We start from the raw sequence: 72,089 nt of genomic DNA, 5'->3' as shown, positions 1-72,089 counted from the left end.
GTCTATTTCCTTTGCCAGATTGGGGAAGTTCTCCTTTATTAGTTGTTCAAATAAGTTTTCCATTTGTGGCTGTTCCTCTTCCCCTTCTGGTTCCCCTATAATTCTGATGTTGGAATGTTTAGAGATGTCCTGGAGGTTCCTCAGCCTGTCCTCATTTTTTTGAATTCTTGTTTCTTCATTCTTTTCTGGTTGGTCATTTTTTTCTTCCTTCTGGTCCACTCCCTTGATTTGATTCCCAGTTTCCTTTCCATCACTATTGGTTTCCTGTGCATTTCCCTTCATTTCCATTAGTTTAGCCTTCATTTGTTCTTCTAATTTGTGACTGAAATTAACCAGTTCTGTGAGCATCCTGATCACAAGTGCATCTGAACTGTGCATCTGATAGATTGGCTATTTTTTGGTCACTTAGAGTTATTGGCTCTGGGACTTTGAGCTGTTCTTCTTGAGCCATAATGTTTTTGTCTGCTCATGCCTGTTATGTATGAGGGGCAGAGCCCTAGGTGTTAACTGTGGGGGGAGCAACTCATTTGCAGGGTTACAACGCTGTATGTGGGGGCAGAGTCAAAGAGGGGCAATAATGGTCTCCTCTGCTGCTTCCCGCAAGCCGCTGGAGCCTGTGTGGTCCATCTCATTGCTCGCTCCTTCACCTGGTTTATCTGCACGCGAATGTGTGACTGTAGTCAGCCCGCCACCTTGTGCCCTCACTGGGTCCACCTGTTGCAACCCTATGCCTGGGATCTGCCAAATGCTGCCCGTGCAGCTGGGTCCGTCTGGCCGAGTTTTTCTGTGCAACCCCGCTCCACCAGGCACTGACTCCGCCCCTCTTATTACTCTGGCTGAATGGTTCATTGCTGTTGGACTTCTGTATAGTTCAATTTTCTGTGTTTTGGTTGTGTTTCTGTTGCTAAAACTTTGTTGTCTTTAGACCTGGTTGTGCGAGGAGGCACAGTGTTTCCACCTATGGCTCCATCTTGGCCAGAAGTTCTTCTTTTTTTTTTAATTGGAAAATTCTTTTTTCTGAAATCATTTTTTCTTTCTTTTTTAATTTTTAAACTTCTTGTTGTTATTTTATTACAGTTGTCTGAATTTTTTCCCCTTTGTCTTCCTCCACCTAGCCCACCACCTGCTCCGTCAATCCATGTCCATGGGTCATTCATACATGTTCCTTGACTAGTCCCTTCCCCTGCTTTCCACCATGATCCCCCTCTCTCCTCCCCTCTGGTCACTGTAAGTCTGTTCCATGTTTCCATGCCTCTAGTTCTATTTTGCTCACTAGTTTATTTTGTTCACTAGATTCCTCTTAAAGGTGAGATCATACGGTATTTGTCTTTCACTGTCTGGCTTATTTCACTTAGCATAATATTCTCTAGTTCCATCCATGCTATTGCAAAAGGTAGGAGTTCCTCTTTCTTTTCTCTGTGTAGTATTCCATTGTGTGAGTGTACCACAGATTTTGATATACTCATTTACTGATGGGCAATTAAGCTGTTTCCAGCACTTGGCTGTTGTAAGTAACACTGAACATAGGAGTGCATAAGTTCTTTTTAATTAGTGTTTCAGGAATCTTAGAGTATATTCCCAGCAGTGGAATCATTGGGTCAAAAGGCATGTTTCTTCAGCAAGATCTACTGATGCCTGACCAAAATGATTTAATACTTTGCCTCAATTTCTCCTGTCACCTACTATATTCTTGTTCATTAAATTATTTATCTTGTGTTTACACTTATTTCTTTAAAATATGTGTTTTAATAAACAAGTTATATATTTGTTTTATATATAGTTATATGTTACTTTATATGGTGTATATAGTTTATATTATATGTTATATATAACACACAGGATATTATACAAGAGTATAATATAGTATATAGTGTTAGATATTATATGTAATGTGCTCTATTATGCATGGTATGTAAATTACTATATGTAATATAGTATGTGTTTCATATATAACTTATTAAAACACAAATTTTAATATGTTTATATATTTAGCATATTTATATATAAATAATATATATATGTATAGTACCAGGCTAAAAATGATAAGGAAATCTCTCTACCTGACCTCCTCATCCAACTTTTGTTATTTATAGCATGCCAGTGATATCACAGTTTATGATGCTTACACTCTGTTTTCTAGCAAAAATCACCATAGTTACTACTATAGCTAAGTAGCCAAGTGGATTAGGTGAGTGTCATAGTTCTAAGAGTTTTTACCACTTATCTCTTGTTTAGCTAAAGTTGGTTTTCTACTTATTTATTATTTGTTTATTTATATTTTTCTTATCCTCACCCAAGGACATGCTCACTGATCTCAGAGTGAGGGGAAAGGATAGAGAGAGAGGGAGAGAAACATCAATGTGAGAAAGAAACATTGATTGGTTGCCTCTCTTATACACCCTTGGCCTGGGGACCAAACTTGCAACCTAGGCATATGCCTTGACCAGGAAATTGAACCCATGACATTTAGGTTTATGGGATAACATTCAACCAACTGAGCCACACTGGCCAGAGTGGTCTTCTATATTTTTTAAAGAAAGGCTCATTGGGACTATATACCCTGTGTTTCCTGTAATGGTGGGATTTAAAAAAAATGGTTGAGTCTATAAGTAATCAGATTTATTTGTTATTTAGGATGAGGTGAGAGTACAAATTTACTTCTAACTTCTAGTAATATATGATTTCTAGTAAAGCAATTTTTCCTATTACTTCTTTAATCTTCAGAAAGATGAAACTGTCCAAGAACAAACTGAGAATTAATAGTTGTTTTTCTTTGAGGCAACTGAGACAGTAAACCAAAAAAAAAAACGTGTTCAATGAATTTAAGGGTTTAGTGGAGAAAAAGTGTGAATAATTAACTACAGGAAGAGAAGGAAGTTGGGGCTAGAGGGTGTCGTATAGATTGAATGAAAATGGAAGAATCAAGGAAATAGTACATGGGAGAAAAAAGGCATTCAGTACATTTTTGTTTGCTGAATTAGTGAGTGAAATCAAGGTTTCTGGGATGCATAATGAGAGTTAGAGTATAAGCAACAGAGAAGATAAAAAGGCTGTGGTTAGAAACTGTGAGATGCCAGTGGGTGATAACAAAGTAGGTTGTCAAAATACCTTAGATGTGTAGGTCACTGGTACTTAGAAAAACCACCAGAAGGCTGAGTTTTTAATTGGTTTGAATATGGAAGCTAAATTCTTTCAGGGAAATGGAGGAATTTTGGGAGATGAAGATTAAGTCAGCTACCTAATTTAATTATTCAGTGAATGTGGGGAAACAATCAGTGCTATGAGGTAGGTCCAATCTTCTATTTATTGTATAGGTTAGGAAATGAAGCAGGAAGATGTTAAAAAATGTGCCATGACCATAATATTAATGATTGCCAGAGTCAAATTTCAGGTCCAGCCAATCTGACTCTGAAGCCTATGAGCTAATCGTTTTGCAGCTCCACCCCTGTGTATGTGGTGGTGCTGGTATTGTTACTTAGTGTGAATACAACCCTAGGGTTGGAGAACAGGCTGAGTGTGAACTGCTAGGTTTTGTCATAGCTACAGTTGTGCTACGGGGCCGCTCAGGGAGCTCTTGAGCTGTCTTGTATACATAATTTGAAAGGAAACTTTTCCATTCCATAGTTGCTCTCGTTCTCCAAGACTGAGCTAGGTCACTAGAAGAAGAGATTGACATAAAAAATTAAATCAAATAAAAAAACTCTTAGGCATTTCAGAAACCACGATATTTCTTTACAATGTACTAAAGAATTTATCCATTTGTTTAATAAACATTTTTTAATCTGTCTTGTACTATATATAGTAGTAGTAAGGGGCATTCAAAGTGAGATCTCTAATCAAGAGAAATTTAAAATTTAGTTGGGGAAAAAGTTAGTGTAATGGGAGGATTTTCCCTCTCATTTATTTCAGTCTCTCAATTATGAAACTGTGGGGAGACTGAAGGAATATGAAATATTTCTCAGTTTAAAAAACTTCCCCATATATTTTGAGGCATTTTAAGGCTATGTTCTTGGTCTACCCAGGATATATTAAATTCTGAGAAAGCTTTTATTGAATAAGTGGAGAAAGTGAATGGTTTCCCCACCAAAATCTTTGTGGAATCCTTTCAATTATAACAATGACCTAGACATTTAACCCCGACATAAATTCCAGCAGTGTCTTATGAATCATTTTATTTGAAAACGAGAGCAAACAAGGGAGAGACTACATACTAAGTCATGAAAGATGAGCACTTTTGTACTTCTTTCTGGAATGCTTTCCCTCTAGGTTGCTGTCCTTGTGCCTTCTCTTTTACATCACTGAATATTACTCACTTTTTCTGGTCTCTTTCTAAGTATTGCTTCCTTCCGGAAGCTTTCTGAACTCTCAGCTCTTGGGAATGTGACTCTGCTTCCTCCCAGCACTGTTTTGTAGCAGGCGTCACACAGTATTGTGGTAGCTTGGTATTGGTATTTTCTCTAGACAGCCCTTATATGATGACAGTGGCTGTAGCTGTGTTGCTTGACATTGTATTCCCATGTCATGGTCTGCCATATTATAGTTGTTTCTTTTAAAGATTTTATTTATTTATTTTTAGAGAGGCAGGAAGAGAGGAAGAGAGAGAGGGAAAGAAATATTGACGTGTGAGATAAGCATCAACCAGTTGCCTCTCACATGCCCACAACCAGGGACTTGGCTGCAACCCTGGCATGTGCCCCGATTGCGAATCAAACCCGTGACTCTGGTTCACAGGCCAGCACCCATCTACTGAGCCACACCAGCCAGGACTATTTCTCTATTCTTTACCTTATAATGTCAGGTCCATGTTTCTCTTCCCTCATCCTCCCTCCCCCACAAAAAGTTATAAAGAAGTGCCAACAGTTATTCTCATTGTAAACACAAAATTTTATCCTATAATCCCCTTTTTGGTAGATGATCATGGTGCTTGCTCTGTTTTATCTTGTTTCTTTCTCCTCTTAGGTTATTAACTGGATTAATTTTTAAAATGTACTGTGTCCCTATTCTATATACACTACCACTTAGGTTCTATTTTATGACATATTCTGGATGTAGCGTCATTCATTTCACAAATATTACTTGGATGCTCCTATTCCCCTGACCTTGCTTAAGGAACTGGGGATGAATAAAATGGTTTCAAGGACAGTGCTGGGGGTCATGGCTGTGCATCTCTGTGGAGCATACCTTCTTCACTAGGAAGGGTAGGAGGAAAACAGAGAAACCAGGGGTAGGAGAAGAAGTCTTCAACAGGAATGGAGTTGGCGCCAAAGCAGCATTCAGGGCACTTAGAAACTTTTGAACACCGTGTCCTGACAGAGGTCTCAGCTGCATCCCTGGTGGCTCTACTCCTGCAGCTTTGTCTCTGCTAGTCCTCTTCTTTGTTTCAGCTACACAGCTTCCAGAAGGAGTCCCAGGCTGTGTATTAGGGAGTGACCCTTAGGAATATTAGGGATGGGGTTCATGAGGTGTATAGGCACCTGAATGCCTTGGACCTCCTGTGAGGCCAGATAGGTTGTTAGTATGCCATGATAGAAACCAAGTGTTCTTATACTCTGGTTTCAAACCTGAGGATTGAGTGTGGCTTTCAGCTATTTGGTGTTCATCTGTATGCTGGACCTCTTTCTTTCTTTCTTTTTTAAATATATTTCACTGATTATGCTATTACAGTTGTCCCATTTCACCCCATTTACTCTCCTCCAACCTGCACATCCTCTCCCACCCACATTCCCCCCCCCATTTAGTTCATGTCCGTGTGTCATACACATAAGTTCTTTGGCTTCTACATTTCCCATACTATTATTACCCTCCCCCTGTTTATTTTCTACCTACCATCTATGCTACTTATTCTCTGTACCTTGCCCCCCTCTCTCCTACTCTCACTTCCCTGTTGCTAACCCTCCATGTGATCTCCATTTCTGTGGTTCTGTTCCTGTTCTAGTTGTTTGCTTAGTTTGTTTTTGTTTTTGTTTTAGGTGTGGTTTTTAATAATTGTCAGTTTGCTGTCATTTTACTGTATATATTTTTTATCTTCTTTTTCTTATATAAATTCCTTTAACATTTCATATAATAAGAGCTTGGTGATGATGAACTCCTTGAACCTGACCTTATCTGAGAAGCACTTTATCTGTCCTTCCATTCTAAATGAAAGCTTTGCTAGATAGAGCTATTTTGGATGTAGGTACTTGCCTTTCATGACTTAGAATACTTCTTTCCAGCCCCTTCTTGCCTGGAAGGTGTCTTGTGAGAAATCAGCTGACAGTCTGATGGGAACTCCTTTGTCGGTGACTGTCCCCTTATCTCTTGCTGCTTCTAGGATTCTCTCCTTCATTTTAATCTTGGCTAATGTAATTATGATGTGCCTTGGTGTGTTCCTCCTTGGGTTACCTTCTTTGGGAGTCTCTGAGCTTCCTGGAGTTCCTGGAAGTCTATTTCCCTTGCCAGATTGGGGAAGTTCTCCTTTATTATTTGTTCAAATAAGTTTTCCACTTGTCGCTCTTCCTCTTATCCTTCTGGTACCCACCCCTATAATTTGAATGTTGGAACATTTAGAGATGTCCTGGAGATTCCTAAGCCTTTTCTCACTTTTTTGAATTCTTGTTTCTTCATTCTTTTCTGGTTGGATGTTTCTCTCTTCCTTCTGGTCCACTCCATTGATTCGAGTCCCAGTTTTATTTCCATCCCTATTGGTTCTCTGTGCATTTTCCTTCATTTTACTTAGTATAGCCTTCATTTGTTCATCTAATTTGTGACTAAAATCAACCAGTTCTGTGAGCATCCTGATCACCAGTGTTTTGAATTGTGCATCTGATAGATTGGCTATTTCTTCGTCACTTAGTTGTATTTTTTCCTGGAGCTTTGATCTGTTCTTTTGTTTGCGCATTTTTTTTTTATCTTGACTCACCTGTTAAGTAGCAAGGGGCAGGGCCTTAGGTGTTCACCTGGGCGGGGAGCCCAGTTGCTAGGTTGTGAGGCTGTGTGTGGGGCAGGAGTCCAAGGGGGAACAATGGTGCTTGCTCCACTCTCTGCTGGATTTTGGTAACTTCTCCTGCTTTCCCCAAGCAAACTGGGTTTTTCTGTTGCTGATTCCCAGGTGGGTGGATTTGTATATGTTCTAGGACCCTGTGGGTCTCTCCAACGAACTCTCCTGTGAGGCTGGGAGTCTCTCTTGCCACCTAAACCCCCACAGGTGTTTCCAATCAGTGTTTGGAGGCTTTATTTCCTCGTGCGGGGGCCTTGGGTTATGCAGTCTGTCTCACTCCCCAGTTTTGCCTGGTTTATCTGTGGATGAATGTGGGACCGCTCAGTCTGACAGCCACCTTGTGCACCAGCACCCCTCCACAATCTACTGCTTTGCTGGGCCTGCCAGCTACTGCCTGTGTGCCCGGGGTCTGCCAGTTGCTGCCTTGTGCCCAGGGTCCACCAGCTACCGCTTTTTGCCTTTTTTTTTGCTGGGACCCCTCTTCACCTGGCCATCCACTCCACCCCTCCTACTGATCTGAATGAATGTGTCTACTTTAACTCCTTGGTTATCAGACTTCCATACAGTTCAATTTTCTGTTAGTACTTGTTGTTTTTTTTTTGCTTCTAAATTTTTGTTGTCCTTATTTTGGTTGTGTGAGGAGGCACAGTGTGTCTACCTATGCCTCCATCTTGGCTGGAAGTCTGGACCTCTTTCTTTACCATGTGCTGCAATCAGCGCACTGAGGCTTTGAGACCAGAAGCAATGACGAGACTGACTATGCTCTGTAGCATCAGCCATACCTCTCCAGCACCTGCTTATGTACAGAAAACTTTAGGACTAGGTCAGCATATTTATCTATACTACAGTGGAGCTCTTAAAACATACTAGATAGCCTACGAGCCATTTGGAATATTTCAATGAAAAAACTCCCTAACTTTAAAGATGGTGCTGCAGCTGCCATACTCAGGGGAAGACTGAAAGAAGCAGCCTTGACAAAGAAGGAATGTTTTTACTGTATATGAAAGTGATTTGTTTTATGAGTGGGGCTTTTACCCTATTTAAAAAAAATAAAGATCTTATGGGTGTGTTTTGAAATTAAACTTTTAATAGTTGGAAATGAATGAGTGAGCAAGAGAGAGAAATTAAAGTCCTCCCCTTATTCTGAGATTACCTTTTGTTCTTTTGCTCTGTATCAATGATTCATCCAGGGGAAGGCTTGGAATTAGGGGAACTTTTTTATGGGTGGGGGAAGATAAAGTAAACATATAACTCAGTGTTTGCATATTTTACTCACCTCAGCCCCTATAGGTGAAATATAGGTTAATTTTCACTAATACTGGAAATAATGTGAAAGAACTAGAATTCATCGAAGTTACTATGACATTTTTAACATTTATACATGTATGTTTTAAAGAATTATTTTTTCTAGTTAATTTCATATGTTGTGATGGTCTCTTTAAAATCTGTTTAGCATGTGAATAAACCACTCTTCTATTAGTAATGGAATGCATACTAATTACAGACATGAAGTTTCTAGATCTCCTCATGTAAGACCAAAACAATCAGCAAGAACCCAAAGAATAAAACCAGTACATCTCAGCATAATGTCACCAAAGTTGTGGACAAGGTAACAGTAACAATAACAATCATGAGTCTTTTATATGACGCATGTTAAATTTGATGCTTACTTTTCATATTATACATGGTTTTTGGAAAATATTTAACACAGAACCTTTTTTTAAAACTTAGTAAAAGAGTTAATTCAATGAACCCAATGAATTGGTGCTTAGTGTAAAGTACATTTCAGCATCACATGTTGTCCTGTCTTCGGTTCTTTCACATTTAGCATGTATTACAATAAATTCTAGAATTTTCTTAAGAGACTGTGATGCTTTGACCCATAGGTATTTTAATATAAACCATCCTTGGAAACAAAAACTAGTCTCTTCCCTCAAGATGCTCACAGTCTATCAAAGGCGATAGATATTTTAAAAGTACATGTTTTTGTTTTTATTAGAATAAATAAAAAATACTGTGCAAACATTATTCTTCCTAGGATAGGCAGGGAAAGCATCACAGAAGAAATGATATGTAAACAGTTTTGAATGGTGACTAGGAGTCTGGCATGGGGCATTGCCTTCAACTAGGAGTCTGAGGGGAGGAATTGCCTTCTAATTAAAAGGAACAGCATATGGAGAGACACAAAGGCATCAAAGATTGTGATGTATTTAAATCATGGGCAAGAAAATTGTGTCCTCATCTTTTGCCACTGTCTACAATATATACTAATGACCTCCATGTTGAACACGTTCTTTCCAGATCTCACTTCTGAATTCCAAACTCTTATTCCATCTATATGATACCTCTATTATGATATTTTTAAAGAAACCTCAACCTCACTATGACTATGACCTGAATTCATTTTTTACTAGCCCCCCTATCTCTTTCTTCTCCTCTAGACCCTTAAAATTCTTCTTTTAGTTATTTGTGTTAAATTCATGGGTATCATTGCAAGCTTCTAACTGAGCTGCCTTGGGGAAAAATTATTGAATGTAATCATGCACCAGGACTATGTGTCATCCCATTTCATGCTTTTTAACATTGAGGAAATTGAAGTTCAGAAATTAAATCCCCAAATTCGCTGAGCTAGGAAATGAAGAAGCTAGAATTTGCATTGAGGTCTGACTTCAATTTCCATATGATTTCCATTATAGCACATTGGCCACAGTTCTAAATACCTTGCTACACTTCTCTTTTTTAAAAGGAAAATCTAATCATACCCTCTATTACAGATATTTAATCACTGCCCATCACTTTTAAGATAAAGTTCAAATTTCTTAGCATGGCATATAAATCCTTTTGCCATTTAGGCTCTACCTTCCTTTCTACTTTTCTCTCATTAACTTTATGTATTTCCTGTCTCTAAAGGTTTTCAGTTCTTGCCATTTCCTGAGCAAGACTTCTTTCCAAGTTTGTTTGTCTTGTTTCTCCTCTCTCTTTCCTTCTTTACAAGTGAACCCAGGGAATACTTCCTCCATGAAACTTTTCACAGTATCTCTCTATTATAGCCAGGTTAACTTTTCTTTGTTTTCTTAACTTCTTGCACATATTTCCAGTATACCTCTTACCACATTTCACTGGACCTCCTTGCTTGTCTCTTCTTCATTATATTGAGGATGGTAGTCATTGCCTTTTTCATTTATATCAAAATTGGATAATGTAGTTTCTGGCACAGAATGGATGCTCAGTAATTTTATTTAAACAAAATACTTTTTTCTTTAGCTTTGATAATTGGGCAGATGCTAATGTCAGTGATCAAGAAGTGTAATACTGGAAAAGGAAAAATTGATAGAAGATGTTATTTTGACTTTCTAACATACCGTATTTGAGGTCCGTCAAGTATAAGTGGAGATGTCTGGTTTAAGCTGGTATTAGACTGGAGATGTAAAGTATAGATTTAAGAGTCATTGGTTGAGATTAACTAGGAGGTAAAGTATTGCAAGAATATATCATACGTGGTGATGCCAAATCATGTGGCACCTAATGACAGGTTGGGCTGCTATTAGTGAAGCTAAGTTCGATCAATGAATTCAGATGTGACAGTGTACTACATCCATAGAAAAGTTCCAAGTCAACATTTTTTCCTGTTTTTGTTCACAGACAATATCTGCCTTAATTATTTATTTAATTAAATATTTTAGGACTTCCAACCAAGAATGAAGACATAGGTAGATACACTTTACCTCCTTGCACAACCAAAAGAAAGAAATCAAAAACAACCAGAACTGTCAGAAAATTGAACTGTATGGAAGTCCAACAACCAAGGAGTTAAAGAAGAAACATTTGATAGGAGGGACAGAGACAGGCAGCTGGAGTGGAGAGGACTCTGGGCAAGGCAGTGGCTGGAGGACTGGGATGGAGGCAGGGGGGAGGGGGCAGAGGCTGGCAGACTGGGCAGTCCCCCATTTGTGTGTGAATACACTAGCAAGAAAAACTGTGGTGTGAGTCAGACCCCACAACCCAGGTTTCCAACACAGGGAAATAAAGCCTCAAACCGCTGACTAAAAAAACCTGTGAGGGTTGTAGCAGTGGGAGAAATTCCCAGCCTTACAGAAAAGTTCATTGGAGAGACCCATAGAATCCTAAAATGTACACAAACCCACACACCTTGGAATCAGCACCAGAAGGGCCCAATTTGCTTGTGAGTAGCAGGGGAAGTCACTGAAACCTGGTCCAGAGCCGAGAAAGTAGCATTGTTCCCCTTTGGACCTCTCCCCCACATACAGTGCCACAATGCAACAATGTGAGTAGCCCCACCCTGGTGAATACCTAAGGCTCCACCACTTACTACATAACTGGTGCACCAAGACAAAAATATATGGCTCAAATGAAAGAACAGATCAAAACTCCAGAAAAAATATAACTAAGCAATGAAGAGATAGCCAACCTATCAGATGCACAGTTCAAAACACTGGTTGCAAAATAGAAGAAGTGAAGGCTATGTATGCATAGTGAAATAATTGAAAATGTACAGGGAACCAACAGTGAAGGGAAGAAACGAGGACTTAAATCAACAATGTGGACCAGAGGGAAGAAATAAATATTAAACCAGAACAGAATGAAGAAACAAGAATTCAAAGAAATGACGAGAGGCTTAGGAACCTCCAGGACAACTTTAAACATTTCAACATCTGAATCATAGGGGCGCCAGAAGGAGAAGAGGAAGAGTAACAAATTAAAAACTATTTGAACAAATAATGAAGGAGAACTTCCTCAATCTGGCAAAGGAAATAGACTCCAGGAATCCAGGAAGCTCAGAGAGTCCCAAAGAAGTTGGGCCCAAGGCACATCATAATTATATTAGCCAAGATTAAAGATAAGGAGAGAAGCTTAAAAGCAGCAAGAGAAAATGAGAGAGTTACTTACGGAGTTATTATAAAACTGTCAGCTGATTTTTCAAAAGAAACCTTACAGGCAACAAGGGGCTGGGGAGAAGTATTCAAAGTCATGAAAAACAAGGACCTACATCCAAGATTATTCCAATCAGCAAAGCTATCATTTAGAAAGGAATGGCAGATACAGTGCTTCCCAGATAAGGTCAAGTTAAAGGAGTTCATCATCACCAAGCCCTTATTATATGAAATGTTAAAGGGACTTAGCTAAGAAAAAGAAGATGATCAAAACTATGAACAGCAAAATGACAACACACTCACAGCTATCAACGACCAAACCTAAAAACAAAAACAAAAACAAGTACACAACAAGAACAGGAACAGAATCACAGAAATGGAGGTCACATGGTGGGTTACCAGAGGGGAGGGAGAGTAGGAGAATGGAGGAAGAGGTACAGGGAATAAGAAGCATAAATGGTCAGTACAAAATAGAGAGGGGGTGGTTAAGAATAGTATGGGAAATAGAGAGGTCAAAGATCCTATATGTATGACCCATGGACATGAACTAAGGTGGGGGAATGCTGGTGGGAGGAGGGCTCCAGGGCAGAGGGGAATCAAGGGGAGAAAAAAAATGGGACAACTATAATAGCAAATCAACAAAATATATTTTAAAAAAGAAATAAAACATTTAAATCTCAAAAATTGTTTTAAATGATAATTTTCTAATTCTGTTAATCCTTCACATTTATTATCTCTGATTATTATTCCAAGCTGAACTCTCCTACATGTATCAAAGGTTGTTTCCATGGAATATAGTTTAAGAGGAATTAGGATAAACATGCATATATTTGTCTTTATTAGCAAATTTCCACAGTATTCTAGTTACCTGCATTTAGTGACTCATGAGGGTTTCTGTTTCACATGTCTTTTTAAATTATTTTTTAAATTTATTTTTTAGAGAGGGGGAAAGGAAGGAGAAAGAGAGGGGGGAAAACATCAGTATGTGGTTGCCAACTGGGGATCCAGCCCCGCAATCCAGGCATGTGTCCTCACTGGCAATCAAACTGATGACCCCTTGGTTCATAAGTCTGTGCTCAATCCACTGAGCTACACCAGCCAGGGCCTTTTTAAGGTATTATTAACGCATGGATTTTTTTATTTTCTGTGTATTTCAGTCAACAGCAGTCACTGTTTTTGATGCTGAAATTGTTCCATCTATGGACAATGAGGACTTTTATTTGTGTTAGCTCTTGTGTTCTGTGACATGACTCTATTTGTCATTGATAACTTGCTTTTTGGCATACCAAGATATCCAGACTCAGTATAGATCTTTCCTGCCTTAGTCCTACAATCAGCCTTTTCTCCAAGGATCCTTTGTTCCTTTTACTGAGGAAGGGTTCTTAGAGACCACAGTCTGGGTGGTAGGAGTGATTATTGCAAATGGATTATTATTGTTTCTATGCATTTTCAATGCATAGAGTGAGGAAATATGTTATTTTATTTTATTTTTTTAAATATATATTTTTTATTTATTTTTCAAGTACAGTTTTTTTTTGTCTATTTCTCCCCTCTCAGCCCCCCCTGCCCCGTCTCCCCACCTCCCTTCCATTCCGCCCCCCAGTCCTCATCCTTGTGTCTTTCATACTTGTTCCTCAAAATCCCTCCCCATTTTTCCCCTTAAATTCCCTTTCCTCTCCCCTCTGGTCGCTGCCCACTTGTTCTCTATTTCAGTGTCTTTGTTTTTATTCTGTTTGCTTGTTTGTTTTGTTGTTTAGCTTCCTGTTAAAGGTGAGATCATATGGTATTTGTCCTTCAATGCCTGGCCTATTTCACTCAGCATAATGCTTTCCAGTTCCATCCATGTTGTTGCAAAGGGTAGTAGCTCCTTCTTCTTCTCTGCTGCATAGTATTCCATTGTGTATATGTACCACAATTTTTGGATCCATTCATTTACTGATGGGCACCTAGGTTGCTTCCAACTCTTGGCTATTGTAAATTGTGCTGCTATGAACATTGTGGTGCATAGGTTCTTTGAAATTGATGTTTTAGGATTCTTGGGATATAATCCTAGCAGTGGAATTGCTGGGTCAAAAGGCAGGTCAATTTTTATTTTTCTGAGAAAATTCCATACTGTTTTCCATAATGGTTGTACCAGTCTGCAATCCCACCAAGAGTGAACTAAGGACCCCTTTTCCCCACAACCTCTCCAACATTTGTTGTTTGTTGCTTTGTTTATGATAGCCATCCTGACTGGTGTAAAGTGGTATCTCATTGTGGTTTTAATTTGCATCTCTCTGATAGCTAGCGATATTGAGCATCTCTTCATGTGTCTCTGGATATTCTGTATGTCCTCTTTGGAGAAGTGTCTGTTCAAGTCCTTTTCCCATTTTTTACAAAGTAGGAGGGATGACAATACCTGATATCAAACTGTATTACAAGGCCACTGTAATCACAACAGCCTGGTACTGGCATAAAAACAGGCACATAGACCAATGGAACAGAACAGAGAGCCCAGAAATCAACCCAACTCTCTACAGTCAATTAATATTTGACCAAGGGGGCAGTAACATAAAATGGAGTAAAGATAGCCTCTTCAACAAATGGTGTTGGGAGAACTGGACAGCTACATGCAAAAAAATGAAACTTGAGCACCAACTTACACCATACACCAAAATAAATTCAAGGTGGATAAAAGGCTTAAATATAAGCCGTGACACCATTAAAGTCCAAGGAAATATGTTATTTTAAAATAAAAAGAATAATAAATATGTACCAATATTTCCAATTCAATTTAAAGTGTGTTTTTCACTTCTCTAATTTATTTATTTTCTAATGAAAAAATTTTAACATAGAAGCATTCAGAATGTCAACAGAAGACCTTAAACTTTTGCAATTACAAAGTGGTATACAATTAACAGAACAAAAGTTTTTTTCTATAAGCTACATCAATACAACTAAAGATAAAAAATTACCATCCCCATACATAGTTAATTTCTGCTGTGTATCAAAAAAAAACAATTTTAAATTTCCATGCCAATTTACAACTCCAAGACTGTACCAGGCAATGTTATTGGCTATTGAAAATAAAACTAGGACAGGGCTATCGAAAGACATTCAGTAATGTAGTAACTATACAAACAGATACTGTGCAGTTTAAAAACAAATCTAACACAACTTTTTTTTTCTTTAAAAGGAGTGAGCAGCTGGATTAAATGCTTTATAGATTTAAAAAATTGCATTGTAACCAACTTATTCATCATCATCTCCTTCATCTTCCTCCTCCTCATTCTTTTTATCTTCCTGGTCCTCCTTCTTTTTTCTGCTTTTTTCAGTCTTGATGACTCCCTTTTTGGCTGCATGAGATTTTCCCTCAGTTCAGTATACAATGATTTCCTTTCCATATTTCTCCTTTTCATGAGGCTGCCTGTCACCTGCAGTTTTGTGACTCTACATCTCTCCCAGCTGTTTTGCAACATCACCAATAGCTAGGCTGAAATGCTCTCCTTTGATTTTTGGGTGATACTCAAAATAAAACAAGGACAAAGCTGAAAAAGAACCTCTTCGGTGCATTGGGATACTTAAACTTCTTTTTTGTGTCCTTAGAAAGGATGTGTTTTGAACAACAAAGAAAGCCCAGGGTGAGTAGAAGGAAGAAAATTACCAATATCAGAGCAGAATTAAATGACATAGGCACTAAAACAACAATCCAAAGGATTGGTAAGTCAAGGATCTGGTTCTTTGAAAAGATAAAATTGACAAGCCTTTAAGTAGACTCATCAAGAAAAAAAGAGAAGACCCAAATAAACAAAATCAGAAATAAAAAAGGAGGAATTACAAGTGATACCACAGAGATACAAAGGATTGTGAGAAATTACTATGAGCAACTCTGTGCCAAGAAATTTGAAAACCAGGGTGAAATGGACAAATTTCTAGAAAAATATAATCATCCCAAATCTGAATGAAGAAGAAGCAGAAATCTTGAACAGAAGAATAAGGGCAAATGAAATCAAAGCAGTAATCTAAAACTCCCAGAACACGAAAGCCCTGGAATGGGTTGTTTTGCAGGAGGATTTTACAAAATATTTAAGGGAGAGCTAACCCCTATTCTTCTCACTATTCAAAAAAAATCAAGAATAGGGAATACTATGAAACTCTTTTTATAACACAGCATCATCCTAATTCCACAACCAAATGAAGACAGAAGAAATAAAGAAAACTTCAGGCCAATACTGCTGATGAACAGAGACATGAAAATCCACCACAAAATGTTGGCAAACCACATCCAGCAATAAATCAAAAAAGATCATATACCATCATCAAGTGGGATTCATGCCAGGGCTTCAGGGATGGTACAATATTCACAAATCAATAAACATAATACATCACATAAATAAAAGGAAAGACAAAATCTCATAATCATATCAATAGATGTGGAAAAAGTATTTGATAAGGTATAGCACCCATTATGATAAAAACACTCAGCAAACTGGGAATAGATGGAGCATTCCTCAACATGATGGAGGTCATATACAAGAAACCTACAGCAAGCATCATGCTCAATGGGCAAAAACTAAAAGTTTTCCCACTGAGATCAGAAATAAGGCACGACTGTTTGCTTTCATCACTTCTATTCAACATAGTATTGGAAATACTAGCCACAGCAATTAGGCAAGAAAAGGAAATAAAAGGAATCCAACTTTGAAAGTAGGAAGTAAAACTGTCATTGTTTGCAGATATTATGATAGTGTACATAGAAAATCCTATAAACTTCACCAAAAGACTATTTCACCGAAGAAGCAAATTTGGAAAAACAACAAGGACAAAGCCAATATTCACAAATCAAACACATTTTTATATACCAAAATTAAAAGATCAGAAATAGGAATCAGGGAAAAAAATACCATTTGGTATAGCAACAAGAAAAATAAAGTACCTAGGAATAATCAAGAGGGTGAAAAACCTATACTCAGAAAACTACACAACACCAAAGAAAGAAATTAAGGAAGACACAAATAAATAGAAGCATATACCATGTCCATGAATTGGAAGAGTTAACATCATCAAAATTTTCATATTACCCAAAGCAATTAATAGATTCAATGCAATCCCTGTTAAAATACCAATGACATATTTCAAAGATACAGAAGAAACATTTTGAATATTTATATGGAACAATAAACAACCCCAAATAGCCACAGCAATTTTTGGAAAGAAGAGCAAAGTAGGAAAGAGCACAATACCTGACATCGAACTATACGAAAAGGCCACTGTAATCACAACAGTCTGGTACAGGCAAGAGAATGGACACATAGACCAACGGAACAGCATAGAGAGTCCAGGAAAAAAAAAACACAAGTCTCTATGGTTAATTAATATTTCACAAAGGGGGCAGAAGCATACAATGGAGCAAAAATAGCCTCTTTAAGAAATTGTGTTGGGAGATCTGGACAGCTACATGCAAAAAAAAAAAAAAAACCTCGCCAACCAACTTGCACCATACACAAAAGTAAATTCAAGGTGGATAAAAGACTTAAATATAAGTTGTGATACCATAAAAGTCCTAGAGGAGAGCATAGGGAAGAAAATCTCAGACATTCCACACAGCAATATTTTCACCGATATGCCCTCTAAAGCAGGGGACATAAAGGAAAGAATAAACAAATAGAACTTCATCAAAATAAAAAGCTTCTGCACAGCTAAAGAAAACAGCATTAAAATGGAAAGGAACAAAATGTATGGGAAAACACAGTTGCAAATGATACCTCGGACAAGGGTTTGATCTTTAAAATATATAAAGAACTCACATGACTCAACTCCAGGAAGACATACAACCCAGTTAAAAAATGGGCAAGGGATTTGAACAGATACTTCTCCAAGAAGGACATACAGAGGACCCAGAGACATATGAAAGGATTCTCAGCATCATTAGCCATCAGTGAGATGCAAATTAAAACCATAATTATACGACTTCACACCAGTCAGAATGGCCATCATAAACAAAGCAACAAAAAACTAGTGTTGAAGAGGTTGTGAAGAAAAGGAAACCCTAGTGCACTGTTGATGGGAATACAGACTGTTGCAGCCATTGTGGAAAAGAGTATGGCATTTCCTCGGAAAACCAAAAATGGAACTGCCTTTTGAGCCAGCAGTCCCAGTGCTGCAATTATACCTCAAGAAACCTGAAATACCATCCAAAAGAACCTATGCATCCCAATGTTCACAGCAGTACAATTTACAATAGCCAAAAGTTGGAAGCAACCTAGATGCCCATCAGTAAATGGATGGATCAAAAAACTATGGTACATTTACACAATGGAATTCTATGCAGCAGAAAGAAGGAGCTACTACCCATTGCAACAACATGGATGGAACTGGAAAGCATTATGCTGAGTGAAATAAGCCAGGCGGTGAAAGACAAATACCATATGATCTCACCCTTAACAGGAACCTAAACAACAAAACAAACAAGCAAGCAAAATATGACCACAGACACTGAAATACAGAACAGTCTGACAGGGACCAGAGGGGAGAGAATTTCATGGGAAAAGGGGAAGGATTCACAGGAGCAAGTATAAAGGACACATGGACAAAGACTAAGGTGGGGAGGGGGAAATGGGAGGGAGGTGGGGAGCACTGGGTGGGGGGGCTGGGATGGGAGTATAAGATAGAAAACTGTACTTGAACAATAATTAAATACATTTAAATTTTTTTCAGAGAAAAAAAAACAATCTGACAGTAACCAGAGGGAAGGTGGGAGGGGAAAATGGGGGACAAAGGAGGAAGTGTTTCAGGAACAACTATAAAGGACATATGGGCAAAACCGAGGGGGAGTGGAAGCAGGGTAGGGTGGTGGGGGTGGCTTGGCTATGGAAGGGTAGTGGTGGAGGGTAAATGCAGACAACTGTACTTGAACAATAAAATAATTTTAAAAATAGGTATAATCTTGATTCATTCACACTAGACAGCTATTGTGTTGGCAGCTGTCATTTAAAAAATTTTTAAAGATTTTATCTATTTTTAGAGAGAAAGGAGGGGAGGGAGAAAGAGAGGGAAAGAAATATTGATTGGTTATCTCTAGTATATACCCAGACCAGGGATGAAACCCACAACTCAGGTATGTGCCCTGCCCAGGAATAAAACCATTAATCCTTTGCTATGCGGGACAACACTCAGTCAACTGAACCACTCCAATCAGGGCCATTTTTTAAATTTGACAGTCTAAGGGAAAAGAGGTCAGTGCCTCGGACTAAATAGTGAGATATCACATATTTTAAATAATTTTGCAGCACACCAGTGCATCATGGCACAACAGTTGGAAATTGCTGCTCTGAAACAATCCATGATGTCACAAATGGTAATATTTCATTCTTTTTTAAAATATTTCATCCTTTTTAATGGCTAATTATATTCCATTGTATATATGCACCACAACTTTTGGAACATCCACTAATCTATTATTGGGAACTTGGATTGCTTCCATATTGTAGCTATTATAAATAATTCTGCAATGAACATAGGGGTGCATATATTTTTTTGAATTAGTGTTCTGGATCTCTTCAGTTACATACCCAGAAGTGGAATTGCTGGGTCATAAGGCAGGTCCATTTTTTGAGAATTCTCCATATTGTTTTTCATAGTGGCTGCACCAATCTGCATTCCCACCAATAGTGCACAAGTGTTCCTTTTTCTCCACTACCCACCAACACTTGTTTGTTGATTAATTGATGATAGCCATTTTGACAGGTGTGAGGTGATATCACATTGTGGTTTTTATTTTTATTTTTAGTTGTCTCTTGATTTCAGTTAACATCTAAATAGACAACATATTCTATGATTATAATATGGAAATGTCTATGAACAAAATAGATCTTTTTATTTTTATTTATTTTTATTTTTTAAATTTTATTTAATTATTTTTCAAGTACAGTTTTCTATTTATTTCTCCCATCCCAGCCCATCCAGCCCCGTGCTCCCCACCTCCCTCCCACTTCCACCCTCTTTATTTCTTGTTCTTGTGTCCTTCATACTTGTTCCTCCAAATCCCTCCCCTTTTTCCCCTTAAATTCCCTCCCCCCTCCCCTCTGGTCACTGTCCCCAATTCTCTATTTCAGTGTCTTTCATTTTTATTCTGCTTGCTTGTTTGTTTTGTTGTTTAGCTTCCTGTTAAAGGTGAGATCATATGGTATTTGTCTTTCAACACCTGGCCTATTTCACTCAGCATAATGCTTTCCAGTTCCATCCATGTTGTTGCAAAAAGTAGTAGCTCCTTCTTTCTCTCTGCTGCATAGAATTCCATTGTGTAAATGTACCACAATTTTTTTTATTTTTTCATTTTTATTTATTTATTTAATTGATTATGCCATTACAGTTGTTCTATTCCCCCCTTCATTCCCCTCCGCCCTACCCCCCCATCCCCACCATTACCCCCCTTTAGTTTATGACCATGTGTCTCAAGTTCTTTAGATTCTATATTTCCCATACTATTCTTGCCACCCATCTATTTTCTATCTACTGTCTATGCTACTTATTTTCTGTACCTTCTCCCCCCTTCTCCTTCTCCCACTCCCCTGTTGCTAACCCTCTTTGAGATCTTCCTTTCTATGTTTCCACTCCTGATCTAGCTGTCCTCTTAGTTTGCTTTTGTTTTAGGTGTGGTTGTTAATAACTGTGAGTTTGCCGTCCTTTCACTGTTCATGTTTTTTTAACTTCTTTTTCTTAGATAAGTCCCTTTAACATTTCATATAATAAGGGCTTGGTGATGATGAACTCCTTGAATTTGATCTTATCTGAGAAGCACTTTATCTGTCCTTCCATTCTAAATGAAAGCTTTGCTGGATAGAGCAATCTTGGTTGTAGGTCTTTGGTTTTCATGACTTGGAATACCTCTTTTCAGCCCCTTCTTGCCTGTAAGGTCTCTTTTGAGAAACCAGCTGACAGTCTGATGGGAACTCCTTTGTAGGTGACTGTCCCCTTATCTCTTGCTGCTTCTAGGATTCTCTCCTTCATTTTAATCTTGGCTAATGTAATGATGATGTGCCTTGGTGTGTTCCTTCTCGGGTCCAACTTCTTTGGGACTCTCTGAGCTTCCTGGATTTCCTGGAAGTCTATTTCCTTTGCCAGATTGGGGAAATTCTCCTTTATTATTTGTTCAAATAAGTTTTCCACTGGTGGCTGTGCCTTTCCCCCTTCTGGTACCCCTATAATTCAGATGCTGGAGCGTTTAAAGATGTCCTGGAGGTTCCTAAGAGTCTCCTCATTTTTTTGAATTCTTGCTTCTTGACTCTTTTCTGTTTGGCCATTATTTGCTTTCTTCTGGTCCACTCCATTAATTTGAGTCCCAGTTTCCTTTTCATCGCTATTGGTTTCCTGTGCAATTCCATTCATTTCAATTAGTTTCGCCTTCATATGTTTGTGTAATTTGTGGCTATAATCAACCAGTTCTGTGAGGATCCTGATCACCAGTGTTTTAAACTGTGCATCTGAGAGTTTTGCTATTTCTTCATCCCTTAGATTTATAGGCTCTGGGGCTTTGAGATCTTCTTGAGCCATTTTTGGTCTGTTTGCGCCCTTTAAGTGTAAGGAGCGCAGCCTTGGACTCCCAGGTCGCTGGGTTGTGACGCTGTATGTGGGGGCATGGTCAGAGTGGGGAAATGGCGGCCCCTTCTGCTGTTTCACGCTGCTGGGTGAGGAGCAGAGCCTTAGGCGGTTCGCCGGGGCCAGGCCACTCAGAGTCGCTGGGTTATGACACTGTATGTGGAGGCGGGGTCAGAGAGAGAAAATGGTGGCGCCCTCCGCTGCTAGACATGCTGGGTCTAGTCCAATCGCCTACGCCCTCGCTTGTCTATCTGATCATGAATGCGCGACCACAGTCAACCTGCAGCCCTGCTCCCTCGGTCGCTGGCTGTGTCGCTCACTAGATCCAACCTTGCACCTGGATTCCGCGTGCCTGTGTCAGTCTGACCCAGTTTTCCTGTGCAACCCTGCTCTGCCAGCTGCTGCTTTCACCCCTCTTACTGGTCAGGCTGAAGAATTTGTTGTTCTCAGACTTCCAAAAAGTTCAATATTCTGTGTTCTGGCTGTGTTTTCTGTTGCTAATATTTAGTTGTCTCTAAACTTGGTTGTGTGAGAAAGCACGGCGTCTCCACCTATGCCTTCCTTGGCAGAAATCCCTGTACCACAATTTTTTGATCCATTCATTTACTGATGGGCACCTAGGTTGCTTCCAACTCTTGGCTATTGTAAATTGTGCTGCTATGAACATTGTGGTGCATAGGTTCTTTGAAATTGATGTTTTAGGATTCTTAGGATATAATCCTAGCAGTAGAATTGCTTGGTCAAAAGGCAGGTCAATTTTTATTTTTCTGAGAAAATTCCATACTGTTTTCCATAATGGTTGTACCAGTCTGCAATCCCGCCAACAATGAATGATCTTTTCATTTTTAATTTCGCAAATGCCTAGGAAAGAATGGTCAAGTTCACCAAAAGTTTTAAACAGCAGTATCTGCATGTGGTCAGGGTTTGGGTACAAAAGTAAGTATCTGCGATCTGTGCATTCCTTTGATTTCTTCTTTTAGTACCTGGTTTACAATCTGGTGCTGCTGGACAGTCTGCTTTTCTTTAATTTCTCCTGATTTGATTTGGGTTTCTTACATTGCCTCATAGTCTCCTGAAATATTGGTGACTTTGATAGCTGTAGCTCAAGGAAAGTTTTCTCTGAGAATCTGGGTTACTTTGAGCTCCCTATCAGTCTGAGAGGCAAATATCTGCTGGGTGGATGGATCTGGTGGATCAGAGGCATGGCCTTGGCTAGGCTGTGCACCACAATGCCTGGTGCACATGATTGGTTGCCCTTGTTGTGGTTTAACTCCGCATTCCTATGATGATTAGTAATGTTGTGCATCTTCTCATATGTCTATTGGCCATCTGTATGTCCTCTTTGGAGAAGTGTCTATTCAGATTCTCTGCCACCTTCTTAATTAGATTGTTTGTTTTTTTTTTGATTTTGTGTTCTATGAATTCTTTTTTTTAATTTTATTTAGTTATTTTTCAAGTACAGTTTTTTTGTCTATTTCTCCCATCCCAGCTTCCCCCGCCCCTTGCTCCCTACCTCCCTCCCATTCTCACCCCCCTTAGTTCTCTGAATTCTTTATAAAGTTTGTGTATTAACCTCTTATCAGATGCATCATTGGTGAATATCTTCTTCCATTCAATAGGTTCTCTTTGTTTTGTTGATGGTTTTATTTGCCATGCAAAATATTTTTCTAAAAAGATTTTATTGGTTTATTTTTAGAGGGATGGGAAGGGAGGGAGAAAAGAGAATAATAGTGTTCGGATGGGCAGGGTAGGGTAAAACGACAGCTGAACTACAACCCGGAAAAGATGGCTGATGTCAAAACAGAGAGCCGAAAGGGTGGGCTTTATATGCATAGCAACCTGAGCCCGAGGAGAACCACCAATGATATATTGCCACTTTGTTCAAAGGGGACCAATCCCTAGCTCCCACAAAGAGAGCCAACCAAAATAAAACCCTGCCACATTCCCTGCTTGGGCGTGACTTCTCTGACCCCACCCTGCGGACCGGGGAACCTCGCCCAGGCCAGCCTGCAACCCCAATAAAGCTCTATACTGCCTAACTTATGGCTGATTGGCATTTCTTCCTCGGCGGAGCCTAAGAAAACCTTTCAAATAGTTCTTGACATGTAAGAATATATCAAATTAAAATATCAATCTCCACAAATAAATAAAACATTGGAATATAACCATATTCATTTATATGACGTCTATGACTATTTTCACATTAGAACAGCAGAGTGAGCAGTTGTGACATAGACAAATGGCCTGCAAAGCCTAAAACATTTACCACCTGGACCTTTACAGAAAAAGTTAGATGGACCCTGTTTTAGGCCATCACATGATTAAATGTTTATTCTCCTTTACCCTACTACAATATCAGGTAGGAGGCTTTCAGCACAGGTAACAGAAATCATGACCCAACCTTGCTTAAAGAATAAAAAACATTTATTATTGCTCATAGACAAGCTCCAGGCATGGTGTAATCATTCTTCGTGTCAGTTCTCTTGGTTTTGCATTTTATATTGATCGTCTGTTCTTAACTATCCTTCCTTTGTAGACATATTCTTTTAAATTTGATTTTCTTAGTCTCTAGAATAAATAAAACCTCTCTGACAATGTGGAGATTAGTACCTAGGGATTTCACATATTTAGACTTTAGCAAATACAGTTAAAGAACAAGTTAATCTGATTTTTAATTACATAATAAAGTGGGTGGACACTGTTGGTGCCACATGCAATGGTCATGTCCTAGCCATCGATGACATCCACACTGAAATCTTTGACAATGTCCTTTATCATAAGAAGTCCCCAAACCTCTCTGTATCTGTGTGCATCTCCCTGATGTTTTCTGTCTTAAGGGTGACTTTTGTGGCCAGGCTTCTTAGAAAAAGTCATTTAATAGCTTTTTGGGATTTGGGAGGCTTTCAAGATGGCGATGGAGTAGAACAGAGCACATACCAGTTCCTAGTACAAAAGGGAGAGAAACCTGTCTGATCAGAGGAGAAGCCAGCAAGCCAGCAGTTGCCAAGCATATATGAAAATAAGGGACCAGAAACCTCGAGGGCCATGGAGGAACCAGATGGTAGGGAGACAGCATTGGTACAGCAGTCTTGGGAATGGAGCAAAGAGGAACAGCAGGAATCTCCAGCGGTGCATGGTTGGGGGACTAGCTCCTGGCGGCGAGTGCCCAACGGCGCCTGGGCCAATGTTCAGCACCTGGATGGCTCCCTCCCTGGGATCTTTCTGCCAGTGCCAGCCAAGTGGCCCAACCAGAGAGGAGCAGAGGGGATTATAGCCTGTGCACAGTTCAGGGACTAAGTGCCCGATATGCAGTGTATCTGGGCAAGTGCCTGATGGCGCCTGGGTCAACCTTCAGCACCCAGACGGGTTCCCCGAGCTGCTCCACCCTTATGATTTTTCAGCCGAGGTTGGCCAGGGAACCCAGACAAACACAGGAGCAGAAGGGATTTCAGCTCGCGCACAGTTCAGGGGATCAGTACACACCACGCAGCAGGCCATGATGCGTGCACAGAGTTTCTAGGTTGGTGCCCAGTCCTCAGATCCGCTCCCAGCTTCCAGTCCATCTCCCTCAGACTATCTGGAGGCCCTGGGCGCTGAGGGGTCCTGGGGAAAGAGCTGAGACCCTCAACCCCCTCCCTTTCTGGCCAAGCAAGGCGGGGTGACAGGAGAGACTCGTTTTGATAGAGTTTGCGGAGAGGGTGCTGAGGACAAAGGGCCCCAACCGAAGACTCTGTGGTTGCCAGCCCAGGAGAACTGATAGGTACAGCGTGGGGCTCTGAATCCAATAGACACAACAGCCTGGTCTGCTTCACACCCAGCTTGGCAGCGAACCCGAGATTGGGCAGAGGGCCTAGAGCTTCCCCACAGAACGTGGGCAGGTCTGTGCTCAATCCCAAGGGAACCAGGCAACTAGGCCAGTGCAGGCGCCCGCAAGCACCACAAACCAGCCCCTGGTGGTAACCTCTGGGTGGGGAGCACTGTAAGAAAGTCCTAGCTCCCCGTTGTAGGCAGCTGGGGGAGAGGCGCCAAGTGTCTGGCTCCTGAGAGAGGGCTGGCAGAAAAAATCACAACAATCGACCCTCAGCCAACTGCAGCCAGAAAAACCAGTTCGGCTACTTTGAAACCAACAAGTCACGTTTCCTTTTTTGTGGTTGTTTTGGGCTTTTTTCTCTTTATTTTATTTTATTTTATTTATTTATTTATTTTTAATATTTTATTTATTTATCTTTAGAGGGGAAGGGAAGGAGAGAGGGAGAGAAACATCAATGTATGGTTGCTTTTTGTGTGTCCCCTGCTGGGAACTGGCCTGCAGGGAACTGGTCTGCAACCCAGGCATGTGCCCTGACTGGGAATCGAACCTCGATTGTCTGGTTCGCAGGCCCGCGCTCAATCCACTGAGCTACACCAGCCAGGGCTATTTTATTTTTATTCTTCTCTCTTTTTTTTTTTTTTTACTTTTCTTTCTTTTTCCATTCCTTTTCTTTCTTTTTTTTTTTTTTTTTGCTTTTTTAAAGTAATTTGTTAGTTCTTTTAAATTTTATTACTGTTTCATCTTTCCATACTTTTGTCCTCTTTTCTCGGATTTTCTGTTTTATTCCTTCTTCTTTTCTTTCTAAACTTGTGCTCTTTTTTCCATTCCCCTACCCTTTTTTTTCTTCCTTTTATTTCTTTCCTTGTCTTTTCTTTCTTTTACCCACAAGAGTCACAATCAACTTGAAAATACGAAAAGACCAGAGCTGGACCCATAGAAGAGGGCTCCTAATAGTAGAGTCAGAGAGACAAATTGAACTTTGCTGTAGAAAAGATGCCAAAAGTTGCTGCACATTTGAGTAGGTGGAAGCAGAGAACGACAAGATAACCAAAAGAGACTGTACCACTGAAATTCACAGGCACTCCACCACAGATATTCACACCATAAACCCAGGGTGTCAAAACAGATTAATCTAAGAAGCTGAGGCTAACAAGAAGAGTCTCACAAAGAATGGGAAGACAAAGAAACAATCCCCAAATGAAAGGAAAGGAGGAACCCTCAGAAAGAATGTTAGATGAAATAAAGGCAAGTCAACTATCAGATACTGAATTCAAAGCACTGGTTATCAGGAAGTTCAAAGAGCTTACAATGAGCTACCAGAAACTACAGGGGAGCTATAATGATCTCACCGAGAACTATATCAGCATGAAAAAGGAAATGGAAACTATCAGCAAGGGCCAAGAGGAAATGAAGAATACAATTTCTGAATTGAAAAACACAGTAGAAAGCATTAAAAATAGGGTAGATGAGACAGAAGATCAGATTAGTGAGTTAAAGGACAAAGTAGAAAGCATCTCACAGAAGGAACAGGAAATAGAAAAGAGGCTCAGAAAGAATGAGGAGGAATTAAGAGAAATCAAGACAATATGAAACTTAATAATATCCGAATAATAGGAATACCAGAAGGAGAAGAAGAACAAGGAATAGAAAATGTATTCCAAAGAGTTATGAGAGAAAATTTCCCTAAATTGATGAGAGAAAAAGTCACAGAAATCCAGGAATCACACAGAGTCCCAATCAAGAGGAACCCAAAGAGGCCCACTTCAAGACACATCATCATCAAAATGACAAAATTCCAAGACAAAGAGAGAATCTTAAAGGCAGCAAGAGAGAAAAAAATTGACATACAAGGGAGCCCCAATAAGGTTAGCTACTGACTTCTCAATGGAAACACTCCAAGCAAGAAGAGAAGGGCAAGAAATATTCCAGGTAATGAGAAACAGAGGCCTACAACCAAGGCTACTTTACCCAGCAAGGCTCTCCATCAAGACAGAAGGCCAAATGAAGAGCTTCCAAGACAAAATAAGTCTTAAAGAATATGTTGCCACCAAGCCAGCTCTACAAGAAATACTAAAGGGACTGCTTTAAGGAAAGGAAGGAAAAGAGGGAGACAGAGAGGAACACAGGTACAAAAATGGCAATGAATAAGTACTTATCAATAATAACCTTAAACGTAAATGGATTAAATACTCCAATCAAAAGACACACAATAGCTGCATGGATAAGAAAGCATGACCCTGACATATGCTGCCTACAAGAGACCCACTTCAGGACATAAGACCATCACAGACTAAAAGTGAAAGGCTGGAAACAAATTTTCCAAGCAAATGGACAAGAAAAAAAGCTGGGGTAGCAATTCTCATATCAGACAAAATAGACTTCAAAAAGAGGGCCATAAAGAGAGACCCAGAAGGTCACTTCATAATACTCAAGGGAAGAAATCACCAACAAGACATTAACATCATAAATATATATGCACCAAACATAGAGGCACCCAAATATATCAAGAAAATCTTAGAGGACTTCAAGAAAGATATTGACAGCAACACAATTATAGTAGGGGATTTTAACACCCCACTATCAAAAATGGACAGATCTTCCAAACAGAATATCAACAAAGACATTGCGGCATTAAACAACACCCTTCATGAAATGGACCTAACTGATATATACAGAGCCCTTCATCCCAAAGAAGCTAAATACGCATTCTTTTCAAATGCACATGGAACATTCTCAAAGATAGACCACATGATAGGACACAAAATGAGCCTCAACAAATTCAAGAAAATTGAAATCATACCAAGCATTTTCTCTGACCACAAGGGACTGAAACTGGAAACCAAACCCAAAGGAAAAAACCCAAAGCACCCCAAATCATGGAGACTGAATGGTATGCTAATAAACAATGAATGGGTCAAGAATGAAATTAGGGAAGATATCAAAATGTTTCTGGAAACAAATGAAAATGAACTCACAACAACCCAAAACTTATGGGACACAGCAAAGGTAGTCCTGAGAGAGAAGTTTATAGCAATACAGGCCTACCTAAAGAAGATAGAAACATTTCAAACAAACAACCTAACCCTACGCCTGGAAGAACTCGAGGAACAACAACAAAGACAGCCCAGAGCAAGCAGAAGGAAGGAAATAACCAAGATTAGAGCAGAATTAAATGACATAGAGACTAAAAGCACAATCCTAAGGATCAATGAATCCAGGAGTTGGTTCTTTGAAAAGATAAACAAAATAGACAAGCCTTTAAGTAGGCTCATCAAGAAAAGAAGAGAGAGGACTCAAATAAACACAATAAGAAATGAAAGAGGAGAGATTACAACTGATACCACAGAAATAGAAGGGATTGTAAGAAATTACTATGAAGAACTGTATGCCAAGAAATTTGAAAACCTAGGGGAAATGGACACATTTCTAGAAAAATACAATCTTCCAAAACTTAATGAAAAAGAAGCAGAAAATCTGAACACACCAATAACAGCAAAAGAAATTGAAGCAGTAATCAAAAAACTCCCATCACACAAAAGCCCTGGACCAGATGGTTTCACAGGAGAATTCTACAAAGCATTTGAATTCTTCACAGACTATTCAAAAAAATCCAAAAGGATGGAAAACTTCCAAACTCCTTTTATGCAGCCAGCATCATCCTAATTCCAAATAGGATGTATCTGTTGTGTCCAGATAGAGAGACAACAAAGAAAGAAAACTTCAGGCCAATATCGCTGATGAACATAGATGCTAAAATCCTCAACAAAATATTGGCAAATCGCATCCAACAACATATCAAAAAGATCATACACCATAACCAATTGGGTTTCATCCCAGGGATGCAAGGATGGTTCAACATTCGCAAATCAATAAATGTAATTCATCACATAAACAAATGCAAAGACAAAAACCACATGATCATATCAATAGATGCAGAAAAAGCTTTTGATAAGGTACACACCCATTTATGATGAAAACACTCAGCAAAGTGGGAATAGAGGGAGCATTCCTCAATATAATAAAGGCTATATATGAGACACCTACAGCCATCAACATACTCAATAGCCAAAACTAAAACCTTTTCCACTAAGATCAGGAACAAGACAAGGATGTCCACTTTCACCTCTTCTATTCAATATAGTATTGGAAGTTTTAGCCACAGTGATCAGGCAAGAAAAGGACATAAAAGGCATCCAAATAGGAAAGGAGGAAAGAAAACTGTCACTGTTTGCAGATGACTGCCGCAGCCCGCTGCGGCAAGGGTGGTCGTGAGGCTGAGCGAGGGACTGAAATAAAGGAGAGGACCAAATGCTCTGCTGGCATAAGGCAAGTTTATTGCGCAGTCTTCTGGCTTATATAGAATCTTGGATACAAAGGAGAACAAAGGAGAAGCCTTCTGGCACGTAGCTCACTTCCTTGACCTACAAAGTTTATCTCTTCCCTTAGAGTCCTGACGTTCCCAAGCTAACATACTTTCTTGGTACATGATGCACAGGCCAAAGATATGAGTTGATGGGAGAAGCGGCTAGTTTCTCAAGGGGTCAGAGAACTGTTACAACCCAAGATAGCCCCGAGGCCGGAAACCAGGCCCAGTCACCACACCCGCAGTGCTAGACCCTATCCTCGACCCCTCACAGGCCTCTTGGGCCCCAACAGATGACATGATAGTGTACATGGAAAATCCTATAGACTCTACACAAAAACTGCTCAAACTAATTAATAAATTTGGCAAAACAGCAGGATACAATGTCAATATCCAGATATCAAAGGCATTTTTGTATACTAACAATGAATCAGTAGAAGCAGAAAGCAGGAAAAAAATCCCATTCGATATAGTAAAAAGAAAAATAAAATATCTGAGAATAATCCCAACCAAGAAGGTAAAAGACCTGTATGCAGAAAACTACACAGCACTGAAGAAAGAAATCAGGGAAGACACAAACAAATGGAAACATATACCTTGTTCATGGATTGGAAGAATTAACATCATCAAAATGTCCATACTACCCAAAGGAATTTACAGATTCAATGCAATACCTATTAAATTACCAATGGCATATTTCACAGACATAGAACAAACACTTCAAAATTTATATGCAACCGTAAACAACCCCGAATAGCAGCTGCACTTTTGAGAAAGAAGAACAAAGTAGGAGGGATGACAATACCTGATATCAAACTGTATTACAAGGCCACTGTAATCACAACAGCCTGGTACTGGCATAAAAACAGGCACATAGACCAATGGAACAGAACAGAGAGCCCAGAAATCAACACAACTCTCTACAGTCAATTAATATTCGACAAAGGGGGCAGTAACATAAAATGGAGTAAAGATATCCTCTTCAACAAATGGTGTTGGGAGAACTGGACAGCTACATGCAAAAAAATGAAAGTTGAGCACAAACTTACGCCATACACCAAAATAAATTCAAGGTGGATAAAAGACTTAAATATAAGCCGTGACACCATTAAAGTCCTAGAGGAGAACATTGGCAAGAAAATCTCAGATATTCCACGCAGCAACATTTTTACGGATATGTCCCCTAGAGCAAGGAATATAAAGGAAAGAATAAACAAATGGGACCTCATCAAAATTAAAAGCTCCTGCATGGCTAAAGAAAACAGTATTAAATTTAAAAGACAACCAACTGTATGGGAAAACATGTTTGCCAATGATACCTCAGACAAAGGTTTAATCTCCAAAATATACGAAGAACTTACAGGACTCCACTCTAAGAAGACATCTAACCCAACTAAAAAATGGGAAAAGGACTTGAACAGAAACTTCTCCAAGGAGGACATACAGAACATCCAGAGACACATGAAGAGATGCTCAATATCGCTAGCTATCAGAGAGATGCAAATTAAAACCACAATGAGATACCACTTTACACGGGTCAGGATGGCTATCATAAACAAAGCAACAAACAACGAATGTTGGAGAGGTTGAGGGGAAAAGGGGTCCTTAGTTCACTGTTGGTGGGATTGCAGACTGGTACAACCATTATGGAAAAGAGTATGGAATTTTCTCAGAAAAATAAAAATCGACCTGCCTTTTGACCCAGCAATTCCACTGCTAGGTTTATATCCTAAGAATCTTAAAACATCAGTTTCTAAGAACCTATGCACCACAATGTTCATAGCAGCACAATTTACAATAGCCAAGAGTTGGAAGCAACCTAGGTGCTCATCAGTAAATGAATGGATCAAAAATTGTGGTACATATACACAATGGAATTCTATGCAGCAGAGAGAAAGAAGGAGCTACCACCCTTTGCAACAACATGGATGGAACTGGAAAGCATTATGCTGAGTGAAATAGGCCAGGTGTTGAAAGACAAATACCATATGATCTCACCTTTAACAGGAAGCTAAACAACAAAACAAACAAGCAAGCAGAATAAAAACAAAGACACTGCAATAGAGAACAAGGGGACAGTGACCAGAGGGGAGAGGGAAGGGAATTTAAGGGGGAAAAAGGGGAGGGATTTTGAGGAATAAGTATGAAGAGCACAAGGACAAGAACTAAGGGGGGGTGGAAATGGGAGGGAGGGGAGAGCACAGGGTGGGTGCTGGAATGGGAGAAATAGTCAAAAAGCTGTACTTTAAAAATAACTAAACAAAAATTTTAAAAAATACATAAAAAATAAATAAAAATGCAAAAAAAAAAAAAAAAGCTTTTTTGGACTTGGAGGGCCCTGTGAATAAAAATGTCAATGGAGAAGGGGTAGGAGTACTGACCAAGGGTAATGATGATGGCTGTGTTTTTGTCACCTGATATCTGATCTACTACCTAAGGAGTATAATTGTCATCTGTCACAGAGTAGAGTTGAAGAGCAATAAAAGGATAACTATATTCTTTTTACTTTTCCCCCCAGAGAATCTGTGTGTTTTTCTATACCCAGAAGTAAATGTTTCTTAAAAATTCCTGTTCCATGAAGATCAAAAGATTTTTGTACTGGTCAAAAAAATCAAATCTTTTACCTAGAGGCAATAATTAATATTTTAAAAATTAATATCCTATCATTAAAAATGTCCACCCACATGGATTATTTCTTACTGGAACAGTTTAGGCCTCCTATTCATATGTGTGAAATGTCAATCAAAATGTAACATTTTTCAATGGAATTTATAAAGCTGAACAACATTTCTTAAGAGAGAACAAAATATATTTTAAATTAAAAGGCTCAAATCTAGAAAGCTAAATGAAATTAAAAAATGGGCAAAATGAGAGAATCGAAACCTAGTTAAAATACTTTAAAATTGGCCTGAATTTTTAAAAGAATACAAAATAATTACCTACTTTTTACTACTTTAAGTAACAGATCCACTGATACAGTGTATGGTCCCTCAACAAGTAAATGAGTTTCCCTTTCAAACAGCCATTTATCTTAATTATATATAACTGAATCTGGTTGCAAAGTGTTGTAATTTACCTACTTTCTATAGAAGAGGTCCCCAACCCCTGGGCCTTGGCCCGGTACTAGTCTGTGGCCTGTTAGGAACCAGGCTGCAAGGGAAGTCTGCCTGAGCTCTGCCTCCTGCCTCAGATCCCTACCCTGACTCGGACTCCATTGCCTGTAGTGTCTGTGGTGTTAGGGCTGAGATGAGACATATTCACACGGACTACTGAATCCTGTGGAGGAAAAGGGACAGCACAGCCACTCTTTCAAGAGGAGAGCACCTCGACCCCTGACTTAACAAGCTTTTATTGGTTTTAATTTGCAAAGGAAACCGGTGTATATGGAAAGCTCATCAATCCTTGTCGGGCAGTAATGATCAAATGGATAACATTCAAAGAACTCTGAGGGCCTATTTTGAGTCAGGGTCAAATAGCTAAAGGGCCGTAAAACTTCCCATAAAAAGGGAAACAAATTTTTTTCATGCTTGGACCCTTATCATTTAAATTGAAGGTATTAGGAAAGCAGGTTTCACAGGATTTTATGCATTCTTTCTTAGGCCTGATTACCCTGGGGAACCTGCCCTTTCCAGCACAGGGCCGCACCCACCTCCAGCATTGTTTCAGGCTTAAGGCATTGTTTCAGGCTTAAGTCAAGTGGGGGAAGTAAGCCAGCCAAGAGATTAGGAGACTTCTTGCAGACAGAATAAGGACTCAGGCTATGTCGAAGCCTAGGGGTGAGGGTCCGACACCCCCTTTCTCTATGGCCCCCCAAGTCCTTCCCTGAGGGTGCCTTTGTGACCATGCCTGTCATAGGTCATCCCTCCCTCAAGGAATCTTACCTGTCATTGTCTAAGTGGTCACACAGTAGGGGCCAGGCAGGGTGAAGTAAAAGGGGACAGAGGCGGTGCTCCTGCCAGGGGGATAAGCTTTGTCTCCTTAGTGGCTTAAGGTCCCAAGGTCTCTCACTCAGCCTTAGCCATGGTGGGTTACAGCTTCTGAAACCAGGCAGGGTGGTTCCCAACACTACCCCACCAACCGGGAGCAACTGAAGCTGCGTGAGTTCTGCCTCCTAACAGTCTCCCACCTAAACGCCCGACCTGTTGGAAAAACCCTGGTGCCAAAAATGTTGGGACCCCTGTTCTATAGTATAACCACCAAGGACAGGAATCTCCATTCCAACTTGGCATTTCTTTTTTATATTTTTACTCTCTAGTAACAAATATTGTGGTGATCTTGTTAATATAAGTTAAATATGCAGCCTTCTTTCTTTAAAAATTTTTTTTTACTTTTTATTCCTCATGTGAGGATATATTTATTGATTTTTAGAGAGAGAGGAAGGAGAGAAACATCAATGTGGGGGAAACATCAATCAGCTGCTTTCCATAAGCACCATGACCAGGGATTGAATCCCTGACTGGAATCAAACCCACAGTCCTTTGGTGTACGGGAGGATGCTCCAACCAACTGAACCACATGGCCAGGGCTCCAGCCTTTCTTTCTTCCTCCCTTTCTTGATCTCTTTCCCTCTTCCTCTAACTCCTGACTTCTTTTTTTCCAAGTACTATATATATATTTTTTGATCACCAGTTTTGTTTTAGCTACTTCTCATTCTTTTGAGAGATTTTGAATCATCTGGATTCTTCCTTATTCATTTTCCCCCAGATCTAGTCATTGTCTAAGTCTTCATGTCCTCTCATTTCTTTGTCATCCTTGCTGATTCTGTGGTGATGTAGGCTTTTGTCTCAAATGTGAAAATTAGTGGTCTGCCAGTTGGGTCATTGTATGAAATCACTTACCTTTGTTCTATTAATAAAGGAATAATCTTATTTTTCTACGTTTTTTTTTCATAGGACTATTTTAAAGTTAAAAGCTGGTTTAAAGTATAATATGTGTACAACTTAAAAAATTCAAACAGTATATACCTAGCTTGAATTAAAATTATATAGGATTTTGTTAAAAGTGACATAAAGCAACCAGCTCAAACCAGTATTCTGAGATTTCTCAATAAGTTTCATTAGAATTACAGGTTCTGCCTTCAATGTTACTTCAGGTAGCAATGCAGCAAAAGTTTTGCTATGGCAGAGTAAAGGTCATCAGGCTTGTTACCTGTAACGTTTCCTTGTCACTCACTGTGCCACACCCTACCACTGAACCAATGCCTCCTATTTTAGGTTTTGTTACATCAGTACTTCTGTGTTGACTCACATTCTGTATTGACAGAAAGCAAGTAACAGTGACTTAAATATAAATTTATTTGTCTTTCATTTAACAATGACAGAGTGAGCAGTTTAATATGATGTTGTGTGCTTTCAGAGACTCCAGTTTCTTCTATCTTATTGTTCTACCATTCTTTTCTTTTTCTCCTGGAGGGGGGCTGATCATCTTAATTTATTATTTTATTACAGATTTATTGAGGTATAATTCATATGCTTAAAACTGCATATACTTAATGTATACAGTTTGATCAATTTAAACATATGGGTATACCCATAGTACCATCACTGAAATCAAGGTGATGTTCTTAACATATGATTTTAATCTCATGGTCAAACATGGCTCTTTCATCATTCACCATTGTGTCTACAGTGTAGACAGTCAGTAGAAGAGAAATGGAAGGGGAAGGCAAGTTGTTTTACTTTGAAAGACATGACCTAGAAGTTTCCCATATCACTTTCTGGCAAAAATCTAGTCATAGCCACACCTTGATAAAAGGAAGGTTGTGGTCTTTATCTTGGTGACCATGGACCCAGACAAAATTATGGTGTTCTATTACCAAAGAGGGAGGAGGGAATGGATAATGGAAGACCACCCACAGTCTCTGCTTTATGCTTAGCCACCCATAGGACTTAAAGCTTGGTTGCCTATGTACACAGAATAGTACAGCAGAGTTTTACTATATTTGTAACTTGTGGGCAAAATGGTCCTGGTGGCAGAATTGGAAAACTCTGAAATAGCTAAGTCCTGCTGATTTGGCTTGGTAAAAAAAAGAGAGAATCCTGTGAGTATGTTTGGCTTTTAACATGACATTATTGAGCTTCTGTGAGACTTGATGGCACTGCACCATAGATGGTGGAATACCCTGGAAATTTAAGATTCATGCCTATTAGATGTTCCCTATCCTAATAATGTGTTGACATACTTTGGTGAGAAATAACCTTTGACTTTATTATAATAAACCGTATCTTGAGTAATATTTATGGATGAGAGTTTTCATTTTGCTAAGTGTGAAACTAAGTGTTCCTGAGGACTATTCCAAACATATAACAAATTCTTGATGATTAGTCTTCATTTTTATTTTACTTAATAATATGCTTGACTACTTTTAACAGTATGTTGGTGATAGCATTACGTTTCTATTAACTTCTGATCAAATGGAGGCATAGGTTAACAGGCTTTACCTCCTTGCACAACTACAGAAAAAGTTAAAACTAGATCTCAGCCATAGCTTGTGTGGCTCAGTGGATTGAGTGCCAGCTTGCAAATAAAAGGGTCACTGGTTCAGTTCCCATCAGGGCACAGGCCTAGGTCTTGAGCCAGTTCCCCAGTAGGGGAAATGTGAGAGGCAACTACACGTTGTTTGTTTCTCTTCCTCTCTTTCTCTCTCCCTTCTTCTTTCTGAAAATAAATCAATAAAAATGAAATAAATTAAAAAGAATAAAACTAGATCTCAAACGAATAACTCAGAAACATCAGAAAATTGAGCTGTATGGAAGTCCAACAACCAAGGATTAAAGAACTCATATTCATCCAAGTGGGTAGGAGGAGCAGAGACTCATAGACAGGTGGAGAGGCATGAGACATGGTGTGGCACAGAGAAGCAGTGGAACAGGACGGTCCCACATTCACATGTAGTGGATAAAAATTGGGAGGAATCCTAGCCCCAGGCCAGAGCACACAGCCCAGGGTTCCAGTGCCAGGAAGATAAATCTCCTTAACTTCTGACTGTAAAAATCAGTGGGGGTTGGGGGAGAAACAAGGATTTTCAGGAGACTATGCTTAAAAAGGCCCACACAGACATAGAAGTTACACAGACTCACTCCTTCTGGATTCAGCACCAGGGCAAGAACTGGAAGGGCTCCAGTCGCATATGGGGAATAAGTGAAGTGACTGGAAACAGGGTGAGTGCATCCAGGAGCCAGGTAGTGGCATTGTCCCCTCTCTGAGCCCTTTCTCTACACAGATCCACAAGGTGGTGAAGTGGGTTGCCCTGCCTGGTGATTGATTACCTAAGGCTCTGCCCAAATTATAGGTGCCTTTTCTACAATAAGCCACACTGCTAAGACAGAGAATCAAATCCACTCTACCTAATACATGGAAACAAACACAGGTAGGCTGCCATATTGAAGAGACAAAGAAATCTGGCCCAGATGAAAGAACAGAACAAAACCCCAGAAAGAACTAAATGAAACAGAGATAACCAGCCTATCAGATGCAGAGTTCAAAACACTGGTTATCAGGATGCTCAAAGAACTCATCGCATACAGCAATGGTGTAAAAAAAACCCAGGAAGTAATGAAGTTTAAGTAAAATAAAGAAAAATCTACAGGGAACCAATAGTGGAGGGGATGAAGCAGAGATTCAAATCAACAATTTGCTTCTGTTTCTATATTTATATGTCTACAAATGTATGTCATGTGTTTGTGATATTTTTCTGAATCTGGATAGTATTGCTAAAATTAATTTGTAAAAGAGTTCTATTTCATTGGCCTAAAGAAAAATAAGCACTAACATAAATTGAGTATTCAAAAACCTCTCAAAAATATAGAAAGTAACCCAAATGCTTTCCAAGTTCATGTGACCTGGTATAATCTTTGTTAAGTAAAACCTATTTTAAATTTGTTGGTTTAATTAAAATAGGCTTTTTTTAGTTATCAGCATATAAATGCAGACACATTTTAATTGAGTTTACTCAATTAAACTGTATTCTAATTGAGTTTACTATATAAATAAGTTCATGTTTTGTAACAAATTTTGCCAGCAAGAAAAATAACTTAGAATGATGGCTAATTTGGTGTAATGCCTCATGATATTTTCATGAGTAACCTAAACATAATTGATAAGAGCAAGTGAATTAAAATAAGTGTAAGATAAAATTTATAAATGGATTTTTAAACAGTAAGATATGTCTGCTTAAATACTTCCCCAAATCTCTTTGGTAACCTAACCCTTAGAGTTTTTTTAAGTTAAATAATGGAACTTCATTGAATATCTAGATCATTTCTAAATAACATAAAATACTGACACATTTAAAATTACTAAACCCACTTTGGGCTTCCAATTACAAAGGAACTAAATATATTTGGGGTTTGTTAGTAAACATTTCTCGTGCACTGAAGCACTAAAATACTATGAGAAGCATATACTTCTAGAAATTATGAAATGCATTCAGAAATTTACCACTTGATCTCAGTGGAGATGAACAATAAGATTAATGTTGTCTTCATGCCTGCTAATACAACATCCATTCTGCAACTATAGACCAAGGGTTAATTTTGACTTCCAAATCTTATTATTGAAGAAATATATTTCATAAAGTTATAGTTATCATAATTCCTCTGATGGATCTGAGCAAAGTAAATTGAAACCTTCTGGGAAGGATTCACCATTCTAGATACCATTAAGAACATTTGTGTCAGGGAGGAGGTCAAAATATCAACGTTAGTAGGAGTTTGGAAGAAGTTGATTCCAAACCTCATAGATGATTTTGAGGGGTTTACCATTTCAGTGGGGGAAGTAACTGTAGATGTGGTAGAAATAGCAAGAGAATTAGAATTAGAAGTGGAGTCTGAAGATGTGACTAAATTGCTGTAATCACATGATAAAACTTTAATAGATGAGGGATTGCTTCTTATGGATGGGCAAAGAAAGGGATTTCTTGAGATAGAATCTGCTCCCTGTGTAGATGCTGTGGAGATTGTTGAAATGACAACAAAGGGTTTAGAACATTACACAATCTTACTTGGCAGCAGAATTTGAGAGAATTAACTCCAATATTTGAAAGATTTCTGCTGTGGTTAAATGCTATTAAACAGTTCACATGCATTCTACAGAGTAATTGTGAAAGGAAGTCAGTCAATCTGGCAAACTTCATTGTTGTCTCATTTTAAGAAATTGCCACAGCCAGCCCAGCCTTCAGCAATCAACACCCTGTTAAGGAAACACCATCAACATTGAAGCAAGACCCTCCACTAGCAAAAAGAATATGACTTGCTGAAGGCTCAGATGGCTAGCATTTTTAAGCAATAAAGTATCTTTAAATTAAGGTCTGTACATGGTTTTTTAAAGACATTATACTATTGCACACTTAATAGACTACAATATAGTATGAACATAACTTTTATATACATGGGGAAACTAAAAAATTCCAAGTGACTCATTTTATTGCAGTGTTTCCAGGTGGTCTGTAACTGCAAGATCTCTGAGGTATGCCTATAATCTCATTGATTGAAAAATTAATGTCTCACCTAGATTCTACTCCTAAACTTGAGCCCTGCATATGCAAATGTTTTCAGAGTGTCTCCACATAGAAATCTTCACCCTTAACAGCAGAGGTGTGCCAGGTCATACGAGTTTATGGGAGCCTATATTGCTCATCTCTTCCCAACTCCTGGTCCTGTGACATCATTTTGGTAGCTTCAAAGTGGCCCTGATGGGTAGATTAACATTAGGAAAATCAGGAAGTAGTGCAAACAGGTTTTTCTTTTAACCCAGGAGAGCAGGTTTATCAGTACACTACTGTTCAAAGATATCTCAGTCAACTTGTCCAAGTGGAGTGGTTCATATTTTTCTGCTTCTTCCTTTCCCTGTCTTTGTGAATGGCACTACTAATCAGAAACCTGGCCACTCTCTTGACTCATTTGGCTTCCTTATGCTTATATCCAGCCATCTTCAGACATAATCGAGTCAATGTGCAGAAACTACTAGTTGTCCCTTTCATCACTAGTGATAGGAATGTAGTTGTGCCCAGTGCTTAGCAGAGTGCCTGTCAAGAAAACCAGAATATGTCACCCCAAAAGAAGACTCCTTGACATAAAAATTATTTTGAGCTGAAGGCAATTAAGAAACAGTAAATGAAGAAAAAACTTCTTTTTGGAGATAGACTCTTATCGGTCCAGAGACTGCACCAGAGGAATCTGCAAACAAAACTCGTTTAGCAAATTCTTATTTTCCTAGTTGCACTAGGCCTAAACCAAACCCCCTTTTCTTGTTAATTCTTCACAAATTTATGATTTCTTTATCTAAAATGTATACAAGCTTCCTTGTCTGATTAATTTTATGGCTCTTCATTCTCTTGTGAAGTCTTCCATGTACATATAAAAATTCAGTAAAATTATTGTGCTTCTCTTCTGTTAATCCGTCTTTGTCAGTTTAATTTTCAGCCCCAGTTAGGAACCCAAAGGGGTTTGATTAAAGTTTTTCCTCCCCAACACCTGAAAAAAGCAATATTTGAGATTCTCAGACAACATTGTGTTTGGGTGTGGCCACGAGGCTAAAGTGCCATATCCTGACCTCTCTCTTAAGACCACAATATACCTCCTCCTTGCTCTCTTTTTCTTCCTATTCAATGCAGACTCATAGGGCAGCAACCTAGCTTTGAACATGGAAGTTATGACAATAACTTAACATAACACGTTCTTTTTAAAAAAAAATTTAGACAAAGGAGAAGGGAGGGAGAAAGAGAGAAAAAAGCAACGGTCTGGGAAATAGCGCTTGGTTCACAAGCCAGCACTAATATGACCGGGCAACAAATGAGGTTCTTAAAATTTTTTTGTAACATGGACCCTTTTGGCAGTCTGATGAAGCCCTTGGACCTCTTTTCCAAACAATGTGTTTAAATACATAAAATAAAATATATAAAATTATTTAACAAAAATAATTATGTTAAAGTGTAGTTATCAACATTTTAAATAATCTATTTGGTTATATAGTTGTACAACAATTCTTTATTAACACACTAAATATGATTTAGCAGCGATGTCTAATATTTGATAATAATTTTAAAGTGATGTTAAGCATGGGTGATATTTCCAGATTCTGTAATAACTGTATTGTGATATGAAAATATCTGTGATTTCAACTTGTCACAGGTACTATTAATGCTACTGCACTTGGCTGCCACTATTTATAATTGGAGAGCTTACTAAACATCATTTAGAAGCTAGTGAACATAAAGATATAATTATTTTCCCTCTCAAGTTCATAGACTTCCTAAATTCTGTTCATAGGCCCCTTGGAGGGTACACTGACCCCAGGGTAAGATCACTTGCTGAGGACAGAGTTTTCATGAAAGGTGCCTGGCTTCCTGGATGACCTCAAGAAGCACAAGCTGCCTGAACAGTTCCATGAGAGAGAAATGGACGCTTATTTTGTTTGGGGGAGCATTTTATTTGTCTGTTTTATCAGCAGTTCAGCCTGCCTTCATCTACTATTAAGTATCTCTTCAATTTGTAGTTTTTACCATCATCACTATTGCTACCTGGTACAGATATTGCCAAGGTATTGCTTAATAATAGTAACAGTTAAAAACAACTTTATTGAACTTAAAATGCATGCAAAAAGAACATACACATTTTAAGTGAAGTTTTATGAATATGTATCAAGAAATGTATATACCTGTTTAGTATCAATATATAGAATATTACCATTACCCCCAAAAGATTCCTTTTGTTCCTTCCCTGTCAATTCTGTTACCCTATCATACTTTGTTACTTTTCTGTGTAGTGTTTTGGTATCAGCACACATTCAGAACAAAGATGATTAGAAGCAGCCGCATTGGCCAGCTTTGACTTATTCCTGCAGTGAGTTTTTATATTTCACCATGTTTAATTAAATATATGTTAGATGTATGATATTTGCTATTTTTAAGTCTTCTATTTTATTAAGACAGCTCTCTTCTAAAAACCAGTTTGGTAAGTGTTTTTCATCATTAATGAAACCTGAATTATTGTGAAAGGGTTTTTAAAAATTTATCAAGGTGGTTATAGGATTTTTCTCCTTTATCTTTAAATGTTTTCTAAGCTAAATCACCCTATTGACTGGCTTAAATCCAATTGAGTCATAACATATATTGTATTTTTATGCATAACTCTGTTTCACATGAGAGTACAAAAGAACACAATCATTTTTGAAAGCCATATGGCAACAGGTATATATTTTTAATTGTGTACAACTATGCCCTAAGTCTAAGCAGCCCAAACTGGGTGTATCACAGAAGACACCTTAGTCAGTTCCATAGAGAATCACATACAAAATATTATTGTAGTTGCTCGTATATCTATGTGTGTTACTGTAGGGAATTAAATAGACTTTAATAGCATATCAATAGTTTGTTTCTTTGTATTGCTGAGTAGCATTCAATAGTATGCATACACCACAGTCTGTATAACCATTCCCCTATTGAGGAAGACTTTGGTTGTTTTCAGGTTTGGGATATTGTAAGTAAAGCCACTGTGAACAACTATGTACTGGTTTTTGTATGAACATAAATTTTCCTTTCTCTGAGATAAATGCCCAGGAGGGCAATTCCTGGGTTGCATGGTAAGTGCATGTTTAGTTTTATATTTTAACCTTATATGTGTTTTGATTAGGAAAATTTATTCTCTTCCATATCATATGATCACTGATATTACAGACTTATTTCTCCATCCTATTTTATAAATCCAATCACCATGTCTTGCTTTGTTTCTTTTCTTTCCATTTAGACTACTGTAATTGAACAACAATAAAGTAATAAAAATGTTAATTAAAACATAAAAACTAAAATATAAGAAAACCATAACATATAAAAAGTGTGGGGTTTTTGTTACATTTTTCTCTTACCTATTATAAAAGTAAGATATTTTCTTATGGGCTGCTCTTAACGTTTAAAAATAAAAACAGTAAGCTCAAACTTACACTTTAAAAAATGCATCTAGAACTTACTATCACGACAAATTTTCCTATCATTACACTGTTATCAGTGTATTAGTTTTCTAGGGCTTCCATGAAAAATGTTACAGACTGAGTGGTAGAACAAGAGATATAATATTTTCATAAATCTGGAAGCTAGAAGTCCCGATCAAAATGTTGGTAGGTTTGTTTTTTCTTATTTCTTTTCCTATCTAAAAAATTGTTATTCAAATACAGTTGTCTCTATTTCCCGAGGTCTCTGTCGCTGGCTTGCAAACAAACAGTCTTCTCACTGTGTCCTCACATGGCCTTTCCTCTCCGTGTGCATCCCGGCTGTTTCTTCCTTTTCTTGTGAGGACACCAAACCTTTCTGGGTCAGATGGGGGCCCCACCTAAAGGGCATAGTTCAGTCCATAACACATTTTAATATCACCTGGAATCTAAGTGCTACTATGGATTCACATCCTGACTCTTTTCACCTACTAGATCTGTGACAAATTGCAAGTTATTCAAACTTCTCTGTGCTTTAGTATCAGTAATTTCCAGGTAGATAGCCCATAATATTGTTATGAGGATTAAATGAATTAACATTCGAACACTTAGAATAGTGACTTGCACTGAGTTTAGCAATTATAATTAACTACTACCAACACCACTGTACTTCTATCTCTGCTTGAGGGTAAGTTTTACATATTTCTTCATTCACAATTATAACACTATTGTTTGTTTTTCTGGATTTTTAAACCAATATTGCTTGTAATATGTACTCTTATCTACTGGATTGATTTATCATCTTGTAAATTCTTTAATATTTCTTTTCTAAAGGGTCAATATAAAATTGAATGTGTTTTTGTTTTGCTTTCACAAACAGTTAAGTTTGTGAAAGAATTCTAAGTTAAGTTTGTGTTATAGAATTCTAAGATGAAAAATATTTTTCTTGTAGCTTTGAAGACATTGTTCCATTTTCTCCTTGCATCTAATGTTGTTGATGAAATATCAAATATCAAAGTTAGTATTATGGAACTTTTAAGGATTTTTCCTAAATAATACATCCATAATATTATGAAATTTATGTAGTTCTTTTTATTGTCATCTTGCTTGGCACTTCTAATGGCTCATGACCTTTTAAATATGAGAACTCATGTCTGTTAAATTTTTTTTCATAATTTTGATTTCATTTTCCTTTTCTTTAATATTCTGAAGGAATTCTTGAGTTAATATTTTATCTTACCACTTTGTTGTTTTTATTTTGATTTTCAGTACGTCATTCAGGTTTTTATTTATTTATCACATGTTTAGCTTTATGAGCATCTAGTTAACTCTAAGTATGGCTGCCACATCTTATGTCACTCTGGCAATTATATTTATCTTAAAATCATGTGTAACTTGCTAGGTTTCCTTGCTGTGTAAATTTCTTCTGATTGCTGTGCTTGATGCCTTTCTTTCAAGTATTAGCTGTTTCCAAAATATTGGTAGTTTTTGGTTATGTGTTCATTTTTGAATTGGAGATTCTCTACTAGCCTTTCTGTAAATGTTCTGTTTATTGCATTTTGTGTCTGTGAGAGTTGTGAGAAATATTGCCTGATTGGAAATATTGCTGCGTGCCAACACATAGTCTTTTAAGAGTCCAAGCTTCCTTTTGTTCTAAGGTGGTATTGTGACACTGCTTTTTTTTCTCAGCACAAGCTTATACCTTCAATGCTTTCGTATGAGGAGTGGAGGGTCATACCTCCTGGCTTCTCTGTTAGTCATTCCATGGCTCTATTTTTATCCCAGTGTATGAAACATTTGTGTCAGTCCAGTCCTGAGTTCATTTTGGATTATAGGTTCATACTTTAATACAATCCTTTTTATTTCAGTCTTTGACCATTTTCTTACATACTCTATTGTGTTGAAGAACATTCTTCATCTCTTCTAGTATGGTAATGAAGTTTTATAAATCTTCTTCCAGACATTTCAGTGGACTTATTTGACTTGTGCCAAGTTCACCATTTTGAATCAATTCCACAATTTAAAAAATAGTTTTTCTTATTTATTGTCAGCTTCCTGCTTTATACTGTTAACCTCATCTCTTTATACTGTTAATCACTTATTTATCTTTTATTATTAGAACCTGTTTGTTATGTAACTCCTGATAAACAAAAGGTCCTCAATAGACTGGCTTTGAATCTAGAACAAGTTCTCAATTTTCTAAGGTAGAACTTACTTATCTACAAAATGGGATAGATAAGTATAACTTATTTAAGGTTTGTGAGGATTAGTGTGAAAACATATAATGGCTGCCACTTAGCAGTTCATTTAATCTGTTTTTTTTTTCCCACTGTTTCAGGAGAAATCTGTGAAATAATCAGTCTTCATACAAATTTTTTGCATCCACCTTAACTCATCTTAGTAAATGCTTTCAAAAGATAAAAACACTATTATTTCAACTATTTCTCATCAGAGTATCCACAGAGTTCTGTTTGGTAACAAACATAAATATTGGGATTGTTTACTTCTGTTACTTTCCTGTGGTTTGTAATGACTGTCACAACTACATCTGTAATCTCTCTTATTTATTACTATTCACAGGCAAGTTTACTTTTACAGAAATGCATTAGCCAAGACTTTCAGTTACAGTTTCCAGTTCATGCTAGTAGTTTCCATGCCAGATAAAGGAAAAAGAAAACCTAATGACTCATCTAGGGGTTCAAATAGGGCAATCAATCTTCTTAAGCCGCTAGGCTCTACTATCCTTTTGGATTCACTCTCAGGTTAAGATCTTTCATACTGTAGTCCCAACAAGCATAAGCCATACATGGTCTTTAGTGTTTAAGATCTCATCCACATGCTTTCAGAATTTATGTTAAGTCATAGAAAAACAAAACAAAACAAACAAACAATTCTGATGACTCTGCTAGAACCAATGACTTATACAGGGTGTAGAATGCTTTGATAGATTAGCAAGTTCCAAAGAAAGGCAGTCTTATTAGTAGGATATAAAGTGGACTACATATGTACAGTTCTCCAGGATAAGAGAGACCCTGTTACTAGAAGTAGGAATATCGGTCAGGATATAGAAAATAAATTTTCAATACAAGAGACAATACGGATGAGGGCAGATAAGAGTCATATTTTTTTTCATTTAATCCTTTACCTCTCTCTCTATCTCTAAGGAAGCTTTATCTGAACATTTGTTTTCCCCTCTCATGAGTCAAATAGGGTACTTATTTATTCACTCATTCATTTCTTTAGTTTCATTTGTTTATTGCATTCCTGCAGTTGCAAACTTGGAAATAACTGAGATGCCATGTATAATCTCTCAGCATTGAAGGTCTAGGACTATTTGTAAGTGATAAAGGCATATTTCCTGCCCTCTTGAAATATATAATTTAGTTTCTGGGCTTCCTATGTTATCAGACACATGTAGAGTTATTTATAACACAACATAACATAGCCTTATGAAGATATGCTATGAGTGCACAGAATATGGAATGGTTGAGTATGCCTATAGGGATCTGGGACTTGAAGGATAACGGAGGTCTCTCTAATTGGAGAGAGCTATGAAGGATGTTCTTTCCATTAAAAAATAGCTTGGGCAATGGAGTGAAGTCAGGGCCATGTAGTCAATATGATCCTTACTTATTCTGGAGGTAGGAAACTCATTGAAGGGTTACTTTTAGAGGTTGATTTAGTGTGAGATATGGGTGTTTAGGCTATGCTGGACAACCCTTGTTTCATTTGTGATTTATAGACAAGTTTATTTCTTTGGTTGAACCATGAATACTTCCTGGGCAGGGACCAAATATTATTCTTACTTGTTTTTCTAAGTATGACAAGCTCTTTCCAGGAGCTACTTGTATTAACATCATTGTCCATGTTCTAAAAGAGCAAATCTTTTTTGCAACATAAAGAGTACAGCTAGTAATACATATCTACATTTTTCATTCTCTTTTAAAGCTGCCATCATCAATAGGTAATGAGGAAAAACAATCTCTGTTGCTAAATTTTAATTTCTGAGTTACATATTTATTCTGTGATGCTTTGGTGAATCTTGGAGCATCTCTATCAGACTGTGGATATCATCTCCTGAAAAAGAAGCCTTCTTTACTACATGCCATGTCATTGTATACATAAACATCTAATTCCAAATAGACAGCTAATAGCTACTATTGCTAAAAATACTTAGAAGTCATTGAAATTACAGGTGGTATTGAAACTAGAGATTGGATATCACCCAGAATGAGAGTATAGATAAAACAAAGCAGGATATTCTGCATTTAGAAGTCAGCTAGTGGAGGTGGAACTGGCAGAATGGGAAGGAAACTTTAGGGAGGCAGGAGAAAAACAAACCCTCACAGAAACAAAGGAAAGTGAAGGTTTGAATAAAGAACACATATTCAACTGGGTAAATGCTACTGAGAGGCTGAGTTAGATGAATATAGAGAAGTGGCTATTAGATTTGACAACAAAAAGGTGATCTTAACCAGAACGGTAGAGAACCTAAACCCAACTGGAATGTGTTGTAACAGAGAAGAGAATGTAGTGAGGACAGCTACCATAGATCACATTTTCAGGAAGGTTTTGTGCAAATGGGAGAAGATATGTGAGTGTCTGAAGAGAAATATCAGGATATTTATATTTACGCATTTATACATTTTTCCTTAAAAGTTTTAAAATTACAGTTTACATTTCAGTATTATTTTGTATTAGTTTTAGGTATACAACATAATGGTTAGACAATCATATACACTACAAAGTGTTCTCCCTGATATTTCAAGTACCCATCTAGCACCCTACATAGTTATTACAATGTTATTGACTATATTCCCAAGCTGTATTTTACAGCCCCATGACTATTTGTGACTTTCAATTTGAACTTCTTCATCCATTCACACACACACACATATACTTAAATTTTTGTTTGCAATTTAAGATGCAAACGATTATTAGAGCATGATCTTGTTTCCTAAGGAAATGACCCAGTGAAAAGGAATGGATTGAAGATTGTGACAGTTATCAACTCATTGCTGTCAGCTCCAAATTTACCCTTCAACAATTCCCTGCAATAGAGAACAGAATTCTTTTAAGCATGTCTCCTGTGCTGTGAGCAGTCCTTCAGCTTTCTCATTAGAAGGCATTGGCGGGACATGACAGGAGGAAGGAACCATCCTTCTGTTTCTGGTGGCTTGAGTAGTGAGTCAGTGTTGTGGGTAAGGAGATCTAGTAGAGCTCTTCCCCAGGCTTGTTCCCAGAACCAGGCAATCCCTTGGAGACTTTGCCCCTTGTCCGGGTTCAGCAATAACCTTCCCTGGTCTTCACTACATAGAAGAGGATACCCCAAGGCTTCCTGCCTGTGAAGGCCTCCTGCTGGCATGGGCATCAATTCCCAGGGCATGTAGGTCTCTGCATAGCTCTCCTTTGTCCAGCTCCCCCACCCACTGAGGATGCCCATTTCTCTGCCTGCAGGACAGAGGGTTGCTGCAGACCAGCTATGTGTGGGCAAACCTGCTGCCTTCTCTGTTACCCAGTGGATTAAATTACACCTTCTTCAACTAGGTCTGATCCTCAGCCTTGGGGAAGGCCCCTTCCAAGCTGTTCCTTCCTTGATAACCTCCCTTCACCCTAATAGTACCATATAGGGTTTCCTTATATCTTACAGTCACTCGTGTTATCAGAGTTTAATAATTTTATTTCAAGCTTCCCCTGTTTAGTCCACTGTGTGGTTTCTACCTCCTAATTGAATCCAGACTAACACATGACAAGAAAGATTGTAACTTTAGGAATTCAGCATTAACTGGTTTCTTAGACTATATCACCTTTAAAAATGTTCCTTGGAAAGATACTCATATGTAATTTAAAAAATTTCTTCATGTTCTCAGTAGTTTCAATCTCCATGTGACAGAGTAGGCAGTAGGGTCTTGCTGGGTGGGTGTCTGACTACTCCTTTTCCTGCATTGCTTATTTGAGGTTCAGCAGAATTAGAAATTGCTGGTGATAAGTCCAGGAAAGACTCCAGAAAGGCCAAGACAAAGGCAGTTTCTTGCTCACAGAGCACAGGCTTACAGTCTTCAGTGGGCCATGTTCCTAGACACCTGAAATCTAGCACAGCCAGTTTTGAGCATGCGGGCACTACTGCTGCAGTGTACAGTGCCTCCACTGCAGAGTGCCTCACCATGTACTTGCATCAGCAGGAAAAGCATCAAAAGACTTAAAGGTAAAGTGTATTACCCCTTGTTATTTGCAACTTGCTATTAGTGGAGGTGAACTGGACTCTCATCAAGGCTACAGTTGCTGCTGGTGGTGTCATTCCACACGTCCCCAAATCTCTGGGAAGAAAGGACAACAGAAGACTGTCGAAAGGATGCCGGGGTTTCTCATTTCCTCAGGACCCTGAATACTCTGACAGCCGTCTGGTGCTGGTGATTCCCGTGGACCGCCTCTGTGAAAAATGCAATCTTGCCTTTTTGCAACTCTATTTCAGCAAGTTGGAAGTTTAATTAGCTTTCCAAACAACCATATCTCTGCACTTGAGTCTTAACCATATTTAAGTGTGGCTTCAAAGAAGCTATTGATTCTGAAATAGTGGGTTTTGAATAGTGGGAGTTGACTATTTTTAAAAACTATTTGAAAAAAAAACTAAATAAAGTAAAAAAAATAAAATAGATAAAAACTGGATTTTCATTGTGATGCAGAAGTTACAGTAACAAACATTTGACCAAACGTTATTTCTACTTCTGTGGATAAGTAAGATCGTATCCCTCCCCACTCCCACACCCCCAAAGTCTCCATCTTCTGTTTCTTCTCAGTAGTGTATATTAATTAACATCCTTGTCTCTTGATAATGATTCCCCTGGAATATTTACTTCTTTAAGAGTAGTAGTATTTACTATTACTCTTAGTAGTTTTTATGCATCTTGCCTAGGAATCTATTCTATCCAATCACCTTCCCATTGTTATTGGGACAAAATTCCAACTCCTTGCATAGGCTACAATGCCATAGTAATTTGGCCCCTGTCTGCCTGTCTAACTTCTCCCTCCATATTTCCCTCATTGAGAATACTCCAGGCATAACGGTCCCTCGTTCTTTAAATAAACCAAGCTCTATCATGTGTCAGGGGTTTGCACTTGTCCCTATTTTTTCACTCCAGAATCTCTGTCTGCATCACTTGAAATGCCTTCTCCTCTGAGATGCTGTCTCTCAGTGCTCTAACCAGTCACCTCCACTGCCACCACGCAGTAACTCTCTGGCATATCACCCTATTATACACTGTGTCCATACTACTTTACCAGTATGGGATTTATATCTTTTTTGCTCATCTTTTTTTTCCTATTACAATGGAAATTCTTTGATGGCATAGAAATCTGTGCCTTTTTAACCAATATGACCCTAAATACAAAAACAGTTCCTGGCACATGATTTTGACCATCTGAGCACTGGGCACTGGGCACTGGATGGACTGTGGCTCATAGGCAAATATATAGAGATTTTAAAAAATTATAATTGTTCAAGTACAGTTTTCTGCCTTTTACTCCCACCCCAACCCACCCCGCGGTCCTACCCACATCCCTTTCATTTCCACCCCATCTTGTGTTTGTCCACATGGCCTTTATACTTCTTCATGCAAACCCTTCCTCTTTTCCCCTGAAATTCCATCCTCTCTTCCCTCTGGTCACTATCTCTATTTCACAGCCTGTTCTTTCAGTATCTTTGATTATATTTTGCTTATTTGTTTGTTTTGTTGATTAGGTCCTTGTTAAAGGTGAGATCATATGATATTTGTCCTTCACTGTCTGGCTTATTTCACTTAGCATAATGCTTTCCAGTTCTATCCATGCTGTCATGAGGGTAGGAGCTCCTTCTTTCTTTCTGCTGCATAGGATTCCAATTTGTAAATGTACCATAGTTTTTTGATCCATTCATTTATTGATGGGCACCTAGGTTGCTTCTAGCACTTGGCTGTTGTAAATTGTGCTGCTATGAACATTGGGGTGCATAGGTGCTTTTGGATTGGTGTTTCAAGGTTCTTAGATTATAATGCTAGCAGTGAAATTGCTGGGTCAAAAGGCAGGTCCACTTTTAGTGTTCTGAGTAAATTCTATACTGTTTTCCATAGTGGTTGTACCAGTCTCCAATCCCACCAACAGTGCACTAGGGTTCCCTTTTCTGTAAAACCTCTCCAACACTTGTTTCTTGCTTTGTTTATGACTGCAATTCTGACCAGTGTGAAGTAATATCTCGTTGTGGTTTTAATTTATATCTCTCTGATAGCTAGTGATATCGAGCACCTTTTCATGTGTCTCTGGATCCTCTGTATGTCCTCCTTGGAGAAGTGTCTGTCAAGTCCTTTGCCCACTTTTTAATTGGGTTGCTTGTCTTCTTAGATTGGAGTCACGTGAGTTCTTTATATATTTTGAAGATTAAACCCTTGTCTGAGGTATCATTGGCAAATATGTTTTCCCATATGGTCGGTTCTCTTTTTATTTTAATACTGTATCTTTAGCCGTGCAGAAGCTTTTTATTTTGATGAGATTCTATTTGTTTACTCTTTCCTTTATGTCCCCTAATTTAGGGGACATATGGGAAAAATGTTGCTATGTGAAATATCTGAGATTTTCTTGCCTATGTTCTTCTTAAGAACTTTAATGGTGCCACAACTTATACTTAAATCCACCTTGAATTTTATCCACCTTGAATTTATTTTTGTGTGTAGTGTAAGTTGGTGCTGGCATTTCATTTTTTTGCACATAGCTGTCTGGATCTCCCAACACCATTTGCTAAAGAGGCTATTTTTACTCCATTTTATGTTGCTGCTCCCTTTGTTGAATATTAATTGATCATAGAGACTTGGGTTTATTTCTGGACTCTCTGCTCTGTTCCATTAGACTATGTGCCTGATTTTAGGCCAGTACCAGGCTGTTTTGATTACAGTGGCCTTGTAATACAGTTTTGTATCAGGTATTGTGATCCCTCCTACTTTGTTCTTCTTTCTCCAAATTGCAGCAGCTATTCCGGGTCGTTTATGGTTCCATATAAATTTTTGAAGCATTTGTTCTATGTCTGTGAAATGTGCCACTGGTACTTTAATAAGCATTGCATTGAATCTGTAAATTGCTTTGGGTAGTATGGACATTTTGATGATGTTAATTCTTCCAATCCATGAACATGGTATATGTTTCCTCTTGTTTGTGTCTCTCTTGATTTCTTTCTTCAGTATTGTGTAGTTTTCTGCATACAGGTCTTTTACGTCCTTGGTTAGGTTTATTCCTAGGTACTTTATTTTTCTTGTTGCTGCATCAAATGGAATTTTTTTCTTGATTTCTGATTCTGATGTTTCATTGTGGGTATACAAAAATACCCTTGATTTCTGGATATTGACTTTGTTTCCCACTGTTTTGCCAAATTCATTTATTAGGTCGAGCAGTTTTTTTGGTGGAGTCTACAGAATTTTCTTTTTTTTAAATAATTTTATTTAGTTATTTTTCAAGTACAGCTTTTTGTCTATTTCTCCCATCCCAGCCCCCCTGCCTCATGCTGCCACCTCCCTCCCATTTCCACCCCCCTTAGTTCTCGTTCCTGTGTCCTTCCTATTTGTTCATCCAAATCCCTCCCCTTTTTCCCCCTTAAATTTCCTTCCCTCTCCCCTCTGATCACTGTCTCCTTATTCTCTATTTCAGTGTCTTTGTTTTTATTCTGCTTGCTTTTTTGTTTTGTTGTTTAGCTTCCTGTTAAAGGTGAGACCATATGGTATTTGTCTTTCAACACCTGACCTCTTTCACTCAGCATAATGCTTTCCAGTTCCATCCATGTTGTTGCAAAGGGTAGTAGCTCCTTCTTTCTCTCTACTGCATAGAATTCCATTGTGTATATGTACCACAATTTTTGGATCCATTCATTTACTGATGGGCACCTAGGTTGCTTCCAACTCTTGGCTATTGTAAATTGTGCTGCTATGAACATTGTGGTGCATATGTTCTTTGAAATTGATGTTTTAGGATTCTTAGGATATAATCCTAGCAGTGGAATTGCTGGGTCAAAAGGCAGGTCGATTTTTATTTTTCTGAGAAAATTCCATACTGTTTTCCATAATGGCTGTACCAGTCTGCATCCCACCAACAATGAACTAGGGTCCCCTTTTCCCCTCAACCTCTCCAACATTTGTTGTTTGTTGCTTTGTTTATGATAGCCATCCTGACCGGTGTAAAGTGGTATCTCATTGTGGTTTTAATTTGCATCTCTCTGATAGCTAACGATATTGAGCATCTCTTCATGTGTCTCTGGATATTCTGTATGTCCTCTTTAGAGAAGTGTCTGTTCAAGTCCTTTTCCCATATTTTCATTGGGTTGCTTGTCTTCTGAGAGTGGAGTCCTGTAAGTTCTTTGTATATTTTGGAGATTAAACCTTTGTCTGAGGTATCATTGGCAAACATGTTTTCCCATACAGTCGGTTGTCTTTTAAATTTAATACTGTTTTCTTTAGCCATGCAGGAGCTTTTAATTTTGATGAGATCCCATTTGTTTATTCTTTCCTTTATATTCCTTGCTCTAGGGGACATATCCGTAAAAATGTTGCTGCGTGGAATATCTGAGATTTTCTTGCCAATGTCTGCTATTCGGGGTTGTTTATGGTTGCATATAAATTTTTGAACTATTTGTTCTATGTCTGTGAAATATGCCATTGGTAATTTAATAGGTATTGCATTGAATCTGTAAATTGCTTTGGGTAGTATGGACATTTTGATGATGTTAATTCTTGCAATCCATGAACAAGGTATATGTTTCCATTTGTTTGTGTCTTCCTTTATTTCTTTCTTCAGGGCTGTGTAGTGTTCTGCATACAGGTCTTTTACCTCTTTGGTTAGGATTATTCTCAGATATTTTATTTTTCTTTTTGCTATATCGAATGGGATTTTTTTCCTGCTTTCTGCTTCTACTGATTCATTGTTAGTATACAAAAATGCCTTTGATATCTGGATATTAACTTTGTATCCTGCTGTTTTCCCAAATTCATTAATTAGTTTGAGTAGTTTTTGTGTAGAGTCTATAGGATTTTCCATGTACACTATCATGTCATCTGCAAACAGTGACAGTTTTCTTTCCTCCTTTCCTATTTGGATGCCTTTTATTTCCTTTTCTTGCCTGATTGCTGTGGCTAAAACTTCCAATCCTATATTGAATAGAAGTGGTGAAAGTGGACATCCTTGTCTTGTTCCTGATCTTAATGGAAAAGGTTTTAGTTTTGCCTATTGAGTATGTTGATGGCTGTAGGTGTCTCATATATGGCCTTTATTATAATGAGGAATGCTCCCTCTATTCCCATTTTGCTGAGTGTTTTCATCATAAATGGGTGTTGTACCTTATCAAAAGCTTTTTCTGCATCTATTGATATGATCATGTGTTTTTTGTCTTTGCTTTTGTTTATGTGATGAATTACATTTACTGATTTGCGAATGTTGAACCATCCTTGCATCCCTGGGATGAAACCCAATTGGTTATGGTGTATGATCTTTTTGATATATTGTTGGATGCGATTTGCCAATATTTTGTTGAGGATTTTAGCATCTATGTTCATCAGCGATATTGGCCTGAAGTTCTCTTTCTTTGTTGTTCTCTATCTGGTTATGGAATTAGGATGATGCTAGCTTCATAAAAAGAATTCGGAAGTTTTCTGTCCTTCTGGATTTTTTGGAATAATCTGTGAAGAATAGGGGTTAGATCTTCCTCAAATGCTTTGTAGAATTCTCCTGTGAAACCATCTGGTCCAGGGCTTTTGTGTGATGGGAGTTTTTTGATTACTGCTTCAATTTCTTTTGCTGTTATTGGTGTGTTCAGATTTTCTGCTTCTTTTTCATTAAGTTTTGAAAGATTGTATTTTTCTAGAAATGTGTCCATTTTGCTAAGTTCTCAAATTTCTTGGCATACAGTTCTTCATAGTAATTTCTTACAATCCCTTCTATTTCTGTGGTATCAGTTGTAATCTCTCCTCTTTCATTTCTTATTGTGTTTCTTTGGGTTCTCTGTCTTTTTTTTCTTGATGAGCCTACTTAAAGGCTTGTCTATTTTGTTTATCTTTTCAAAGAACCAACTCCTGGATTCATTGATCCTTAGGATTGTTCTTTTAGTCTCTATGTCATTTAATTCTGCCATAATCTTGGTTATTTCCTTCCTTCTGCTTGCTGTGGGCTGTCTTTGTTGTTGTTCCCCGAGTTCTTGTAGGCGTAGGGTTAGGTTGTTTGTTTGAAATGTTTCTATCTTCTTCGGGTAGGCTTGTATTGCTATAAACTTCCCTCTCAGGACTGCCTTCACTGTGTTCCCATAATTTTGGGGTTGTTGTGAGTTCGTTTTCATTTGTTTCCAGAAACATTTTGATTTCTTCCCTAATTTCATTCTTGACCCATTCATTGTTTATTAGCATACCATTCAGTCTCCATGATTTTGGGTGCTTTGGGTTTTTTCCTTTGGGCTTGGTTTCCAGTTTCAGTCCCTTGTGGTCAGAGAAAATGCTTGGTATGATTTCAATTTTCTTGAATTTGTTGAGGCTCATTTTGTGTCCTATCATGTGGTCTATCTTTGAAAATGTCCCCTGTATATTTGAAAAGAATGTGTATTTAGCTTCTTTGGGATGAAGGACTCTATATATATCAGTTAGGTCCATTTCATGAAGGGTGTTGTTTAATGCCACAATGTCTTTGTTGATATTTTGTTTGGAAGATCTGTCCATTTTTGATAGTGGGGTGTTAAAATCCCCTACTATACTTGTGTTGCTGTCAATATCTTTCTTGAAGTCTTCTAAGATTTTTTAAATATATTTTGGTGCTCCTATGATTGGTGCATATATATTTATGATGTTAATGTCTTCTTGGTGGATTCTTCCCTTTAATATTATGAAGTGACCTTCTGGGTCTCTCTTTATTGCCCTCTTTTTGAAGTCTATTTTGTCTGATATGAGAATTACTACCCCAGCTTTTTTTCTTGTCCATTTGCTTGGAAAATTTGTTTCCAGCCTTTCACTTTTAGTCTGTGATGGTCTTTTGTCCTGAGGTGGGTCTCTTGTAGGCAGCATGTGTCAGGGTCATGCTTTCTTATCCATGCAGCTATTCTGTGTCTTTTGATTGGAGCATTAACCCATTTACATTTAAGGTTATTATTGATAGGTACTTATTCATTGCCATTTTTGTACTTGTGTTCCTCTCTGTCTCCCTCTTTTCCTTCCTTTCCTTAAAACAGTCCTTTTAGTATTTCTTGTAGAGCTGGTTTGGTGGAGGCATATTCTTTTAGACTTCTTTTGTCTTGGCAAGCTCTTTATTTGGCCTTCTGTCTTGATGGAGAGCCTTGCTGGGTAAAGTAGCCTTGGTTGTAGGCCTCTGGTTCTCATTACTTGGAATATTTCTTGCCCTTCTCTTCTTGCTTGGAGTGTTTCCATTGAGAAGTCAGTAGTTAACCTTATTGGGGCTCCCTTGTATGTTACTTCTTTTTTCTCCCTTGCTGCCTTTAAGATTCTCTCTTTGTCTTGGAATTTTGCCATCTTAATGATGATGTGTCTTGAAGTGGGCCTCTGTGGGTTCCTCTTGATTGGGACTCTGTGTGATTCCTGGATTTGCGTGACTTTTTCTCTCATCAAATTAGGGAAATTTTCCTCATTACTCTTTCAATATGTTTTCTATCCCTTGTTCTTATTTTGCTCCTTCTGGTATTCCTGTTATTCGGATATTATTATGTTTCATAATGTCTTGTATTTCTCTTAATCCCTCTTCATTCTTTCTGAGTTTCTTTTAATTTTCCTGCTCTTTCTGTGAGATGCTTTCTACTTTGTCCTCCAACTCACTAATCCGATCCACCACCTCATCTATTTTGAAACTTTTTTCTGCGTTCTTCAATTCAGGAATTGTATTCTTCATTTCCTCTTGTCCCTTGCTGATAGTTTCTATTTCCTTTTTCATGTTGATATAGTTTGTGGTGAGATCATTATAGCTCCTCTGTAGTTTCTGGTAGCTCATTGTGAGCTGTTTGAACTTTGTGATAACCAGTGCTTTGAATTCACTATCTGATAGTTGATTAGCCTCTATTTCATCTAACATTCTTTCTGAAGCCTCTGCTTTTTCTTTCATTTGGGGATTGTTTCTTTGTCTTCCCATTATTTGTGAGACTCTTCTTGTTAGCCTCAGCTTCTAAAATTGATCTGTTCTGACTCCCTGAGTTTATGTTGTGAACCTCTGTGGTATAATACCTGTGAATTTCAGTGGTACAGTCTCCTTCAGGTATCTTGATGTTCTCCTTTTCCACCTACTCTTTTTATCGTGTATGTGTAATCAGTTGTAGGAGGAATCAAATTGGTTTATGACAGCTGAAGGTTTTTTTTTAATAATATTTACAGTCACAGTTGGTATAGACGAGACAGGAGATCTTTAGGCTATATATAGTGTTACCCATATTCTTCAGCTCCACTTGCCACTTTTACAAGAGGATGGACAAAAGATAAGCCTCTTGTTGGGGAGGGAAGCCTTGTTAGTTGGAACTAGAAAGCAGTGAGGTTTCAGATGGTCAGATTTTGAGTGTAAGGAACAGTAAATAGGTGTAGTGTTTGAGCAAATAGAGTTAATCACTACAGTGATAGAATTCAGGGACCTGCACAATGGGCTAAGATCTGGGAGATGTGTTGTGAAGTATTTACTGTTGTATAGATCAGCTATTATTTACACTAATAGTAGAGCAGCACTCATATGACAAACTCTATGTGATCTGTCTGAGTAGGGAGTATAGAGCTTTAGGTAGTGTGTTAAAGGAAAACAAGTGGAGTGGAGTATCGAAGATTAGCAAAGCACTGTAGAGGAAAGAACAGGGTGAGCCTATCTAATAATACAATATAACTACTCAAGACTGAGAAGCCTATACAGAAAGAGGAGGAATACAGAGATATTATTAAAATATAAAAGAAGTGAGAATAATAATGAAAAAAATATGCAACACCTCGTGGCTTCTCTGCTATAGGAAGGTGAAATTTGTCTCTCTGTCTCTACTGTTGAGATGCCCCCTCTTTGGGTCCCATTCTGGTCCTTTCACAGTTCCTAGTTGTTTGTGTCTCTTGTGGGTAAAAGGAAACGAAGCAACAAACAAACAATCAAACAAAAAGGCAGGAGAAGGGAGGTGAAAGTGATGAGTTTAAGAGGAAAGGAAGAAGGACTAAAACAGGGAAAAAGAAAGGAGAGGAACAAAGTATAGAAAGATAAAGCAGTGATAAAATTAAAAATATATAGGATTACTAAACAAACAGACAAAAAAGTTACTAAAAAAGGGGTGGAAAAACCCCCAAAACAAACAAACAAACAAACAACAAAAACAATAACATCAACAACAGAGAAACCCTTCCCTTGTTGGTTTCAAACTGTCCAGACTGGTTTTTCTGGTTCCAGCAGGATCTCTCTGTGTGCTGGGATCCCAGTGCAAGTGCGAGCACCAGCCAGGCTACCAGATTGGGGTGTGGGCGCCCACACACTCTCCAAGCTACTTGGGTCCCACGGGTTCTGGTAGGGTCCTTCCCAGTCCTGTGTTGGGGACTCAGAAGCTTCTGTGCCTGTGTGCACCTGCCAAGCTGTCTGGGATCCGAGAAACCAGCAAGGTGCCTCCCAGCCTTGTGGCGGGGACCCAGAAGCCTCCGCTTTCCCCTGGCTAGCTGCAAGGCCAGGTGGGAAGCAAGCCTAGCTGACCTGGCAGGAGAACATCTCAGTCCACTTTCAAAAAAACCCCCACAAAACTCTCCAGATAGCCTGCCTCTCAGTCTAGCCCAGTCCCCAGCGAGACCAGGGAGGCCAATGCGTCTCTCAGTTCTGCCAGGCTTGTGACCACAGAGTCTGCAGTTGAACCGGGCCCTGTGTCTTTGTAACCCTCCCTGATAATGCAAGCCGGCAAGCAGACAGGTCTCTGCCCGGTGTTGTCCAGTTTTGCTTATATGAGGAGCAGGGCAGCTGCTGGCCCGTGCTGGTGGCTACTAGGGCTGCTGGGTGCCCAGGCTCCTGTGGCAGACACCTCTAGTGTTGGTCTCAGATCGATGGTTCTGGTCCCTGGCTGTAGAGGCAGCACCAGGGCCACCTGGCCAGGCGCACCGGCCCCCACCGCCCCTTTGTCTTTACTCCAGTCCCCAAGACCCCACTGACCTGCCACTTTCTGGTGTTTCAGTGTCTGTCACAATCTCTGTTCTTTTAATTTCACAAATGCTGGATAACCAATGGATTAGTGTGCTGCTTCTCTATAGATCTGCCAGGATTTTCACCCACGAGTATGGGAGCTAGAATTCGCTCTGTCCTACTCCATCGCCATCTTCCCAGCACCTAGAATTTTCTATGTATACTATCATGTCATCTGCAAACAATGACAGTTTTGTTTCCTCCCTTCTGATTTGGATGCCTTTTATTTCCTTTTCTTGTCTGATCACTGTGGCTAAAACTTCCAATACTATATTGAATAGAAGTGGTGAAAGTAGACAACCTTGTCTTGTTCCTGATCTTAGTGGAAAAGATTTTAGTTTTTGCCCATTGAGTATGATGTTGGCTGTAGGTCTTTCACATATGGCCTTTATTATGTTGAGGAATGCTCCCTCTATTCTCACTTTACTGAGTGTTTTTATCATAAATGGGTGCTGTACCCTATCAAATGCTTTTTCTACATCTATTGATATGATCATGTGATTTTTGTGTTTGCTTTTGTTTATGTGAGGTATTACGTTTATTGATTGGCAAATCCTGTACCATCCTTGCATCCCTGGGGTGAATCCCACTTGGTCATGGTATATGATCTTTTTAATGTATTGTTGGATGCGGTCTGCTGATATTTTCTTGAGGATTTTAGTGTCTATGTTTATCAGCAATATTGGTCTGAAATTTTCTTTCTTTGTGGTGTCTTTATCTGGTATGGAGATTAGGATGATGTTAGCTCCATAAAAAGAGTTTGGGAGTCTTCCATCACTTTAGATTTTTTGGAATAGCCTTGAAGAATATGGGTTAGTTCTTTCTTAAATGTTTTGTAGAATTCTCCTGTGAAACCATATAGTCCAGAGCTTTTGTGTGTTGGGAGTTTTTTGATTACTACTTCATTTCATCTGCTGTTATTGGTCTGTTCAGGCTTTCTGCTTCTTCTTCATTAAGTTTTGGAAGATTATATTTTTCTAGAAATTTGTCCATTTTGCTAAGTTCTCAAATTTCTTGGCATATAGTACTTCGTAGTAATTTCTTACAGTCCTTTGTATTTCTGTGGTATCTGTTGTAATCTCTCCTTTTTTCATTTTTGATGTGTTTCTTTGGGTTCTCTGTCTTTTTTTTCTTGATGAGCCTCCTTAAAGGCTTGCTGATTTTGTTTATCTTTTCAAAGAACCAGCTCCTGGATTCATTGATCCTTAGAATTGTGCTTCTAGTCTCTATGTCATTTAATTGTGCTATGATCTTGGTTATTTCCTTCCTTCTACTTGCTCTGGGCTGTCTTTGTTGTTGTTCCTCCAGTTCTTGTAGGCATAGGGTTAGGTTATTTGTTTGAAATGTTTCTATCTTTTTTAGGTAAGCCTGTATTGCTATAAACTTCTCTCTCAGGACTGCCTTCACTGTGTCCCATAAGTTTTGGGTTGTTGTGAGTTCATTTTAATTTGTTTCCAGAAACTTTTTGATTTCTTCCCTAGTTTCATTCTTGACCCATTCATTGTTTAATAGCATGCTATTCAATCTCCATGATTATGAGTGTTTTTGAGTTTTTTTCTTGAGGTTGGTTTCTAGTTTCAGTCCCTTGTGGTCAGAGTAAATGCTTGATATGATTTCAATTTTCTTGAATTTGTTGAGGCTTGTTTTGTGTCCTATCATGTGATCTATCTGAAAAATTTTCATATGCATTTGAAAAGAATGTGTATTTAGCTTTTTTGGGATGAAGGGTTCTATATATATCAGTTAAGTCCATTTCATCTAGGGCATTGTTCAATATCCAGATATCTTTGTTCATATTTTCTTTGGAAGATCCGTCCACTGTTGACATTGGGGTGTTAAAATCCCCTACTATAACTGTGTTGCTCTCAATATCTTACTTGAAGTCTTATAAGATTTCCTTTATGTATTTGGGTGCTCCTATGGTGGATGCATATATATTTATAATGTTTATGTCTTCCTGGTGGATTCCTTCCTTGAGTATTATGAGGTGACTTTCTGGATCTGTCTTTATGGCCCTCATTTTGAAGTCTATTATGTCTGATATGAGTATTGCTACCCTGGCTTTTTTTTCCTGTCCATTTCCTTGGAAAATATAAGTAGAGAATTTAATATCCCTTGCCCAGAGGAAACTGGAGAAATAGATTTATAATTTCTATTATAATTGTTCTTTTCTAGATGTAGGAAAAGTGGGTCAGAGGCCCAGTGGTACCTGGAGCATGATTTACAGGGAAAAATTAAGAAAAAATATGATATGAAATTTCTTTGTAATAATTATATTGCCCTATTCAATTGCAATCTTCTGTCAAATATTCTTTTATTGAAAAGTTTTGGGAAAGCCCATTTTTTAAATTTTTATTTATTTATATTTTTAACAGAGGAATGCTTATTGATTTTATTTATTTATTTGTATTTTAATATATTATTGATTATGCAGTTACAGTTGTCCTAATTTTTCCTCCTTTGCTTCCCTCCACGCAGCAACTTCTTCTACCTCTCCTAATCCTCACACCAGAGTTCATGTCCATGGGTCACACATGTAAATTCTCTGAGTACTCCATTTCCTATACTATACTTTACATCCTCATGGCTGTTCTGTAACTACCTATTTGTACTTCTTAATCCCCTCACCTCTTCACTCATGCTCCCATACCACACTTCCATCTGGCAAACATGAAAACCCTCTCAATATCCTTGATTCTGTCTCTGTTCTTTTTGTTTGGTTAGTTTGTTTTTTAGGTTCAGTTATTGACAGGTATGTATTTATTGCCAGTTTATTATTCATAATTTTGATCTTATTTTTCTTAAATAAGTCTCTTTAACATTTCATAAAATAATGATTTATTGATGATGAACTTTAGTTTGTTCTTGTCTGGGAAGCTGTTTATCTACTCTTTGATTCTAAATAATAATAATTTGCTGGGTAGAGCAATCCTGGCTATAGGTCCCTGCTTTTCATGACTTTGAATATTTCTTGCCAGTCCCTTATAGCCTGCAATGTTTCTTTTGAGAAATCAGTGCATAGAGAAATCAGCTGACAGCCTCAAGGGGAGTCCCCTGTAGTTAACTACAGGGCTTTTCTCCTGATGCTTTTAAGATTCTCTCTTTATCTTTAACCTTTGGCATTTTAATTAAGATGTGTGGGCCTCTATGAATTCATCTTGTCTGGGATTCTTTGTGCTTCCTGGACTTACATGTCTATTTCCTTCACCAAATTAGGGAAGTTTTCTTTGATGATATTTTCCAATAGATTTCCAGTTTTTTGCTCTTTCTTTTCTCCTTCTGGCACCCATATGATACAAATGTTGGAACACTTGAAGTCATTTGAGAGGCTGCTTCTACTGTCCTCAATTTTTGGATTCTTTTTTCTTCTTGTTTTTCTGATTGGTTGTTTTTTGCTCCCTTATGTTCCCAATCATTGATTTAATTCTTGGTTTTATTCACTCTATTGTTGTTTCCGCGTAAATTGTTTTTTTTAAAATTTCAATTAGTGTATCCTTTGTTTCTGACTGGATCTTTTTTATGCTATTGAGGTGCTCACTAAATTCCTTGAGCATCCTTATAACCAGTGTTTAGAACTCTGCATTTGATAGATTACTTATCTCTATTTCCTTTGGTTCTTTTTCTAAAGTTTTGATCTGTTTTTTCATTTGGGCAATGTTTTTTTTTTGTCTCTCCATTTTGGCAACCTCCCTGTGTCTGTTTCTAAGTATCGGGTAGAGCTGCTATGACTCTCGGCATGGGTAGTGTGGCCTAATGTAGCAGGTGTCTTGTATGGTCCAGTGGCACAAGCTCCCCTATCACTCAAGCTGTGTACTTGAGGTGCGTCCTTCGTATTGGCTGAGTACATTCTCTTCTTGTAGTTGAGTGTTGGTTTCTGTTGGCAGGTCAATAGGAGGGATTTATCCAAGCCAGTCAGTTGCAAGGATTGGTGTGATCACTGAATACCAACCTCCACCCTCCATCTAGGGTCAGCTGTGCAGAGTAGTGGTGCTCCAATGTGGTCGATAGCTGTTCACTGAGTGTGCAGGCCCTAGGGGTCCCTGGGTGATGTAGGCCAAGGTCAGCCCCCATTAGTGTTTTGCCCCGGACCTCCCTGCTGAGCTATAAAGCAATCTGAGATGGCTGCTACTTGTGTTGGGCTCGGAGATTCCCAGGCAAAGCCAATTGTGAATTTAGGCTGTCTGCTTCTAATACAATGCCTGGGGCCACTTATCCTGAGGTACTGGGGATGGGGCCTTTCTGAGGCCAACTATTGCTCATTTGAAAGGACTTAGAAAGTTGTGAAGCTTGAGCCAAGACCAGCCATTCATATGGAAAAGTTACTGTTAACAGCTGTAAGTTGTGTGGGATGGAGCCTCAGGGCATCTCCAGGGCAGGGGAAACTGTGTTAGTCAGGCTGATGGGGTCTCAGACATGGCACCCTCCTGCCAGCTCTCTGGCTCCACCTGCCTTTCTGTCTGAGAGAAAGCTGTCTCCTAGCTCTTGCCTCAATGCCATATACTTCAGTTCTTCTCTGTATGCCACTGGTGCCTTTCAAGATGCTACCCCAGTGCTGGAGCTCATAGGGAGGAAGTTTGAGTAAGTTTGTTTGTGGGTTCCTTAAGAGGAACTGCATTGGACTCCAGAAGTTTCTTCCACCAACTCAATTTCTGATCGTTTTTGCAACCAGAAGTTATGGGGACTTATCTTCCTGGCACTGGTACCCTGGTCTCGAGGATCTTGTGTGGGGCTGGGACTCCTTGCTCCCAAGCTATCCCTCCAAAATTTTTAGTTACCACACATGTATGTGGGAGCAGTCTATTCCATGTCTCCACCCCTTCAACCAGTCTGGATGGATGTCATTTATTTAATTCTGTAGTTGTCAGACTTCCATTCAAACTTGATTTCTGCCAGTTCTGAGTGATGGTTGTTCTATAAATTAGTTGTAATTTTGATGTGGTTGTGTCACAGATGGGCACAGGTAACCAGGTTCTCAGTGATCAGGACAAAGAATTGAACCGAACACCCAGAGTTTATAGCAGAGAACATGGGAGCAGGCCAACTCCAAGCAGAGATTGATCTCGTGGGCTGGAGTGATTCTATTCTTATAGGGTGGATCCTTCCTGGCTAGTTTTGGCCGGCTTTTACTGAGCATGTACAAGTAATTGTATTACTTTAAAGCTATTGCATATGTGGTCTCCCATGATTTTCCCTGATTGGCCACTGGAGAGAGGGTTGCACAATGCTACCTAATGGACCCCTCCTCCTCCTGGGGTCCCCTGTACTAGGTTTTCCTTGCCCAACACCAGGGAATTATAGCTCTCCATGTCAGAGATCGGTGAAAAGAAAAGGAATTATTCAAAAGTTATACAGATTTAAGAGTAATGACTTAATGTCTTCATTAAAATACCAAAGTCCCTTAAAACACCCACAAACACACAGTCCTTTCTTCCCCACTTTGCCTAGTCCAGAATACAGTGTCTCAATATTCTGGAAAAGAAATAGAGATCTGTGGCTCAGGTACACCTGGTTCTTCCCAGTAATCTGTGCTTGGCTGTGGTAGGCCTCCCCCAGTTCCCGGCACCATCAGCTGTGTCACCGGGATCTCCAGTTCTTAATCCAAAACCACATGGCAACTTCTCATGGCCCAACAGCAAGAGTCTTTTCACCCCCCTTTTTTCCCACAACGTCTCTCCTGCATTCTTCCAAACTACTAAAAGAGAGCTCTGCATCGCTGCTACATCTTTCTTTCTGGCTTCCTAAGCTGTGTGGCAAAGGGAGACCCAAAGCCATGTGGTTCTCCCCTGCTAAAGCCACATGGTTCTTCTCTGCCAGAGCCATGTGTTTCTTCTGTCATGGCTGCCACACATGGGTTTATATCCCAGCGCCAATCTTCCTCTGCAGCCCCATTTCCAACTCTTCCCACAGTTGGCTTCCCATATTTTTCCAACTTTTCTGGACTGCCATAGTAAGTCTTGGCAGGCATGGTCTTGTGATGCGGAGCCAATCATCTCCAGGCTCTTACACAGGCTCTGTAACCAGGAGGATTTGCCATTCAGTTACAACCTGGGTGGAAGTCACTCCCTTCTCCCTGGCTCAAAGCATGGCCACAGCTATTTAATATATCTATGAAACCAGTTAAAGACTATGGATATGTTAAATGACCATTCTAGAGTTTATCTATAAAAATGTTGCTATGTAAAACATCTCTCAATGGCCCTGCTCCTGTGTCCCACTCCCCAGTTCAGACTTTTGGGGGTGAGGACACCCCATATTTTAATATTTTCTGGACATCCTGAGTTCTGGACCCCATTACAAATCCCTATTTGGGGCTCCCTGGCTGCACCCTGTTACAGTTGTGCATGCAAGCAAGTCGTATTTACCTATGCCCACTTATCAGTTTTAGAGAGAGAGGAAGGGAGGGGGGGAGAGTGAGAGAGAGAGAAACATCAATCAGTTGTCTCTGGTAAGCTCCCTGACTGGGGACTGATCCCACAACCTAGGCAAATGCCCTGACCAGAAATCAAACCTGCGACTTTTTGGTTTATGAGACAAATGCTCCAACCAACTGAGCCATGCTGGCCAGGTTGGGGTAGCCTATTACAATGCAAGTGAGAATGATTAAAATGTTAACCTACATGTGTAGATTATGAAAAACAATGTGATTGATTATCTGCATAATGGTTTCAGACATGTTTTAAATAATGGAGCTTTTTTCAAACCAAAGTCCTCTGTGAAACCCAGTCCATACACTGAGGTAAAAATGGCTACTACTCTAACTGGTGGGGCAGAACTTGCGCCATGCACCTGAGCACCTCTCCTAATTTCTGTACCCTAAGTAGTACCTGAAGTATCACCACAGCACCCAGTATTGCACATAGCAAGGTTTAAAAATCACAAAACTTAGACTAAAATTTTTGTTTGGAAAACTGAGGCCCAGAGAGCTGAGGTGACTTATTCAAAGTTATAAAATTAAGGGCTGCAAAAGTACTGAAGCTCAGCTCCCTGAATGCTATTGCACTTTCACCTGTGTTATACTACCTTCCTGAAGGATAAGTTCTTTCAAGTAAGATTTGTTTTCTCCTAGCAGTGGGAGTTTCTGTAGGTCTGTGGACCTAGAGAACTGCCTCACAAGACTTCTCTTCACACTCGGAAATCATATTGAACTTGTATTTAATGGCAGAAATAAAGAAATGGAAGTTCTTACTCCAAATATTTATTTTACAATGACTATATTGTTCTGAATTTTTATGAATTGTAGAGAACTTTTAACCATTAGGTGTCTTGACTTCCTTTTTATAAAGAGTGGCATGACCCTGATCATGGAGTGGTTCATGAATCAGCCATTGTGCAGATTATCTGATGTTAATTGGGAGTTTATAGCCAAACACAGTACCTGGTATGACAGAAAACAACAAATGTTCTTAATTAAGTGAATGAATTTCAGAGGTGGTATGTATTATTTAGCAAATACAGTTTAACAATATATTTATCTGATGTCTTACTACAGATTGAGGTGGATGGACATGATTCATGCTATATACAATTGTTATTTCCCAGGTGTCAATGATGTCCATGTTGAGATCCTGGGAAATGTCCTTTATGGCAAGATATTGAATGTAACCATGAAGGTCATCAAATTTCTGCACATCACCATGCATCTCTCTAATGAGTTATGCTTTAATGGTAAGCATAGTGTCTGGACTTCTAAAAAGACACTGAACAGCTTCATGCACATTAAGAGCCTTTCAGATAAAACACATCAATGGGAAAGGGATTGAAATGCTAGCCCAGAGAAATACCAATGACAGTATTTTTTTCTCCTCCAGTTCTGTCAAATACCTTGGGATATACCCAGTCTCTTTAACTGAATAGGTCAGTGATCCAATCAAGCACTTACTTTGTTTTTGCCACTGGATGGTGATACTCCTATCCAAGTGCACAGCAAGCTGATGTTGAAATTTTCCACATTTATGAAGATCCACTGACTTCAGGGCTGATGACAATTAGGTAGTCCCAAAATGAAAGGAGAATAAAATTATAAAGATCAAAAAGACAGAAGAAAAGATTTGGTGTTTGTAACTAAATAAGTTAATCATGGCTGATTTATTATATATTTAAATGAACAAATCATTTTGAAAAGTGTTTGAGCAATCAAGTGTTATACAAATAAGAAATTATATATGCCCCCTTGAAAAACCACGAAGAACCAAATGGACTGCAAATAGTAAGCACTGGAAGATGTTTTGTCAGTTTATAGGTATTATTTTTATGTATTAACTACAGACTAAACTCCTTTGAGGGTAGAGAAGGTATTAACTGATGTCTTTACATTTCTAAAAACAAGTAAATCCATTTCCTGAACACTCTGTAAATTTTCTTAAGACTGGAATTATATTTTATACCCCCCCTGTTTCCTTTACATGTGAGTATGCATGGAATGCTATGAAGTACATCATCTATAATAGTAGTTTTAGTATTCATTTGTGAAGGACTTTCCGGTTTACAAAGCATTTATTTGGACGAATATATTTATTTACCTCAAAGCATGTACACTTTCTCCTCTCTCTCTACGCACACATGCACACACACACACACACACACAACTCTTATGTCATAGAAAAGAAAATCAAGAGGTAAAATTACCTGCTCAATATTACACAGCTAATAGGTAATAGAAATTGCACTTAAAATTGGTTTCTCCCAATTCTTATGAAAATAGTCTACACAATTTTAAAACTTCTGAAAATATGATATAATATGAATAGAATAAAACCAAGTTCTTTCATTTTTTCCTTTTTAATGTGATTCTTATCAGACTATCAGGACCAGATTCTCTGTAGTTAGAACTTCTGAGGAAAATGTGTTCTACTAATATTTTGTAACATGTGCTGTCTTATGAAGTAAAGGGCTATGTTTAAAGTTTTAATCCAGTGAGGCTGGAAAATGGAGAGCTGGAAGATTGGTTGGGGGAAAATGGCAGAATTATATTTTTTATTCTGCTTCTAGCTTATTTTAATTTCCTTTTCCAAAGCACACTAATGAAATAGAATTTAATTTTTTAACAGAATGTGCAATAGATGTTTTGCTACCACAATGTAAAAAATTAGTCAAAGACGGTAGGTAGGTTAATTCAGCAATTCAATATTTTCTATAACCTAAGAGATCCACTGTTATGGAATGTGATGCTTAACATTATCACCAAACTCTTAATCTTATAGATTAGAAAACTGGTGCCCTGACGAGCTTTTGCCAGAGGTCACAATTTTAAACTCTTCCATTCTGCGGGGAATTCCACTTATAGCTTGGAGCCAAGGCCCTACAGATTTTCCCTTTTTATTAGGAAGGTCAGCTTACTGTCTAAGTTTGAGTACACAAATGTGGTATCATGTCAGGGAAGCCAGAGTGGACCCTCACCAGCTGCACTGTCCTCTGTGACGAGAGCCAGGGCCCAGGGCAAAGGGGGACAGGCAGCGACAATTTTCCAGGTACAAGTGCTAAGATGTACTAGTAGATTCTGAGTTATGATTGGTGCATGCTTGGTTTAGGAAAAAGAGTAACTAAATTTGGATTCTAGCAACTGGATTCTAGCCCCAATTCTGATTTAACTAATGATAATAATTGCAAAAGCTATTGTTTACTGGGCATTTTCCAGGTGCCCATGTACCTTGCACTATGTTAAATATTTTATACATATTACTCCATTTAATCTTCATAACAACCACCAGATACTGTTATTATTCCTGGTTGGTTGATGAAGAAAATGAGAAATAGAAAATAAGTAACATGACCCTTTCTAAGTGGCACAGTCTGGGTCTGTTAGACTCCAAAGCCCATGCTTTTCACCATTGTGCCTACCTGATTCAAAGCTGTTACCTTGTTCCTGGCATGTGTCCTTTCATATCATAATAGTGATAACAGCTTCTATCAAAGAGAATTTACCATGTAGCAAAAAAGTACTCTAAATGCAATGCACATATTACCTCATTTTACCAGAAGGGTACTATTTTCATCTTTATTTTACAGGTGAGGAAGCTGGGGGACACAATGGTTATGTAATTTGCCTAAGGTCACCCAGGTATTGGATATGGAGAAGCCAGATTATGATTCCAGGCCATCTGGATCCAGAATCCATACTCTTCATCATCATGGCAACTGTAGAAAGTGGATAATATAATAGTGTAAGTTATTTTCAGCTCCAATGATGATTTTCTGTGCGTGCTTGGTGAATTCTGAACATACAGAAGTGTGAATTCTGCAGGGATAGGGATGTAGTAAACCTTTTCTGCACTGGCTCCCTTCCAGTCAGATAAATGTGTTTAAAGGAAAGATAACAATGTCTTATAAAAAGTTTTGTTGTGTTGCAATTAAGAAATATAAAAACGAAGCAGCATTTCCCATATTCCTTTTTTCTCCTTAAAAATGAAAAAGAATTTTTGAAAAGGCTTTGATAATGGCTTAGACTGAGGCATACTGTTAATACTACCTTTGAAGTATTCCATCCACTGGCATATCATGGAATCTCTCATTAGATATATATTTTCTTCTTCTTCTCAGTCAATCTTTCACTTCAGTTGGAACCAAACTACAAGAGACAGGATTCCATGTGTCTTTCCAGACATGTCCCCTGGGATTGAGGATGCCATTCCAAACTTGTAGTTCTTTTTCATTGGAACTGTTTGTCTCCTGCCAAATTATCAGCAAGAGAAGACCTTCTAAAATATCATATTATCCACCAGTATTTTTTAGAACCTAGTGTTTTTTTCTAAGTATGCTCTTAATAAGACATGCAGGTGGTAGGAAAGTCCTATCAAAGCATCATCCTCTTAACGGAATAGTAACTTTTCAGTAAATTTTTCTCTGGTAGGAATTTTCTAAATGATACACATTAATGTTGATTATAGTGGACATCTTTTCTCCCAGAAAATAGGCCTTCTGGGTAAAATTGAAGTATTTGTTTGCCTTTTTATGAACGTATAGCCATTATTTCTTGCTTAGTAATGAAGCTCAATTATTACATTATTTAATCCACTTTACTCTTAAGCTTGTCATATTCTATTATCGTGTCTTAAATGTTACCATCAAACTGTAAATCTTTTGAGTAAAATGCAAGGTGATGTTAAAAAATGAATAATTAGTTTGGCTTGGGACCTGAACGGTCCACATGGAAATGTCTGTAGGCTGGAACACCATCCATCCTAGAGGTCCAAGATGGGCCAGGTATTATCCCACTAATCACTGAAGAGTCTGAGAATCTGAAGGGCTGAGTTAGCTAGGATGGTGAAGGAGCCCTTGGAAGTCCTGGTGCAGTGATTATAGATGGACCAGAGAGAGTAGTTTATTATTTTAATGTCTGGTATCAGTGTACTCGTGTATCCTGGGTGAAAATGCCATTTTATACCTCTAGGTGCATGTTTATGCTTCAGGGTGCATTAGTTTATTAGTGATTAGGAAGCTGTTAATGTTGAACTTGCAGATACAAAAGCTTCTGTCTTAAATAATTTTATTTAGGGATTTCCTGGGATGTTTGAAGCCAAATATATTGAAGAGGAATTAATAAATATTAAATATAGAAGTTCTATTTTGTATGTTAAAGTGGTTTGAAAGGTGACAAAGCCCCCAAAAGGGAAATTGTAATGAAATGACTCCCAGACTCTAGAGGGTTGGACTCTTCTAGGTGATCATCTTGTGATGTGGAATGTGCTGATGGCGGTGGTGTGTGGAGGTAAAAACTTAGGTGTAAATTGTGAGAGAGTTTTAACTTTTGAAAGTTATTGTGTTAAATGGGCAGGTAATCTTTGCCTGGTATATATATTAATGATGGGAGTTACAGTTACTAAAACAGGTTTATGATGTCCTAGTGATTTTAGTCATTTATTCACTTAAGTAACTTGTATCTTGGCCCACCACAGACAAGCTTAGTAAGTGGAATACCAATGGGATTTGTAATAGTGAACAAGTTCAGCAGAAAATAGAGCCCTTTAAGTGAGTCTAGTACTAAGTACAACCCCTCAAACATAGAGAGAACTTACTATTGCATTGGCAGATATTTATAGTGTTGAAGTTTTCCATAATCTCTGTACCCACAGAGACAAATAGAGAAATCAATTTGAAGGTGGATCAGGAAACAGGGCTCAAGATAATGGTTGTGTAGAAGGATGCTGAACTTACTTCCTCCCATGAGCATGCTTAAATATATGTATATACACAGAGCAGTGACTCCTGAGAGATGACAGGGCTGAATGAATAATTTCTGAACAACAAATTGGAGACAGAGACTGAATAGAAAAGGCTGGTGAGAACTTTCTTGGAGTTGTGACAACTCTCTGTAACAGAGGTGCTGGTGAGTGCCATTGTTTATGCCCCCTCTCCACCTCAATAGACAGGTGAGAGTTCTGTTTAGGTGTTGTGGTCTAGCTTTCAGGTCACCACAGTGCATTTCCAACCACACTGCCTAAGGACCATTTTAGATCTGAAGAAAGGGAGGAAGTAGGATCAACAGGGTGTCACCACATGCAACTAGCCACCTTGCCTGTAGCTACTCTAGACCAGTAAACCAGTGCCCAGGTACCACAAGAACCTGCCTAGCTCCAAATGACCTACCTAAACTACCCCGATATACAGCCTACAGAAATTTTCTTTCTATACAAGACTACTTTTTGTACAACAAATGAGAGAGAGACTGTATAAAGAAGGCTAGGGAACCACAGATGCTTTCTGGGAACTGAAGGAATTCTCCAGGGTTGGAGCTGCTGGTGATCACCATTAAGTCACCCTCTTCCTTGAAAGAGTAAGTGGCAACTCTATCCTGTTCTCTGATCTACCTACAAGGTCCCTATAGAGTGTTCCCAGGACATATTACCTGAACCCATATAGGTTCTGAACAAAGGGAGCAAAGAGGATCAATAGATCATTACTGCAAGCACCTGGCCTCCATTTCCAGAGCTGCTTCAGCTTGTAGACTAGTGCCCAAGACACCACAGGCACCTACTGAGCTTTAACCAATGTGCCAAACAACCCAACACATAGAAGTCACTTCTGAACAAGTCTGGTTTTTCAAGACTGGGAGATATACCTATTTTGTCTAATTCATACAAATAAACATAAAAAGTAAAACAAAATTAATTTACATAAGAATATCTCTCAAATAAAAGAACAGGAAAAATCTCCAGAAAAAAATAAGGAAGTGCAGATCAGTAATATGCCTGATAAAGAATTCAAAGAAATGGTTATAAGGATATCCACAAAACTCAAGAGATGAGTAGAGGAACTTAAGGAAAACTTGACCAAAGAGTTAAAAAGTATAATTAGGGACCAAGCAGAGATGAACAATACAATAACTAAAGTAAAAAAATACATTAAAAAGAGTCAACAACATACTCATTAATGCATAAAATGGGT

The 72,089-nt window shown here is 38.5% G+C and overlaps 1 protein-coding gene and 1 pseudogene across 1 annotated transcript; both read right to left on the bottom strand.

The window, feature by feature from the left end:
• Positions 1 to 24,078: 24,078 nt before the first annotated feature.
• Positions 24,079 to 56,426, bottom strand: NXPE1 (neurexophilin and PC-esterase domain family member 1). Its single transcript, XM_053670401.1, is given in 7 exon segments — positions 24,079 to 24,224; positions 24,227 to 24,325; positions 31,937 to 32,145; positions 32,147 to 32,216; positions 32,558 to 32,697; positions 33,794 to 33,869; positions 56,354 to 56,426. Coding segments are annotated over 7 exon segments (813 nt in total).
• Positions 56,427 to 66,151: 9,725 nt separating this feature from the next.
• On the bottom strand, positions 66,152 to 70,772 carry LOC119043488 (NXPE family member 4-like; annotated as a pseudogene).
• Between the last annotated feature and the right edge of the window lie 1,317 nt (positions 70,773 to 72,089).

The sequence above is a fragment of the Artibeus jamaicensis genome, unplaced genomic scaffold, assembly GCF_021234435.1.
Source record: "Artibeus jamaicensis isolate MK-2021 breed Jamaican fruit bat unplaced genomic scaffold, CSHL_Jam_final contig_585, whole genome shotgun sequence".
Classification (NCBI taxonomy): domain Eukaryota; kingdom Metazoa; phylum Chordata; class Mammalia; order Chiroptera; family Phyllostomidae; genus Artibeus; species Artibeus jamaicensis.
Note: the sequence above shows the minus strand (reverse complement) of the source record. Positions and strands in the feature narration are given on the sequence as shown.